Here is a 70,897-nt window from a genome sequence, read left to right as displayed (position 1 = left end):
TTATCAAATAAATAGTGAACCAAATCTTGTTCTTGTTTCTAAGAATAGACAAGAACAATTTTATTTTAAAAAAAATTATATTGTGGCCATAGTACACTTTCAACATAACAGTTTTGGCCCAGGAGACAAAAGGTTGCTAATTGCACTTTTTTTTTCTCCGAAGAGTTTTGCGGCGCTAGTGGCTCGTATTTTTTTTGACAGTAGGCAGACAGGAAGGAGGGTGAGGAGAGGGGGGAAGACATGCGGTAAAGGTCGTCGGGACCGGGAGTCGAACCCGCGACGAGGACTAAGTCCTCCAAACGTGGGGCGTGCTAACCCCCTGCGCCACCACAGCACGCCCCAATTGCACTTTTTAGATTTCTACTTCTATAAAAACATGGCATTTTCCTTCATATGGGCCTATCACATAAAATCCTAACTAAATGTGTTGAAGTTTAGTGTTTAGGTGACAAATTGTGAAAGCTTTGAAAGGAAGCGTAATTAACTTTTCTCACATTGACTTTCCACATTGCTCTACAATTTAATTACACTTTCCTCTTGCAAACTAAATCAGCTTTTTATCTAACTTTAGTAGTACGTCAAATAATAATGTTATGTTTATCTTTTAACTCATTAAACTCATCTTCATCAATAACGTGGATATGTCTTTCAGATTTAGCTCTAGTTTCATCAATCCAACTAGTTGATTTGTCTTCTGAATCAGTTGCTGCAGTACTTTTTCAAGAGGTTGATCTTTCTAACTAAATCTTGATGACTTGTAGTATTTTTTAATTTTTTTGCAACAGTTGGTAAGAGCAGGTACCAACTTTTATTTCTTTTGAAAATAAAAAGATCTGTGACTAAACACAATCTGCCGGGAATACTAAAATAAGTTTAAAATCTTTTCAGACGACTCCTCCTTAGCATTGTTCTGGTCCGTTTTGCTGTGTTTAGTGGGGAAGGTTTCTTTATAGAGCCATTTATCCACTTTATTTGCAATATTTAATGTATCAGGCATTTAAGGTCAGATTAAGTGATGGTTTTTCTTTTATTTAACTTCAGTCGAAAAGTTATTTATTTATTAATAGCTTCTGATTACTGACCATAAAGCTGTGCATCTTTTGCAAAGTGTCTCTTACAATATTCCCTTAATTCATGCATGTGTTGCAGCACAAATAGGGAGGAGGAGGATAGTGATAACTACACATTTTGAGCCACATGGTGGATCGGTTCGGCCTGGCAGCGTGAGGGTTAAGTCCGATACAGCAGTTTACACTGCGGATGGATTTTCGCTAGTACAGAGGAGTCCCAGGCTGTAGCGGAACTGCAGATCCCTCACAGATTGTTGCCAAGCTGGAGGGGATTTTTCGATCCCTTGAGCGTGGAAGAGCAGAGTTTGAGGGAGCGAAGCGTTTGCGGGAGAGATGCCGGGTAAGGACGCAGACCCGTGCGGGACACAGCAACTGTCGGGAGCAGCTGTTGGGCGTGTTTTCATAACCTCTCACCTGTGCTCGTAATCCATCCAGTGGCTTTTTTTTATTTTTATTTTTAAAATTTTGAGCTAAGAAAAGGAGAGAAGGAAGGTGGGGGTCAGTCCCTCCCCGCACTGATTGGTGCGGTCATGCGCTGCTGCTGATGTGCGTCTGCTGGAATCTCCTGCTGGATTTACAAAAGGAGTAGCTAGATGCTGAGGACACTTTTGTCTGTTGTTTGTAATGACCCGAACGTAAGTACCCCCTCGCCTTCCGCATGCAACGCCTTAGCATGAAGTCGAAGATGACGACTCGCCTACGTCATTGTAGCTTTCATTGTTTTTAGTGATTCATAGTGTACTTTTACGTCAGCCTGATTTTCTTGTCTTGACCTTGACAGACATTGCTGCGTTCTCGTGTAGAACCGCAGTACAGTGTCTTTCCATGATGTTTTATGTGCAGAGTGTCACTTTTCTCTCAGGGGACCCCCCCCACCACCCCACTGTGACTAGTGGGAAGGTATGAGCCCTCATTAGCATTTGGCTACGTTCTCAGAAGCAGGAGAGTTTCAGCAGTTGTCAGCACTTGCAGCACATCGATTTCACTTTCTGAAGTGATCAATCATCTATTTTCTTTTATTGCCTCACTGCCAGCAGCCGTGCTGGAGCGTAGTCCTGTTGTCATCTGTCTCTGGTCGCAGTGGAAGTTGAACAGGGTTGAGGGGAAAAGTTTTGACTGAGCAATTTGTTTATTACCACTGTAGTCATTTGTATCATGCCCGTTGCTGGATAAGACATAAATTTCGATCGTCATATGAATATTTTTCTGTAATATTAACCATTTTTCAGTATGAACATCATCTGCACTGGGACTCTAGATATTTTCTGAGCAGCTCTTGCCTCCTTTTGTCTCGTCAAAGTCTTGCAGAGAAATTCAACAAATGGGGCCCAGCGATACAGTGAATGTATTTCCTTTGCCATATTGCATCATTTGTTTCAGTCAGGCCGTTTGCTATTCCATACAACAAGATCTTATTAAATGTTCTGCAGTGTTCTTGCTGCAAGTTTGCCTTAAATCACTCTGTTGCTGCATCACAATGGCAGAATTAATGAGAGCTATTTTTAGCCGGTCCGTTCCCAGAGCGCTGTGAATTGAATAAGACTCAGCCTTACCTCTAAACCATACTACAGCAAAAAAAAAAAAAAAAAAAAAGTAATCTTTGTCAGAGCATTCAGCAGCCCACCAAATTGCCTGGTAGATGAAATGTTATTAGTTTTTTTCCCTAAGTGAGTTGAGGGAGACTGCGCTCTGTAAATTTTAATGAGACTTTTAACCGAATGCAGGATTAAAAAGCATCTTTTTATCTTCTGTGCTGGACTGATGTTGTGATGACAAAGCAGTGATCTTTACGGTTGTGTGCATTAGCATTCACCTGTATCAGACAAAGTCTTACAGATGATTTGACAGTGTGAGAAGTTATACTTTTCAGGAGAATATAATTAACCATCATCTGGTTTTGAGCTGTTCTTAAAGTTTCTGTCATCATAACAGCTCTAGTAATTGGAGGGATTTTCTTATGTCTGCACTCTTACAGAGTTTATACGCAGGTAAAAGGATACAGCTTCAAGTCAATGTTGATTTCTCTTGAAGAAATGTAATTAGCAGCATTCAGGATGCATGTTTATTGCTTTCCTCCCATGAGAGGTCATTAGATATGCTTTGTATATGCATATTTATGCTAAGGACATGCTGCTTGTGTGAAAACAGTTGTTTTAAAGTTTCATTATCATTAAAGAGAGACACAAATGTGACATTTAAGCCAGTTTTAACACATTATTCTGGTGATTAGTCCAACTAGAGTGGCTAGCTTTGCTAAAAGAAAGCTTTGAGCTGCTTTTGTTTATGTTTGACCTTCTTATTATCTCCTCGAAATGTGTCTCTCTGTGTCTTGCAGCCTGAACGTTATGCAGATCTGTGTTTCCTTTAATTTATGCACCTCTCTGATTCTGAAAGTGACAGACTTTGACTCAGTAACTGTCAGTACTTCTACACCAAAGAGTGTCTAAAATCAAGCCCTTAAAATGTCTTAAATCCATTAGAAAAATGTAAGTAATTTCAGGTTTTAAATGTTGTTGTGTCAGGACTATTTTATCCTGTATTCTATGTAATTTAGTTTTTTTGTGGAGCTACCAGCACTAACTTGCACCTAACATACCCTTCCTAGGCAGCTAGCTAGCTAGCTAGCTTTTGTATCTATCATTGGAAAATGTAAATCTACTGCCAGTTAGCAGGACAACGTTTGTTTTTGCCACTGGATTTTATATATAGTCATTCTGTGCGAAAAAGCTGATCTATATAGGAAGAATTACATTTTCTTTTTATATTTCTTAAATTTGATTGTAATGGTCTTAAAAAGTCTTAGATTTGAGTTGGTGAAGCATGCAGAAACCATGTATGGGGTTCACTGCACTTTGGTAGAGGTGCAAAAATAAACTCTATGAATTTCTCTTGCATTATCTTTGACATAAATGCATAGTGGGTAGCTGTTTTCAACTACCTGATGTATGTCAGTAATATATTTGCCAATACTATTGGTAAGAGCACTAGAGAAAGTAATTCATATGTTTGCAGCTGCTTCTCTTGCAACAGCAAAACCGAGTTTATTCTTGGCTGCGTACAACATGACAAAGAGTTTTTCTTCTGTTTTTTGATGGTTTGTTTTGTTGGATGGGTCTTGTAAGATTTGAAGCCAACAGCCTTTCATGCAGACAATAAAGTGTCTGCTACAAGATATGCTGATGCTGTTTGGTATGTTTGATTTGTAACCCAATAAAAATGGCAATGAAAGTAGGGGAAACTACCACCATGCATTGTTCAGGATAACAGTTGGTTACCATGGAGACTGAAATGGTAGACCAGGGGTGCCCAAAGTCTGTCCTCGGGGGCCAGCATCCTGCACGTTTTAGTTCTCTCCCTGGTGGTATTATCAACCTTTTCAGCATGTCAATGTTCTTCTTTGGCCTTCTAATGAGCCATCATTGGATCCAGAGAGAGAACTAAAACATGCAGGATCCCGACCCTCAAGGACCGACTTTGGGCACCACTGTGGTAGACGGACATTATCTATGTTGTTTTAGAAAACTCCCAGCTTGTGCGGTAAGAAACACAATTTAATGTCACTGCATGCTTATGAAATTATAATAAATTACGTTAGTTTGATGTTTTCCTTGACTTCAGTAAATATGTAAACAAAACCATGTTATTGCATGTTGCTTGTTTTCTTTATATATTTTGCTGTTATTTTATTAAGCATCTATGTTAATTGTTTTGCCATAGGAAAAAGGCTTTTGCCTTTGTCAGCCATGATCACTATCACAATTCATTTTTAAAATTTTGGTTTTTGTCATTTGACCAACACCGTCCCTCTTGACCAGTTCGTTCCTCCATCCTGGAGCATGTTTTCCATCTGTGTTGTAATGCTGGCAACTGAGAGTTCGGTGGTTGTAATCCCCCGAAGCATGACCCAACCAACATGGTGGCTGCCAGTTCTGGCTCTGGCATGTGGCATGAAGCATTTTCTTGGCTCGGGTTGTTTGTATCTAAAGGATGCACACTGCCATTTTCACCAAATTCACTTGAGATAGTGGACGATCTCTTCCTGATAATTGCTTGGATGGGAATCCAAGCAATGCTGCTTAAATGTTAGGTATAAAATAAAAATGAAAAGTATTGTTTGACTCTAAATGTGGCTGGGTTGTTTCAAGACCTCCCACGTTTGAAAGGAGCCTTCAGACGTGTCCTGAAAATGTCAGGCTACTCGAGCAATGCCACATTGGTCTCCTGTGTTACCAGAGCAACAAGCTGAGCAATTACATCCCTGTACTGAAAGATGTGTGTAGGAGAAAGGTAAACACAACACAAGGGGATCTACACAGCAGGAACAAATATGTTTTTTTTTTTATTATTATTCTCTACCTTTTGATTTGAATAGAATTGGTCAGACATGGTTCACATTCTATTATAAAATAAATAAATCAGCACCACATGGAGTTAAAAAGTTGCATTTTGTTTTGCTTTTGTTGAGTTCAGTAACAGTAAACAACATGAATCAGCTTTAGATTGATTCAGCTGTAAATACAGGGTTTCCTCTGCATGTAATTGATCATGTCACATGGCAAAATAAAAGCTGTCAGTTTTTTGATTGCTTTTATTTATATATGTATAATACCTTATTTCATCAAATAACACCTGATAATTATGTGTTATTGGAAGATTAATGCCTGAACACCAACTATAAAGTCTTAAAAATGCAAACATTAAAAAATATATAAATAAATAAGCAGTGCTTAGCCTGGTGGGGGCACAAGTAAAGCCTGGTGGCCCGCCAGGTTTATAATACACTGGGGGAAACCCTGATGTTAAAAATATGTAAATAGACTTGTTGCAATTATTAAAGCAGTTAATAAAGTAAAACAAGCTCAATAATTTCCATTGACATGATTTATTGTTTTTCTATTTTCTCTCTTTCTACCAAAAATTGGATGTTAAAGGTCTTCAGTCTGGTGCTTTTGTCTCAACTATCCTTTTTTTAAGGATAGTTTTGTTTACGGAGACTTCATAAATAATTTTAGTTGTTGTTTTTTTATGTATTTTGGATATTTAAAATGTCTTTTTAAAAAAATGCTAGAGGAAACCTCGAAATATCATCAGTGCATGATCTCTTTAGCCTTTGCACAACGCCAAAAAGATCCAGGTGTAAATCCCAATGGTTTAAACCTTCCGAAAAAACCTTGTTGGTATTCAGGAATTGTTTTTCTGTGTTTCCTAATTGCTCTCCATTCTGTTTAAAAGGTCAAAAGGAGTCGTCCCGTTCAAATTTTTGTTCCTCCCTCCCCCTTCGCTTTGTGTTTGTAACACCATCAGCTGCTATCCAGGTTTGCGGTTGATGCTGCCAAGCTGGGAACGTCTGACGCCACTTTTGGAATTTACTAAGCTGCCTGTGTTCCCAGACGCCAGCTGATGTTTGGCATTTGGCCAACAGGTCGTAACTGACGCAGAGATGATGTGTTGAAGGAGGCTCTGTTGGTCAAACCAAAAAACAGCTCACAATCGCAGACGTAAACTTTCCTATTCCTGGATGCACACTGCAAAAACACAAAATCTTACCAAGTATTTTTGGACTAGTTTCTACTGCAAATGTCTTAGTTTTGTCTTATTTCAAATGTACTAACTTATAGATAACCTTTCAGCAAGATATTGGAGCTTGTTTTAAGTCAATGATTTCTTAATATTGATGAAAAAGTACCAGTTCCATTTTCAGATTCAGCTGTAAATACAGGGTTTCCTCTGCATGTAATTGATCGTGTCACATGGCAAAATAAAAGACAAGACATTTTTCCTATGCTATAGGTTAATTTATCTGCCAATGGAACTAGAACTTTTTCCATCAATAGTAAGGAATTTTTGACTTAAAACAAGAAAAGTTACTTGTATGTTAGTTTTGATTTTTTTCAAGTGTACTAAGATATTTGCACCTTTCTAGAAAGTAGACCAAAAATAAGTCAGATTTAGTGTTTTTGCAGTGTAGTCATTTGTATAACTCTAATTGACCTTATAGTTATCATAGGCTTTGTTTTGAAAACATGGACAGAAACATTAAGAAGAGGTTTAGTTAGAATAAAATATTTACATTTTTTCATGTTTTATCTCCTCTGACAGGTTGATCAGCAGGACAGATTCTGTTTGTGTTTCTTTGTATAAAGTCAAAGAAAATCATAGTGCATATAAAAGAATAATCTTTTAATTTATTTTATTTGGGACTCAAAAAGGAGCTGCACAGTGTATTGGATTGCTGCTGTCAATGTGTGCTGCATGTCAATGCCAAAAGACTGCTTTAGATGCAAAATCTGGTGGGCTGTTATATTTCATGCACAAAGCATTCACGTTGCTTGCCAATGAAATATATTTTGGGCGTCTGCTGACCTTTCTGTGCTTCATAAATCCTCGCAAATTGATCACTGTTCTTGAGCTTCCTCACATATTGTTGCACAAAGTGAAATCTTGGGTTTTTCTGTGTAGAGAATTGTTCTAAAAGTCGTAATCTAACACATTAAGTTTACAGGATTTATCAGATTAGATGTAGTAATGCGAGTAGAAATCTACCTTAAAGGGATAGGCCTAATAATGTTTTATATGCAGCTGTTTAATGTTTCACAAAAATTTAGTAGATGTGAAATTACATCATAGTGTCTTTTAAGTTTTTTGTGGCTTTTATTTTCAAGGCTGCTCCATTATCTGGTGGTTTCCTTTTGTTTATTTATATATATTTTTATAATTCTTGCTATTGTAATGCATTGTAAACGCTGAACTTTGTGCTATAGATCTTATATAAAGAACAAAGCTGAACAGCAGTTTTTTAAATAAAAACCAAACTGAGTTGCTGTTTGTGAAATTTACATTTTAAATTGTCTATTAGATGCCAAGAAAAAGGGAGAACTGACTCCAGCTTTTACTTTATTAAGAGGAGTGCCTTGTCGCTAAGGTTTTTGTTTTCACCAGGTCTTAACATGATGTTTCTTCACCCAGAAATTAATGTTAAAGTTTATTAAAAGTGCAATTTTAAAACAAGAAAATACAGCTTGTCTTTGAAGCATTGCATCTGAGCCTGAAGTAGAGATAAAAGTGTGTAAGACATGTTTGGACTTGTGCTTCAGAATTGAACTAGGATGTTATTATGGTTTAATTTTAATATTTGCATGAAGATATGTGTTTTTTATTTCTAGTTAAAAACCATTACATCAGGGAACATGGTTGACCTTTTTTGTGAGCTCCATGTTTTTTGAATTTGCTTTCTGTATTTATTTCAGGTCAGCTCTGGCTTTAATGATTGGTCAAATAGTGTCTATTTGTTTTAAAAGCAGTTAAATGTATTTTTTATGTAAGGAAAGTATTGAATTCCTATATTTTTTATTCAGACCAAAGTGTTAAAAGACGCATTTTTCCCCTAGCTTCTGTGACAATGTTAACAATTAGGCTAAAACCGTTTGCCAGCTTTTAGCTCGTTGGACGTGAACTGCATCTGATCCTTTGGAGCTGAAAACTTTTCTTCTTCTTCTGTCTTTCAGAGTGCAGCGATGGAGGAGACAGTCATTTGGGAACAGCACACAGTTACACTACACAGGGTAAGGCATTCGCTTTTCTCCTTTTCTTCTTCTCTTCCTTCCTGTTTCCTGGGTCAAAATTAATAAGGATATTTTACAGATACAATTCAAGTAAAATATGATGTTGTAGAAAAATATGATGTTGTAGAAATGTAGATTTATTTCTGTAACTCAATTCTCCAAGCAAGAATTGAGTTTTCTGGGATTCTATTTGCAAAATGCCAGAAAACTTATATATTGTAGCTTTCTTTGTATATTTAAGCATTTAATTTGTTTTGTTTGTATTTCCTTCCAATTCATGTAAATCACTTTGAACTGCTTTGTTGCTGAAAATGTGCTACATAAATAATATGACCTTACCTTAAAACTTTCATTAAAAGTGCATTAAAAGTGTCATTATTTCCTGAATGACACTTCATAAACATTTAATGAAGACTCCTTCATGTTAATGAAGTTAATATCAGTGTCATGTCAATCTCATGCACACCTTTTCAAATAAAGCGTTTTGTGTGATTTTGCTAATGATTCTGACTTTAACTGTATCATTTACATGTACAACCATTTTAAAGTGATAGGCAACATATTTGATTCCATATAATCTCAAAAACTTCACGGTAATTAATTCTATAAAATCTAAAAACGGTGTGTGGGGGTGTGTGTGTGTATAGGCCTGTCGCGATAAACTATAAATCAATTAATCGCACAATAAATTAAAACTATCGACGTCATTTTAATTATCGGCTTTCTCGTCTCTTCCGGCCTTTTTCTCTTTCTGTTGATGATACTGAATGAAAAAAGGCTCAACTCCGGTGCTCTCCACTGACCCTCCCTTCCTCATTTCCTTAGTGTAAAGCCCAGCGCACACGACAACGATCTTAGAGCTGCGGCCGTTGTCGCTCATTTTTAAAACCTGACAGATCACACATAGCCGACAGAAATCCTAGGTATAACGGTCGATCGGGTTCGGTCCTGCCGTTGTGGGTCCAACAATGGGAACAAAATAATGGCTACTAGTTCAGTTAACTAATTTAAAACTAGGCATTAATCAATGCATACAATCTGCATGCATGTGGCTAGTGTCAGCGTGAGTCCTGACGAATGAAAATCATTAGAACCTATTACGTCACGTTAACGAAGAACAGCTGAAAAGTTACCGGGTTTATCAACTGGTAGCAATTTCGCTCCAACTCCTCTCCTTGTCATTTCTATATTTTTGCAGGAAAAATTGCGAAAATAACTGCTGGATATTGAAAGTTTCAGTTATTATGGATAAATGGGCAAATATATCTCACAGAACATTTAAAGAACTGCAACTGTTCTGAAAATAAGCAAAAATATCCAGGTGGAGATTTGAAATGTAAGTCATAAAGGGTTTTAAAGTAACAAGTTGTCCTAAAACAACTCATTTTGAAAGGAGCTCAACAGAGGTAGAACTGATCAGTCTAAAATCTTATACAAGAATGACTTTGTGAAAAATTTACATGTTTTGCATAGCATATAAACTTATTGTAACTTGTTAAAGGAAGCATAGAAGATAACCTTTAAAGCTTTAAAATGGATGTTTGCTGCAGCCTCAGTAATACCCATTACCTTTCCTTCAAACAACAGCTTCACTCACTGGAGCAGCTCTAATCTGCAAGCGTCCTAAACTGCAACGACTTTGGCACAGTAGCCTTTAGCGCTAATAGGATATACACTCATCGTGTGGTAACACTGCAGACAGAGCAGGGAATTTAAACTACCAGGATTGCATCCGTCAGCATTAGTGTTTGTAAAATATAAATAAGGTTTGTTTTTTAAATTTATATGGGTTGTAACATTCGAATGTTAATAATAAGCCAGACAAATAAATGAAAAGATCTGTTTTTTGCTTACTTGATCCGGTTTTTTGAGGTGCTGGTGAAAGTTCAGAGCCAGCCTGTCCCACCATCGGCCCCGGCTGTCAGGACAGTAAACGGTCTGCTTTAGTAGGGCCTGCAGCTCTTCTACTGCTTCCTGTTTCATAACAACAGAGAAATACTATCATTACTAACACAAGGTTTCTAAACAGTAAAATTTATACACTATTAAAACATTTTCAAGGTAAGTTTTCAAACGTTTCCAGCAGTACACTTTGAAGAAAAAAAACAATGCAAATGTACTTAGAAAGACAGTTTCAATTCACTATTACTCACTACGGTTATTAATAATGGCTTGTTTAGTATTCTACATTCTACAGCACGGACAAAATAAACTAAAATATAGCAAGGTTTTCTGTTTTGAAAAGTTTCTCTCACACACCTGTCTGGTCTGAGAACAAAACACAAATAAAAAAATAAAAAATAAGAATCAGCAATTTCAATAACTGTTTAATTTAAACAAAACATAAGACAACCTTTATTTCAACTACACAGATCAATAAATCATTGAGCCATTAGGAAGATTAAATATTAAAAAAATAAAAAATAATTTCTCGCTAAGTTTTCTGGCATTTAGCAAATAGAAAACAAATTGGTATTCCTAACTAACAAAACAAGAACATTTTCTCTGATTTAACTTCAAAGAATAAGAAAAAAATTACCGTATTTTCCGCACTATAAGGCGCACCTACTGTTAAACCCTTCAATTTTCTCAAAAGCCGACAGTGCGCCTTATAGTGCGGAAAATATGGTATGTGTTTTTTGTCAAGTGTATAAAAATATCTGGTTTCAACTGTATATCATGCTTTCCAAATTTAGGCATTTGATCAAGTGTTAGATTACACTTTATTACAAAACTGTTCAGTTTAAATATCAAGCACTTCATACATAAATTTAAGCATCTTAAAGGATTTCAAGCACTTACATGATCCCTGCGGACACGTTTAGCTAAATAAACAAAACCAATTTGAATAACAGGCAGAAAATAAATGCAGATAAACCTCATAGCGACGCAGCCTTTGTAAAATCTCCACTCCTCTGGATAAGATTCGTGTGTAAGACCATCCTGTAGTGAAGCTGCGGAGGAACACTGGCAGCTCTTCCTGGTGACTGGATGAAAATTACAATGTCAGCAAACATGAATTGTAAAGAAATAGTACCAACGAAGAAGACTTTTAAAGTCCTGACCTCAGGTCATGGTTGCTGTTGAGCTCAATCCAGGTTTTTTTGGCAGAGGTGTAGAGCTGCAGGGCCTGATCCCACTGACCCCCCTGCATCGCCACGGTGACCTCTATAAGGGCACGCATGGACGCTTCATACCTGGTGCAATGCAAGGAGTCATAAATCTAAATATAAAATATTAACTTTTGTGCTGAAAGAAGTACAAATAGTATTTACATCCCAGAAAGTTTTAACTTTACAACCACAAGCAAGTATTTTGTTAAAATTTTATGTGATAGATCAACAGAAGGTAGAGAAAAAATTGTGTGCTATAAGGAAAAAACTATATATTTTTTTACAAACTAAAATATGAAAAGTAGGACTTTAACAATTATTTTAGCAATTGATTATTCATCTTTCTTTTAACAGTTTAAGCCTCTTTATACAATTTCAGAAGTACAGTAAAGATGTAAATAAACAAATACTTCTGATTTTCTTTTTTAAATAAGAAAATATACATTTTATTGTTTAAAATGCAACAGCATAGTATTCCTTAAGTGAATTTGCTGCTCAAAGGGTTTGGGGTGAAACATATACAATGGTGCATTTTTATCTTAAAATCAAAATGTATAAATAATTTGTACTGTTTTGACTTAATTAAAACTCTGAAGATGTGGCCAAATGGCTTTTCTTTAGTGTGTATACTCCTGTTAGTAATCAAAATGACTAAATTAGTCATTTTGATTACTAACAGGAGTATACACTCCTGTATACTGTATACTGTATACTTAGTTGACAGTTAACTAAATAATTGATTAATCACGATTAATCCGATAAATTTTTTCAGTCCTGCTTTCATCTGAACAGAGCACCTTCCTCCATGTTTGCTGCTTCCCTATAAGGCAAACTGCAAAAATGACTTCATATAATAATAATTTAAAAAAATGCTAATTTGTGATTCTTAAGATGACAAAATGTGACTTCAACAGGTAACTAAGTAAAACCCTTCTGCAGGTCCTTACCTGATGAGATCCTCTCTATCTCGAAACACTTTGGCCTCTCGCTGCACGGCGTAGTCCGGAAACGCCAGACGACCCGAGTTCACCAACAGGATGGTGAAAAGCTGATTCTGACCTCCAGCTGCCATTTCCTCCTCATCCATCGTGTCCGTCAAAGAGAAGAGCAGCAGGATGCGGGAGAAGACGGCCCGAGGCCCGCGAGACAGACGCACACAGGAGCCTGCAAGCTGCTTCGCCCTTTTAATAAAAGAAACAAAATTAAGATTAGGATTACTTCTAGCAGCTATTTATACCCACAAAGTCAAAGTAAAGGATAATTTCACTTGTTTTCTACTCTTTCCCCACAGTAAAAGTGTACGAAAATGCTTGAAAAGTTAAAAAGGTAAATTTTCACATGTTTCCACCTCCACACTTTGGAGGTGGAAACAATACAAATGGACTAAAAAGACAGTTTCAAATCACCATTATATTACATTTACTACTAGATTGATAGATGGACGGACGGACAGACAGACAGACAGGTCGATAAGATTTTATTACAGACTCCAAGTCCAAATTGCATAAAAAATAAAACAAATACAATAAAACTGTAATTAATAATGTCTTGTGGTAGCATTCTACTTAACAGAGACAAGATAAATTAAAACCTAGCAAAACTTTATGATTTGAAAAGACTTTCTCTCTCACACACACATTATACACCTGACTGGTCTGATAATGAAACACTAATTTAACAAAAATCCCAAAATTTCAATACTGTTGTTTAATATATAAAACAAAAAACAACCTTTATTTCAGTTAGATAGACCAATAAGTCAGTCAATCACTAGGATTAATAAATATTAATTAGACTGAAACAATCCAAAAACTGTAAGGCAAATGGCCCCAAATATATAAAGAAAGTTACAATAATAATAATAAAAAAATTCTTGATAGGTTTTTTGGCATTTAGCAAAATAGAAATATTTTTGGTGATTCTAGCTAATCTAAAAGAAAAAGTTTAGTGTAATTTAATTTCAGACAAGCAGTCAGGAAAAATATGTGTATGTCTTTTGATTAGGTGTATGAAAATATCTGGTTTCAACTGTAAATATTTAGGCTTTTAATCAAATGCACTTTATTACCAAACTGTGCTGGTTGAATATCAAGCACTTTCCAAACTTTGATAACCCCTAATAAAAATTAAAGTATTTTCAAGTGTTTTAGTCACTCATACAAACCCTAATCTCACCGTTTCAGAATAACTGTCCCAACTTTGCTCTGACTGGAGGCCGGAGAGAAGAAAGACTTCTGCCTGCTCAGACGGAGAAGCCCGTCGACCAGCTGCTGTTTTTGGGTGCCAGAACTGCCCAGATGGAAAGTTTTAGCAAGAGCTTTGAGTTCAGGAGCCGGCAGCAGATCCAGAGCCTCCACAAGATCCTCGAGGTCCTTTTCTTAAAGAGAGACGTTCACAAGAAAAATCAAAGTTCAGAAAGCATTTAAAAGGTCCTAGTCGAGGTTTAATTGGACGGATTACTCACCTGTCTGTAGAAAACCTATTTGAGCCAGTTCCTGTGCAACAGATCCCAGATCACTGCAGATCTCTCCATAATCCAGTTTATTTACCTGCAGCCACTTCAGTTTCCTCTGAAAGAGCCTCACATACAGCTTCTGAGCCATAACTAGGAGATTCAAAAATCATGACAGTGAGTTACTGGTTATGCTTTGACAGAAGCAATTGATCTGAAATAATTGTCAACTAATTTGGTAATCAATTAATCATTAACTGGAGTATACAGACTCATTTACTGAAATACCAACGTTCTCAGAGGAGTTTTTAAGCCAAAACTGTTCAAATATATACATACATTTTTCATTTGAGATATAAAAAAACCCAGGTGACTGTAAAAACTTTAGCTTCACTTGGTTCAAATTGTGCAAAAAAAAAAGAAAGATCTGTTAAGCACGTTTAGTATCAATTATTAATTGGTTAATCTAAAAATAATCAACATATCAGCCCTAAACTGTATTGATGTTAAGTCAAGCAGAAAGGCCTGAGCTTTTAACCTATTGATGTTGAAAGTATATTTTAGCTGCAGACGCATCCTTTGCTACAAATGATCAAGCTTTCACTAAAGAAATTATTACATTTTAGGTAATAACATTTTCTCTTTCTTATTTAATAAATGAACTTAATAATTTGTTTCATTGCATCTTTTAATGTATTGTATAAAAAGGCTTAAGTGGTGGAATAAAAAAAATCTGCACAATGTGCTATTTTTTTAATCAAATTGATCGATTAATCGTCAGAATAATCGATTGCTAAAATAATCGTCAGTTACAAAAATATACCTGACAAGCTCTGAAATCCCTGTACGGCCGACATGTCCTCCTGGTTGAAGAGCATCCTGTCGTCCTCATTCTCCAACACCGCGTGCAGCACGGTCCGGAAGTTACGCAGGTAGTAGGGAAGTGATTGGGCATCAGCGGTTTCTACCTTTACATCTGCATCCCTCTTCTCAGACAACTCCTCTGAACTGAAAGGCTTGTCAGATTCCTGTCCTTCTGTATTTGTGTCCTCTGGATCAAGACGAGACGATGCCTCTCCACTGCTACCTTCATATTTCGCTTTCTTTCTGATAAAAGATCCCTTGACGCTAAACGTGGCTTTCTTCTTTCTCTTCGTTTGCTTGGCAGGTGAAGGTGGCTGTTTAGATGAAATCACTGATTGATCTGATTGTTTTTCTACAGGTGATGGAGCTTCTGTCTCTGCTGAAGTACAGTCATTGTTGTCTTCTAATGTCTGGACATTTTCCTTTTGGGAGCTGCTGGTCGACTCCGCGGAGCTAATCGGATCAGATGTGTTGCTAATTTCTGCATTTTTCTTGAGATATTTTCTGGATAACTTTGAAGACAGACTTCCTAGGTCAATGGTTCTGACCACAGTTTTACTGTTTATGTCCCGTGGAGTTTGCTGGGAGTTATTCTTCTTAAAATAAGGACTGGTTTTAGTTTTGGTGTCCTCTTTCTGGTCCGTCTCAGGGGACTTTGACAGACTGCCTCCAGGTGACAGCTGGACCCCTGAATAATCATTCCTACCTCCAGAAGCTGCAGTGCTGTCTCCTCTATCAAAGTTCTGACACTGCAAATCGATATGATCATTGATCTTGAATCTTGGGACTAATTGTCCACAGAGGGGACAGGCCAGGTTCGGTGGAGGCTGGCTGCTGAAGAAGTTGGTGATCGGGGTTTTCGTTGTAGAAGAAGACCCAGCTTTAGCATCGCCTTTCTTCTTTTTCAATGACAAGCTTCGCCTCGGTTTGTCTTTGCTTGTTCTTTCTGTCATGCTGAAGCCGGTTCAATAAAAATGACCTTTTCTAACTTTTCACCTGGCTGCATACTTCGGGAAAATATAAATGTGGTTAAAGCTGCAAGAACCGTAATTGAATACTAACGTGCTGAAAGCTTACACAACAAATAAAAATAGCTTTCCTGGTGTGCTAGCAGCATCGTATGTAATGTGGCGTTCGTTACTGAGCCGACTCAATATGCCGGTTCTTTTAATAACGGTTGACGTGAATTAGTCATACTACAATTATATTTTATGGAATGGCTGTATATATAATATATATATATATATATATATATATATATATATATATATATTCTTCCTAAATGCTCTCATTAATGGTATTTTACATTTTTATTCTTGTTTTGCTTATTTTCTCATATGTACATGTTCAAAAGTAACAAAACAAATTTCAGTGGGAGTTGCTTTTGAAATCGAACCAAAGAAATATTGTCACAATTCATCATTAAAAAAGGGGGTAATTATTTAGGATGTTTAATGCCTTACAAAAATATTTTGTGTTTACTTGGGTTATCTTTATTTGTCTGTGACAAAAAAGAAGGAATCTAAGGGAAAATACGTTTTCATGTGCCGTACATGTTATGCGTTTCAACTCTATGATGATTCAGATCATTTGTATTCCTATGAGGATTTTTGCTGCAAACAATATAACTCCAGTTCTGTAGGGATTTAACACCTGAAATCCTGAAAGATTTAAATGTAGCAAATATATCCAACAAGTATATTTTCTGAGTAACACTAAAAAACTGAATTTGAGTCATTTGAAAATTCACAAAATGTAAATTTTATTATATCTTCTTTAGCTTTGTGATTAGATAGGTCAAACTAAGTATGCATAAGCAGAATCACTTCTCTTGTAACCCCTTTAAGCTGAATATAGCTTTCTATCAAATGGATATCAATTCTGGATAAGAAAAGCAACAAATAACTAAACAAAATCAATTAAGGTCTAAAAATATATTAATTTTATCATAATGAATTTATTGTATCTTACTTTCTTCCATCATTAAATAAATAAATAACCTAAAGACTTGACTTAATTTGGAAAGACTGAAATTGTAGCTAGAATCAAGAACAGTTTCATTAGAAAAAAAAATCAACTTTTTTCTTTCTTTTTTTTGTGAGCTTAGCCAAATAAACCGGATCCCAAAAATAGACACGGACTTCCCATTAGAAACAATCCCGCTTCTCAGGCTTATCCAGCGGAGCGACGAGCGTGTTTTCAGTTGTTAAAATCGATCCCAGACACATCGATATTGTTTCATATTTATTTTGAACCAAGAAAATCGTTAGTTACACAAAAAATATTGGTTTTATACCATTAAATTTAATGTTCATAACGGCACGCCAAAGCAACAAACTGGCAAGCCGTTTATGTCCAATACAAAGTAGCTATATCAAGAATGTAAAAATAATTATATTTATTAGTTATTTGTGCGCTCACTTTGTTTTACATTTAAATTGGACCATTTTGAGCAGTGAGCGAACATTTTACCATTTTCACCACATGTTTCTGAGCTGCTGTGCGTCCTTTATTCCTGTACCCCGGTCTTTTACCCCACCCCCTTTTCTGGAGAGCAATCTGATCTGATCAACACACGAGCGTTTGTACAAAGAGGGCCGCCCACAACCCTGATGTCGGTAAGTGGCACACGTACCTTTTTATGCACAGATACGAAAAAGAGAATAGGGATGCATGTTGGGCAGTAATGCTAAAAACGATGCTCGGGCTCTTGTGGTGAATCAGCTCCACATTAGTAACAGGAGGATGCCAGCATGGTGCAGTCTCGATGCTTCATAATCAAGGTCGATGTGAAGCGCAGCAGCAGGATAATGGGATGCTTTCAGATGGTTAAACCATTGGAATCAGGATGTAGGGAGTCTGTGTCCTTTCTGGGTCTCCTTTATGTGAAGGAAAATCTGTATCAGACTGTTTTATCAACATGTAAAAGGGAGAAAACGCGGCGTGCACTGGAGGGGGGAGCCACAACAACAACCACCCCTGCAGGCTGCGGTACCAGTGGAAAAAATGGCTTTACAAAAATACCAAAAAAAAAAAAAACAACGTCAAGGGCATTGCAGTTACAGGAACACCCATCACATAGTCTCATTTCTGCTCAGTAATGAGCCTCAGTGTTTTAATTGGTAGTTAGGCACCACGGAGAGGTCAGGATTAGGTCTGTGCGCAGGGATTAAGGGGAGGTGTTCATGCGTTTGATGCCGTGATCCCAGTTGTAATAAAATCTGATCAACGCCACTTTGGCTAATTTCAATGTGTGGATTAGAATCAAGCATGCGACAAAAGCCTCAGTTTAAGATGCGCAGGTTTGAATCTGATACAGAGAGGGTTGAGGTTCAGATGAGGGTGTGACTTGTTTATCCTGGCCTCAATACAGGCGAAGACCTGAGTGCTGAATAAATGATAAAGGGGCCAGAACCATTACAGCAAATAAGATTCGTTTTTTTCTTTACAGTTAAAGTCAAATTCCCCCAAAGTGATGGACTCTATGCTTTAGAAAATGTCAACACGTCTAAAATCTGTGGTAATATAACTACATTTGGTGTTTTTTAACCATTATTCGTGACGAATCTGTTATTGACATAATCATCCACTACCTTAGTAGTCGATTAATCGTTAACTGTAGTATTAGCATATAAACAGTGTGACACTTCAACAGTTTTATAATGTAGGGAATTTTTCTAAGTAGGAGTTTTTGGGGGTAAAATAATATTTTTAGGCAAAATAAATAAATAAAAAGAATTTTGGGTTAGATAGTGTGATAAGTTGATGTTATTACAATATAAAAAGCATTATGTTTATTCATAAAACGTTTGTTACCGTCTCATACATTTTAATATAGAAAGTAATTTCCTACTCAAATGAAGTTAATAAAGAGTAGACTGAGAAATTTCTCATTGTTTTTTATTTAAATCATGTCTTTTATTGATGTTAAAATGCACTTGAAAAAGTGAGCAAGGGAAAAGGTTGTTCTGCATTTTTTAATAAACCTAAAGCTGAATTTTAATGGATAAATGTTTATCTTATTTATGAAGGAGTATTAAACTGAACTCACACATTTATCACAGATTTATAGCGTAACGAGTGATAGGACTGCAACTAACAATTATTTTATTCAATTATAATGGCGATTAATCAATTAATCGGACAAATAAGTGGAACATTCTGCACATATTTCATTCAGTTACTTACATTTTATATACACTTTTAAAAGAGACAAATAAATAATGTAGTTCATTTTCAACATGAGAAAGTAAACATTTTATTACCTAAAATGTAATAACTTTTTTTTTTTTAATGAACGTTTGATCGTTTGAAGCAAAGGATGCGTCTGCAGCTAAATTAAAAAATACTTCTAACATCTATATGTGAAAATTTCTGCCCTTTCTGCTTGACTTAACATCAATGCCGTTTAGGGCTGATCTGTTAATTAATTTTAGATAAACCTATTAATGATTGGATTGCAAAAGTTGCTAGTTTTTAATAGAATCTGAATCAGGTGAAGCTAAAACAGCCACTTCAGTTTTTGGTAGAACATATTTACAGACAAATGTTTTTTTTTTTCATTTTAAATGCAAAATTAATGCATATATTTTTAATAATTTTTGCTTAAGTACTGCTCTGACTGTGTTCCTGTAGCAAATAATCTTTTTTAGAGTCTGTATACTCCATTTATGATTAATCAGTTATTAAATTAGTTGATGATTACTTAAATAATCACGATTAATCTGATTAATGGTTTCAGCCATAAATTAATCCATCTTGTAATGGAAATGCATACATGTCTTTTCACTGTCTGCAGGGTTTAGGGTAGTAAAGTCAAAGGGGCCAGTTATGGCTCATGGGAAAAAGCCAGGAAACATGTCCAAAGTCTTGGCCCCTGGCCCTCCGTCGTGCCCCAGTGCCGGACCTCCAAAACCCAGTCAGGAGGACCAGTCTGTGAGCGAGGAGACTCAGCGACCTCCCCGTTCTTCTACGAACGACAACAATAACCAGCTGACTCCTCCCGCTCCTTCAAAGCACTTCTACATGAGCTGCGACCCGAGTCCGGAGGACATGGACGACGCCTGCTCCGAGTACGACAACGTGGGCTCGGACGTCGAGCAAGACCACGACGAGGTTCTGCATTTGAACAGACAGGGAGCCGTCAGCGTCAGATGTTACAACCAGCACCGACCTGAGGGTGCGCAGCAAGCCGAGGAGAGCAGTGAGGCTCCCACCGCTGACCAGATCACCCAGAAACCTCATCACAGCACCAAGAGATGCGAACGGCCTCACTCTGACGGAAAACCGTACCGAACGAGTCACCGCTTTAAGTCGCATTGTGCCCCCATTGCTGGAGATGAAGCAGAGGGGGGAATGAAAATAATCGAAGGAGACAGATTCTTTTTTAACGACGGCGATGATTTTGAAGAGGTGTTGGATGGAGCCAGATTCATAGAGGATTTAGATGAGGCGGAGGTAAATGCTGAAAGGCCCGCCAGCCTCTATCAGGGCAATGAGAGTGAAAGGATTAAAAAGGAAAGGAATCGAGAAGATGAAACTTGCATCCAGAGAAATCATAATGTATCAGGAGCCGGTAAGAAGTCTGAGCCGTCACAGAAGGGGAAAGAGCGACAGGTTAAAGGTCGAGGAAGAAGAGGAGGTGAAACGCAGCATGTTGTTTCTGGGATCAAAGCAGCGACAAACAGCAGCACCGAGCAGAATCCAAAGACTTCATCCAAAAAGTCTGCAGTGAGGTCCAAGGATCGACCCGGTTCCAGCAAACACCATCACCCTCCTCCTCCTCCAACGCGTCACGCTCAGTCGCCCTCCGACCCCCAGAGGGCCCTGCCTCACAGAGAGAGTCCCCCCACTTCTGGACCGCCTGCTGACAACCCAGAGAACGAGTCCAGGCTGATCAAAGCCTCTCCGGGTCCACAGCACCTAGCAGAACAGCAGAGAGAGTCCGCAGAGGAGAAACTGATGGGTTCTGAGAAACCCGAGCAGGTCAGGAAGCCACACAGTTCCCATCTCACTAGTTCTCACCTCAATGTTTTCCTCCAATCAGCAACCACTTCTCTGTAAAGAAAATATAATCAATCAATTAAGTTCATCTGCATAGCTCATTTCATATAGCACATCATAAAAACACAAATAAAACATCCAATAACCAATAACAGACATTACATTTTGTCAAATAGTGCCATTAAAATCAATCGTGGTTGTCAGAATTTTACCATATAAGTATAATAAACTGTGAAATTTATACAGTGAAATTCTGGCAACCACAGCTGCCGGTATTTTACTGTAAATTAGAGACAGCTTTTTTTACAGTGTAGGGGTCCATCGATTGCAGTTTTCTGTCCTATCGCTGATTACCAATCTTTAAAAGGACTGACCTTCTGATTCTGTCTGATACCAGTTATTTTGTCTGAATTATCTCTAAATATAGCAAGAAACTCGTTGAGTTGGTAACAGTGGGGTGACTATTGTTAACTGCAAATGTGCAGATATGACCTGGTGGGCCGGTCTGTCAGTCAAACCTCTGTCACAGCAGAGCTGAAGCAGTCGATCTTAAAACCATTACTGAGGTAGATAAGATCGGGGGATATCAGCTGATCACCACACTCACAAAATAAAAGAAATCGGCACCAATAACTCTTCTGGCCGATAAATCTGTGCATCTCTACTGGCAACTCTTGCAGAAGCATTTAAATCCTCTGTAGTTGTTTACACTGTTTGATTAAGTTTGAACATGAACATGAAGTAGTGCTAATGTTACATGGTTGGGAGAGTCAAATCTGGCTTTTAAAGCTACAGTATGTAACTTTTATGACAAATATATTTTTACATATTTGTTGAAACTGTCATTTTACTGTTTGGTTCCTAGTGTTGAGTAGGTATCACCACGAGGGGGCGCCTATTCCCTTTTCTTTGGTTGTAACGTGTACCGAGTAAGAAGAACTCGCTTCCATGTTGTTTTAGAGGAGAAATATCGTTGATGCTGAGGTGCAGAGTGATACAACTTTTACTTTTTTCATGTATGAGAATATAATATAAGTTCAGTGCCGTGGAGATCTGGCTTTACATGGACAAAGTCAAATAAAGTGAAAGTGTAGAATACTTCAACAGTACGTTCTGCTGAGTAGAGTGGCTAACCGCCGCTGCTAACTCCTTCTCCAACCTCTCACCGCATCGTCACATATTGTCACCGCATCGTCACATATGTCATGACATTATGTTATTATGAGACACATAATCAGTGAAAAATGGAGCTCCTCTGCCTTCCTTCTCCCAGTAGTAACTGGGGGGGGGGGAGAATCAGAGCCAGGAGGCGGGTCTTAGCGATGGCTGCTATGCTAGCAGCTAGCATAGCCTTCTGTGAATCCGTTAAAAACTTCCAACAGAGTCAACGCCTCCAGAAGCGATCGTTTCTCAGTAGCCGAGGGTTCGGATACTGGGTAGAGGTTTTATTTTCAAAATCAAACATATAACCAATACCTCAGTAGAATAGCTTAGGTTAAAGCACATGTGTCCAACTCAAGGTACGGGGGCCTAAATCCGGCCCGCCATAACTTTTTAAGTGGCCTCTAAAGAGACAGCTATGTGCCTAAATATACAAAGCATGTTTTATTTGTATTCTGCCAAGTTACAAGAATGGGAAAAGATTTCAGTTCTCATTGAATGCAGAGACATTAATTTATTCATTTTTTATAAAAACATTTTAATGTAGTTTTATCAGTATGTTTTGTTGTAACTGACACTTTGAGTACATTCATAATCATAAAAATGAGCTTGTCAGTCCTTGTTTAAAGCATATTAATGTCTTTATAATGACATTAACTGAGAATCTGTGGGGAAAAAATAAAATTGATGTTGACAGAAAATAGCTGGTAAAACTCTGCAGACATCTTGCAGCTGTAACTCCAAGGTGCGTTTTATTTCTTAATCTTATAAAGCATTGATGCAGGAAGACCGATAGGAACGCTCTGTATGTTGTCCTTGTCACCTTCTCGCCATGCTGCAGTTTTCTTCAGTAATCAGTTACACTAAAGTTTTTCTGAAACGTTGATGTTTGTGTTCATTAGGATCAGGATGAGAAGCCAAGCACAGCCATGATGCCTGATGAGGCGGCAGAACAGCCAGAACAGCCTCAATGTCCAGAGCCGGTCTCTGTAGAGGAAGACAACTCTCCCAAGGTGAAGATGAGTTTTATTGTCAAATTAAAGACTTAATTCATTATGTTTGTAAGTTTATGGTACTGTCATTTAAAAAAAGAAATGAAAAAGTACTTTTGAATAGAATTGCGATGTTTTGTGGTATTATTGTGAAACAATATGGATTACACTCTGACAGTATTTATTACTCATTATTTGCGTAACTTTATAGTTACAGCATTCATAGAACAACAATCACAAACATTGTTGTTGAAAAACATTCCCATTTGAAAAAACCTTTTTCAGATGCCATGGCTTAAAAAAGTGTGATTTATATTTCTAAAGTGCACTGTAAAAAAAAAAGTCTATAATTTACAATAAAATACTGACAACTGTGGTTGCCAGAATTTTGCCTTATAAATACGGTAAAATTCTGGCCGGTATTTTACCGTAAATTAGAACTGTTTTTTTTACAGTGTGCATTCAATCATATTTTTTTATATTTAATATTTTTAATTTAAATTAATATTTATTGATGCTTCCGTAAAAGCAAATAGTGGAGAAAATAATAATAATAAAAAAATATATTTTTATTGATGTTCTTTTTTCAATAACAGAAATTTATAATGATAACAATAAATCAAAATTCTTATCCTGATAAGAAATTTTTCACAATAAATTCCCACCCCTACTTCTGAATACTGATTTTACTACGGTTAATATTACTTTTTGTTTTGTCTTTTCTGATTAATTTAAAAATTTGTCAACTTTTCTTATTTTGTTAATTTTTTTTGGTGAAATCACAGGAAGGAGCTGCTTTTCCCAGCTTTGAGGATGGTAAATACGTCACATTATCACTAAATTTTTTCATTTAAGTCTCTCCAGTACATGAAAGTGTCTTGAAATAAAGTGTTTGTTTTTTTTTGTGTGTGTGCCGTTTAGTCCCAGGTCCTTGCGAGCCAGAGGATCTCATCGACGGGATCATCTTCGCTGCTAACTACCTAGGATGCACTCAAGTGCTGTCCGATAAAAATCCGTCCAAGTCGGTGCGAATGTCGCAGGCCCATGAAGCCGTCAGCCACATCAAGGTAATCAGCATTCATGCAGACAGCCAGTGGTGTCTATTGATTTGGTTTGTAGGTGTTTCAAATGAACCGATACGTTCTGCTTTCATCAGCTTGTTTAAACAAGAGGGAGTCAGTTTTGGCAATAAAGCTCCATTTAGGGGAACTGAGCAGATTTAAATAGTTTTTCAGAGCTTCACGTTTTAGTAAGGACATAAAATTCAGTAGTAACAGAGGTGGGTGGCATACCCCAAAAATTTTACTCAGGTAACAGTAGGACTACTTCAACATATTTGTACTCAAATAGAAGTAAAAAGTAGCTGTACAAGAAATTAGTTTAAAAAGTGTTTGGTAACAAGGCTAGTCAAGTACTGAGTAACTGATCAAAACATCAATCCCTTAATATTAAAAAAATACATAATAAGAGGGACAAACTTATAAAATAATATAGAAAAGACATAAATAAAAATAATTTATATAAATAACATAACTACAAAATAACAAACATTTTCTTTCAATATAAAACTGATGAAACTTTAATAAAAACTGCAGGTGTGTGTCTGTTCCTGGTGATTTTTTGGTTAAAACATGTTTGTTCTTCATTCAATGGGTAGAAAATCCAGAAATGTAACTTAAATAAGAGTAGAAACACTTCATAATAAAATTATTCAAGTCGAAATAAATAGTAAAAACACTGCTAAAAGTATTTTTTCCAAAGAGTTGATGTAACTGAGTAAATGTAGCTAGTTAATTCTCAACTCTGATAACAAATTGTGTATTTATAAGATACTTTATTGTAACACTGTATTAGTAATCCAATGGAATAATGAAGAATCTTATTTTTTTATTAAGTAAAAGTAAAAATAAAAGTGTTCCTCATGACCAGTCACATTGTGATTAGTGGGATAACATGTTATATTCTCAATTGAAGGAGACAAAACTGCTGTTTTTAATGATTTATTAGTATTTTGTCCATGAGCCACACACTAGTAATTCAGAAATGCTAGCATTCTTTAACCATCTCTGGCTATAATCACAGATGTTATCACTTGTTTTGTAAATTCAGCTATTTTTTAAAACATCTGTTATGACGATGAGCTTATTTTTGCTGTTGCATTGTTGTTGTGGTTTGGACCAATTTTCTGTCATATTAAGCCTAAACATCATCGTGTTGAGCAAAGGTTAAGTTACATAAACCTTACCTCTTTGTTTTGCTACATGAACAAGAATTAATGTTGAAAAAAAAAACATATATATAACCTCATCTTTGTGAATTCAGTTTTAGGGTTTTGTGATCTCCCAATGGGCTGCACAGTGGTGCAGTAGGTATCACTGTTGCCTTGCAGTAAGAAGGTCCTGGGTTCGATTCCCGGACTTTCTGTATGGAGTTGGCATGTTCTCCCTGTGCATGCGTGGGTTCTCTCCGGGTACTCCGGCTTCCTCCCACAGTCCAAAAACATGACTGTCAGGTTAATTGGTCTTTCTAAATTCTCCCTAGATGAGAGTGTGCATGGTTGTTCGTCCTGTCTGTCTCTGTGTTGCCCCACTAGGAACAAGGTATTAGAAAATGGATGAATGATCTCCCAATGTTTTGCTAACCTTCTTCTTCTGATCAGACATTTTTGCAACTACAGCGCCTACGTAAAGGATTGCAGACTGCAATGTCGGTTTCTGTTTTTCCACTTCCCAGAGCCAAGATGAAGACTCTCAGATGATGACTGAGGTCGACCTCTTCATCTCCACTAAGGCTGTCAAAGTACTGAATGCTGACACACAGGTCAGCAACTTTATTTGTGCAGATTCAGTTCAGTTTTATTCTAAATCTGATGGGGATATGAGCGAAATTGGCTCATATCTCCAGTAGCAGTCAGTGTGGCCTGAAGAGGCCTCTTACTGAAGTTGACAGGAAATTTTATTTATTTCTGTGTCAGTCACCTTAAACATCCTGATTATTTCCTCTACCTGCAGGAGACGATGATGGACAGTGCCTTGCGGACCATATCCTACATCGCCGACATTGGCAGCATCGTGGTTCTGATGGCACGGAGACGCATGTCTCAGGCTTCATCAGAGGATTTCTCTGAATCGTCTGATTCTGCCAACGAAGGGAAAACTCAGTACAGAATGATCTGCTACGTCTTCGAGTCAGAAGATGTACGTACTACTTAGACCTTCCGACAAGTATTCATACTCCTCAAATCTTTTCAGATTTTGTCAACAAACGCATGTTTAATGTGAAGGAATGGGATTTTGTAGATCAGGTCTCAAGAATTAGATGTTTTCAGTGTTTGGAAAGTGCTTGATTTCTGTATAAAGTCTTTAAAAGTGCTTCATATTCAATTAGCACAGTTTTGTAATAAAGTTCAATCTAACATTTAATGAAAGGCCTAAATTTGGAAAATATTTTTTACAGCTGAAACCAGATATTTTCATACACCTAATAAAAAGACAGATAATTTTTTTCTGATTGTCTGAAATTTTGTTTGTTTGTTTTAGGTCAATTAGAATTACCAAAATTATTTTTATTTGCTAAATGCCAGAAAACTGAGTGAAAACATTTTTAGGAAATGTTTAAATAACATTCTTTGTATATTTTATCAAAGCATCTGATTTCAGCTGGAAGGTAATTTACATTAATACAATTTGTTTGGATTGTTTAAATATAATGAATATTTATTATTCCTAATGACTCAACTTATTGATTCGTATAATTATAATAAAGGTCATTATACATTAAACAATGTTGTTGAAATTGTTGGACTTTTTGTCAAATTAGTGTTTTGTTCTCTGGGCAGGCAGGTGTATGGAGACATTTCAAAACATAAAATTTTACTATATTTTATTTTACTTTGTCCCTATTAGAAAGATTAATGGATGTAATATAATAGTGAATTGAAACTGTCTTTTTTATTTAGTTAATTTGTATTGTAAAGTTTGAAAACTTGCCTTGAAAATTCTTGAAAAGTGAATGAAACAAGTTCTGCTGCTTCCTCTACCTTCCATTTTACAATTATGAATCAAATTAAAATACTTTGAAGCTTGTGATTTAAACATAACAAAATACAAGAACATTACAGAAGAATAACGGCCATATCTTTTATTTTAGATATTTATGGCATGCTTTCTCCCCTCTCTGCTTCTGTCAGCCGGGATCATTTCCCTACGGTTTCATTTTCCCATAACTCCCTTTTCCACAGGCACAGCTGATTGCCCAGTCCATCGGTCAGGCTTTCAGCGTGGCCTACCGGGAATTCCTGCGAGCCAACGGCATCAACCCGACCGACCTGAGCCACAAACAGTACAGTGACATCATCAACTCCGAGGAAATGTACCACGACGACCTCGTGCACTTCTCAAACTCAGAGAACCGTAAAGAGGTGAGACGTTCCTGAGTTTCCCAACAGAAATGTGGCATCTTTTTCAGATCTAGCAAGATTGGTGGCAAACGTTTCTGCAGCAAAAAATATCCTCGTTTGTGGCGCTATCGTTTTAAAGATATTAATAAATGTCCCAGAGGTCATGAAAGGTCATTCACCTTCTTTAAATCAGACAAAATTAGTGTTTGTTTGTTGTTGTTTGACTTTGTTAAATCAAACATGGTATCTTCAAAACAAGAGCAGCAAAAACCAAAAAATAATCTCTGCATAAACGTAGCACAAATGTTTGACACCAATTTGGTTTGATTTCATAAAATTGGGGGGTCTGGTTCACCTTTTGACCCTTGACTGTCACAAAAGCAGCACAAATGAAAATTGTTGCTGCACAAACGTTGATTGACACCAATTTTGTATGATTTTGTGAATGTTGGGTGGAGGAGATGACCTCTGATGACCTCTGGAAGCCTCTTTAAAATGATAGTGGCATAAACAGATGTTTTTGCTGCACAAACGCAGCACAAATGTTTGTCACCAGTTTTGTTTGATTTTGCAATTGTGGGGGATCTTGTTGACCTTTTGACCTTTAATATTTTATTAATATTTTCGAAGAAAAAGCAGCACAAACAAAAAAAATGCTGCATAAACATTTGACACAAATTTTGTTTGATTATCTAAATGTTCAGGATCTTAGCTGTTTGTCTTTTTTACTTTAAAATTTTATTAATATCTGCAAAGAAAAGGCAGCACAAACAAATTTTTGCTGCACAGTTCATTGACACCAATTTTGTTTGATTGTCTACATGTGGGGAGGTTTGGTGACCTTTTGACTTTTAAACTTTCTTTAATATCTTCAAAGAAAAAGCAGCACAAAACAACGTTTGACACCTTTTTTGTTAGATTTGAAGAAGGTGGGTGGGCCATCTCCTCTCAGGTCTTCATATTTGCTCTTTAATCCGTGCTGCAGCTGTATGTGGAGAAGCAGAAAGGCGAGAGCCTCGGCGTGGTCATAGTGGAGTCCGGCTGGGGCTCCATTCTGCCCACCGTCATCCTGGCCAGCATGCTGAACAGTGGCCCCGCAGCACGGTCCGGAAAACTCAGTGTGGGAGACCAGATCATGTCCATTAATGACACAAGTCTGGTGGGACTGCCACTGGCCACTTGTCAGAGCATCATTAAGGTAAGAAAATCAGTCACAGGTACTTTACTGTACCTCAAAAGTAGAATCTACATTACAATATTCACATTCTACAAGTTGTTATGCTTCAAGAACAATCCAAGTGCTTAAAAAACCACCCAGCTGTTTTTTAGTGTCTGGAAAATGAGCAGTTTTTAAAACCTCGCTGCGAAAACAAAATCTGACCAAATATGGTTTCTAGTGCCAATTTCTTAGTACATTTGAAATAAGGCAAAACTAACTTGCAAGCAGCTTTTCATCAAGACATAGGAGCTACTTTTAAGTAAATAATTACTTAATATTATTTAAAAAGTTCTAGTTCCACTGGCAGATTATTCATTTATAATAAGACATTTTTCCCATGTTAAAATGGAACATATGAAGTAAAAGCTACAGCTGCTGCAACTAACGATTATTCCACTTATAGAGTATTCTGACACTTAATTGATTATTTGGATAAATAAAATTGAATTTTTCATTTAACCACTTAGGCCATTTTATGCAATATTAAGCATATGTTAAAATATGCAAATAAACAAATAATTAAATTCCTTCTTTAAATAATAAATAAACATTTTTCTCTCTAAAATGTAACAACATGGCGTTCCTTTAGTGAATTTGAACCGGGTGAAGCTAAAATTCTGACACTTGAGGAGTTTTTTCTAAAACATATTTACACAAGATGGTGTTTTTATCTTTGATACAAACTGTACATATGTTTTGAACAGTCTTGGCTTAATTACAACTCCTATTATGCTGGGGGGGGGTAGCAAAGAGTCTGCTTACTCCAGTTTGCCATTAATAGATTACTAAATTAGTTGACGAGTATTTTAACAATCACGATTAATTCGATTAATCGTTCCAGCCCTACAGTAAGGCCACCAAGGACTGGTTGACATCTAAGTAATGGAGATTCCAGGACCTAGTCAAAGCCCAGATCTTAATTACCGTTGTAACAGTTTCAATAAACTTCTTCCAGGGCTTGAAGAATCAGGTGAAAGTGAAGCTGAGCATCGTAAGCTGCCCTCCTGTTACGACCGTCCTCATAAAGAGACCGGACCTCAAGTATCAGCTCGGCTTCAGCGTTCAGAACGGCATCGTGAGTAAAACCACAACAGTAAAAGTCTCCAAACCTGAATAGGCTACGTTCACACTGCAGCCTGAAGTGACCCAAATCTGATTTTTTTTGGCCATGGTTGTTCATATTACCAAATATATCCCACTTGTATGTGATCTCCCATGTGAACTACAAAAGACCTGAAAATGTCCCGCGTGTGCAGTAGAGGGCGCAATAAACATGACATAAAGTAAACATGGATGCTAACGGTGGAGCATAGCTTACAATTTCAAAGTTGTTGACCAACCGGAGCCAGCACATTAACAACTTCCATCCGCCCATCCATTTTCTGTACACCCTTGTCCCTAGTGGGGTCAGGAGGTTCTGGTGCCGATCTCCAGCTAACGTTCCGGGCGAGAGGCGGGGTCACCCTGGACAGGTCGCCAGTCTGTCGCAGGGCAACACAGAAACAGACAGGACACACAACCATGCACACACACACTCACACCTAGGGAGAATTTAGAGAGACCAATTAACCTGACAGTCATGTGTTTGGACTGTGGGAGGAAGCCGGAGTACCCGGAGAGAACCCACGCATGCACAGGAAGAACACTACATGCAGAAAAACCCCAGGCCGGGAATCAAACCCAGGACTTTCTTGCTGCAAGGCAACAATGCTACCAACTGTGCCACTATGCAGCCTACACTGACAACTTAATCATCGTTATCGTTCGCCATGGTTGTTGTTGTTGTGCATATCAGGACACAGAATAGTGACGTTTGTAGAGCATCAGTGATTTTCACGTCGGATGAACGTGACCAGATATGTATCATATTAAGAACATATCCAAGTGGCCTTTGTCGCATTCGAAAAAATCCGATCTGTGTTTTCAGACTGTCGAGACAAAAATCAGATACAGATCGCATTAAAGCTAAAAAATTGGATTTGGGACTCTTAGGCTGCAGTGTGAACGTGGCGAGTCTCCCACAAATTCTGTGTGTTTTGGTCAGATCTGCAGTCTGATGCGAGGCGGGATTGCCGAACGAGGCGGCGTCCGAGTCGGGCACAGAATCATCGAAATAAACGGGCAGAGTGTTGTTGCCATGGCGCATGAGAAGATTGTTCAAACTCTGTCTGTCTCCGTGGGTGAGGTAAGACATCGTTGGGCTGCAAAGCTGCAATTTTCAATGATTACTGAGCTGTACAAATGAAATGACGCATTTCCTCTCACACTGGGATCGCTTTAAATGCATGAAGTGAAACATGCAGATACTATGTCAGGGATTTCCCAAACGCAGACACGAGGAAAGAAGCATTTCTAGACAAAAGGCATTCAGAATATAAATACTTGATCAATGAAGAATATATTGTACTATAGTGGCAAGATGTTTTGTGCAATGTTTTATTCGAAAATTGATTAAATAAAGTGTAAATAGTGCAGCAGCGATGACAAAGTTATCTGAACTATAAGTAACAATTAAAAATACCTTTAAAAATGTACTGTATTTTTATGAATGTAAATATGTGATGTGACTATAGCTTACATAATGTAAACTTCTATTTCTGATAAATACTGCCCCCTAGTGTTTTCTCGTTGTTATTACACTTCAAATTCCTAACTTAGGAACAGGTACAGTAGATCTCCAACTTCTCCTTATAACCGCAGACGTTATTGTATTTCTTTGGGGTTTTATGCAACAGATAAACACAAAGGGTAATGAAAACATTTGTGCATTTCTATTCGATTTTAATCCTGCTGGAACGTTAATCCAGCAGAAAACCAGTTTCCATTGGTTTCAGAGTGGTGGCTGGAGTAGGCAGGTTTTGTTTTTCCAAAAAACAAATCACATTTTCCCACATATTTTCATCATCACCTATTAAGTTTTTTAGTTACTTTAAATTGGACTTGAATTCCTTTTCTGTTATTGAACAATCGTCTGTTAGATGTTTGATTTCAACTGTGTCAGCTATTTTCCTTCATGATGGTTTTTATTCACTCATGTTCTCAAACAAACATCTAGCAAGACCATTGAAAAAAAAAATTTCTGGACAATCAATTGTGTCCCAGACATTTTTCTAATTTTCAACTAATGTAATGACAAAGGCATGATATTGCATATACACCCTCTCAAAGATTAATAAACTTTAATTTCTAATGGACATATTAAGTATCCTAAATAAATAAACAGAACAACAAATAAAATGGAAACTGAAGTCTCTATAAACAAAATTGCCCTTCAAATAAGGGCAATGAAGACTTTTGTCATCCAATCTTTGGGAGGACGTATTGATGTGGAGTGTTGAGGGCCACATAGAAAGCTGCGGCGGGCCACGTTTGGCCCCAGAGCCTTGAGTCTGACACGTGGACTAGATGTTCAAATCTTTCTTAATTGCTTTTTTAAACTACCCGCAGACTGGCTCCTTGTCATCATTTCTCTCTTTGCTCCAGATCAACATGAAGACAATGCCTGCAGTGATGTTCAGACTCCTGACGGGTCAAGAGACGCCGGTCTACATATAGAAATCCTGCACGGATTGATCCTTTGAAGTTCTGGATGAAGGGAATTTATTTTTCTACCATTTTAAATTGTTTTGCTTTTTGTTGCAATGCTGTAAAGAACATCGTTTCCAGGTCTTATCTTGAATTACGTCATCATAATGGCCTTATAATGTGAACACCGTCTGTAGTACTGTATGTGAGGTAATGGTGTCAAAGAAAAGTAGCTTTATGGTCATGATTATTTTCTTATGAAGAGATAAATTAGCACATTTATTTTTTATTTAGTCATTTTTATAATGCGTATGGGGTTCAAAAATGTACTTATACTGTAAATACTTTGGGTTGGCTTTGTTGGGAAGGCCATAACTACTCCTGCAAAAACACAGTATGCATGTGATTGTGGAAAAATAACAGACCAGGGATTCAGTCTCGATCTGACATCGTAATCTATTACAGTAAGTATTAAAAGTCGACAAAAACATGATGTACAAAGGCACCGAACTCTGCATTACAGCGATGCTGAAGGCCAAAGACACACACCTCTTGTTTAAGGAGATTCAACAACACTTTGAGTGACAGAGAGTACAAGAATGTATCAATATACTCATTACTGGATGAATGTAATGAAGAAAAAATACAATTTCTCTCCTAAACTCATGTTTGTTTTTGTTTTATTAACACTTTGCTGTAGAAAATATACTGAAAACTCAAAATACAAGGCAGAAATAAATACACCAGCCTGGAATAGGAAAACTACATCATCCTCATCGGCACCATTGTTTCTCCATACTTGCTTTAAACTAAATGTGCCAAAATTGTGTGAATTTTTTTGTAATAAATCCTGGTATATACATATTTTTCAGATTAATCAGGAATGAGTTGAGTAAAGACTAATATATTTACATTATTACACAAGGAAAAAGGCATAAAAAACATTTCTTTAAGTTTAGTTCCCACCCAGATAACAAACATTACAGCATTAAACACATATTTACAGTTTGACACATAAAACTGGCTCACATAGATAATGACAGTGATTTAAACTTAGAAAAGTTCTTTTTAACACATTCAGTCAAATAATATTCAAGTATGAATCAGAGGAGATCACTGGATGGCTTCATAGACGATCCTGGAAAACAAGCAAAATTGTTGCAATCAGATATTTTTAATGGTTCGTGAGCAGAGTTTTCCCAAAGGCTGCATGGGGCCTTAAAGCTGCAGTATGTAACTTTTATTAAAAATATTTTTTTAACATATTTGTTGAAATTGTCACAATATGGTATGACACAGATAATCTGTGAAAAAAAAAAATCAAGCTCTTCTGCTTTCTTCCGTCGCTAACTAGAAACAACCAAACTGAGCCAGGAGGCGGGTCTTACTGCTGTCAATCATGCAGTGTGTGCGTCGCTTGCCTGTTGTGGATGTTCAGGCTAGTTAGCATAGCCGCTAATGAAAACGGATAACAGTTTTCCTGTAACGGTAAGCTGTTTCTTCTCTTTAGCACATTGAGCAGCATGTACACAAGGATGACTGACAATGCTAAGACCCTCCTCCTGGCTCTGATTGGTTGTTACTGGCCGGAAGTGGTGCATTTCATCAGATGGCAGTAGTAGCACAGTGAGGAGGTGGAGAAGATCGATCTTTTCAGATTATCTGTCTTATGAAACATATAAATGTGCAAAAAAACATTTATTTTATGAAAGCTACATACTGCAGCTTTAAGCAGAATTTCATCTTGGGGGCATCTTTCTGGCTAGAACACCTGATTGTTTTTTATTTGTGATGTTTTCGTAAACAACCAGCTAAAACACGAAGAAAAAATTAAACTTGTATCAGTTTGGAATTATGTTGAGATTTTAATTTAAAACATTTAAATCTGCACATATGCTGAAACTGTCTAATTAAATTCAATGCTATTCTCATTCACAGGAAACAAACAAAAATAATTAGATGCATGGTTTGTGTTAAAACTAAAGCATTCATGGAAGTCCCACGATTCTAAGCTTTGGGCCGGCTGTTGACACAAAAGGGCAATATTAAGGATTTTTAAAATAAGAATGCATTTCCCAGCTTTTGATAGTTCACCGTAAAGCAAGAAAATACTCCTGATGACAATATGGTGAAATTTCTTTCCAACTTACTGGTGTAACTTTGGGTGTCAGTGGTAGATGCAATTCTCCGTTAAGGAAGACTGAGTTCAGGTAGCCTTCTGGACAAGATTTATCCTCATCCTCGTCCTCATAGCTGTCGAAACTCAAGCTGAAAGCTGCTTTTACCTTCTCTGGCATCAGGAAATACAGCATCACCACGAAAAACCCGATGATGGTGCAAAGCACTCCTGGAAACCGGTAAAAATAACAACTTTTACATGTAGTTTTGGTCTTTATGTACCTCCGACCTCCTCTTCTGTTGCGTATACCAGAGTGCAGAATAGCGATGTTTGTCGAGTATCAATGACGTTCAGGTGGGATTAATGCAATCTGGCCGTTCTGACTCCGGTCACATTTAAAAAATTTAAAATAAAAAAAAAATAAATAAAAATTTGAAAAGATCAGATATGTATTGGGATTTAGAACCACATATCCAAGTGACCTGAGTCGCATTTGTAAAAGTAGGATCTGTGTTGTTCAGACTGTCATGAAAAAATCAGATCCAGGTCGCATTAAGGCAAAAAAAAAAAAAAATCGGAATTGGGTCACTTCAGGCTGCAGTGTGAACGTAGCCTGAATGTCCACCATGAAGTGCTCACCTGTAGCCAGTGCCAGCCAAAACGAATGGCTGTACTCTGTCACAAAGGAGTCTTCGCCTATGGAGAAAACACACCGAGGCACATTCATGATGGTGGAGAAGGAGGCCATGGAGAAGAAGATGAAGGCGGCAGTGGCCATGGTCATGTACCCGGCGTAAACAACGTCGGGCAAGAAGAACAAGATGTTGGCGAGAATCCAGCAGCAAAACGCCGTCCTGCAGAACAAATTATATAGAGTTATTTTAATCCTTGACGCCTGTATGTGTGTAAGGATTGTCATTAATTACCAGAGGGTTGCAGAGGCGAAGCGTCCGGAGTAACTGTACTGAAAGATCATCCCGCAGGGGCTGCTCAGGGTGAATTTCTCCACGATGTATAAGATGGGGTTCGGTAAACCTTTGATCAAAGCTTGCTCATACTCTTCTTCAGCGATGTCATGCCAGCTGAACATCTCATTGTAGTTGATGGTTTCGTTGAACTGCACAATGGGATTGCCTGAGGCGAAAGAAAACAATGTGCTGCAGTCAGAAGAGTACATCCATTACAGCAAGTCATTGTTATTATAATATAACAGCATCTTTATTATCTATATTTTTACTCTTTAACACTCCCTTTACAAATAAGGCTGAACCAAGTTGATAAAGGATTCTGTTGGAAAGAGAAACCCACCCCCACATTGGAGGCAGGTAGTGCATGTCAAATATGACTGGTGAATTGTTGTGTTTTTTTGTGTGTGTGTTTTTTTTGTGGTATTGCTTCAGAATATCAGAAACTTGATGGTTTACTGTGCGTTAAAGGTGACCTGTTATGCTTCACTGAAGAGGTTAGGACATCGCACATAAAAATGGCTGCAAGCAAATACGCAATTATAAACTGTGCATCTTTGAAAAGCAGAAGTGGAGTCTCCTGCACAACCAACAAGAATGCAGCAAGTGGTTTCTTAATGGTAAGTCAATAACAAAACACTTGAATGTTCCAACAGCCACTGTACAGCGCATATAGCGGTAAAACCAGCTGACCTAACGTGCTGGAGCTCAGCTTTAGCTGCTGGGTAATGGGGTTTAGTTCAGCTGGGGTTGCTAGCTAACAGTGCCTGTCGAATGTGTCTTAACAATCGGTAAAACATTAATTTGTTGCCAAAAAACGCTCAGGTGGGTCTTTTAAGTGCTTGAGCTGTTTTTTAAAAATTATTATTAGAATCAATTCAGACCCAAATGGACGTATACAAACATACAAAATGTGAAAGATTATAATGACTATAGACCAGTATTGTATCACTAAATTAGAAAAGCAAAAAAATAATTCCCAACTCCTGTAACATGTTCCACTAGCCATTAAAAGGTGTCTTTACTTTCAAGCCGACATCCAAACCCTATGTGTGCCAGGAGTTGAAAATTACTGTTCCCATGAACTGGCGCTATCTATCACAGAAGAACGAATTTCGGTGTCTGGAGGACCTGAATGACCAACACGTGGTTCTACAAAATATTGACTCAGAGAGCTAATTCCTCCGGTCAAATAAGTAATCCTTAAGTTGTTTTCTTTTCACAAGTATCTTACGTTTTTATTTTGAATTCCCCGGCTTTAAGCCTGTTTCCCATTATTACTTTACAACACAATCTTGTGGTAAGCTAGCTGTAGCGTCGCACTCTGAGCTAACGGCAATTAAACGGTCGTTTATATGCAGTACCTTGCTGACCACTAGGGGCGCCCGCGGACGAAAGACTGCACTAAAGAATGACTTAACCCAGGCATGTCCAAAGTCCGGCCCGGGGGCCAATCATGGCCCGCGGTCAGATTTCATACGGCCCGCAGCTTCAGTCTTATAATGTATTATTTATGGCCCGCCTGCACTGTGAAACAGAATAAATAAATCATAAAACTTGAAACTGTAATTCCTCCTTTCACCAAATGGTGGCAGTACCACTTTAATACTATCAGTCTGCCTCCGTGCAGCGAACCCCTCTCCACTCATTTCTGCCATGGCCACTGCAAAGAAAACAAGTTAACAGTGAGGGCCGCCGCTTTCAAGAGAGATGGGAATTACAATACTTCTTCACTGAAAATCAAGGCAATTGTGCTTGTCTAATTTGTGAGACGGTTGCCTTGTTTAAGGATTTCAACGTAAAGAGACACTACCAGACTAAACATGCTAACGCATACAACAAGCTAACAGGAAGTGACCGTGCTGAAAAAGTGAAGCAGCTCCAAGCTGCACTGGCATCACAACAGCGATTCTTCACGCAGGCCTGAGTCAAAAGAAAATACCACCAAATCAAGCTACGAAGTGGCCATGTTAATAGCTAAACATGGCAAACCTTTTACTGAAGATACATTTATCAAAGACTGTTATGAAAATGGTGGAGAACATTTGCCCTGAGAAGAAGCAAGAATTTGCGAATGTTTGCCTGGCACGTAACAGTGTGGCACGGAGAGTTGAGGACATGAAATTGAGTATTTTGAACGGTAACATCTGTCACTATCAACAGTGAAAAGTCAAAAGAACATTTATGCACTTGGGTTTATGGCACTTATTTTTATTAAACTCTTGAGTAAGATTTGGTTATTACTGTTGATGTTATGAACCTGTAGATGTGACACAAACTATTACTTTCTGAAAGATATTGTAAATGACAAGAGCAAAATTAACTTGTTTTAAGATTTAATAATAACAGACAACTTTGCATTACTTATAACTCCTGTTTAAAATGTTCTTGAGGCAAAGATATTTTTAAACTCATGTAAATTTAAGGTATTTCATACAGTTTGTTCAATGTTATCTGACTCTCCAGGTATGAAAGAATTGCAGAATTTGTGTTTTTAGAGTTGTTCTCATCTGCCTGAGTGGCTTATATTTGGTTTTTTTTGTCATTTGAAAGATAAAGATAATTGTGACAATGAAAATAGTTTTATAACAGAGTGTATTTGCATGAAACTTTTGTAGTTAAAAAATGTCCGAACAAACTATTGGCCCCCGGGCATCTTCACTTGATCAAATCTGGCCCTCTTTGCAAAAAGTTTGGACACCCCTGACTTAACCTAAGAAACGAAGTTAAATAAAAAAAAACTAGAGACAAGAAATAAGCTAGAATCAACTAAAAACAGAAACAAGACTGATCAATTCAAAGGAAGAGACGAATTAACACAATATAATTATAAAAACCCTCAAAACAACTCAAGGATCCCGACTAAATAAAAGACCGTGCTGTCTTTTTATGTATTCAAAATGCATTAAACTATAATTAATTCCCAACTTGCACAGAAATTTTCTCATATTGAACAACCTGAGCGTGTAGGTGACCACTGAAAACAAAGACTTGATCTGGTTAAGCCGCTGAAGAGTCCAACACACAGGGAGTAAGAGTGACTCACCTCTAAGTGTCACGTTGATGCCGTACAGCCCAACATGCAGGCCGACCTCAGCCTGGATGACAGCATTACTGAAGGACTTGTAGGTAGCGTTTGTGGTCATCCTGGCCTCAGCCCAGCTGTTAGTGAAGTTCAGAGCTGCACAAAAAGGACACAAAGGTGAATGATGATGGGAGACAAAGGGAAATCTAATATTTCTTATAGATTAAAACAAATACACTGCAAAAACACACAATCTTAGTATTTTTTGTCTAGTATCTAGTGCATATATCTTAGTAAACGTGAATCAAGACAAAACAATAACTTATCAGTAAGATATAGAAGCTTGCTTTAAGTAATTGCTCCTTTGGTAGATTATTTCAATTATAAATAAATACATTTATCTACCAATGGACAAGTGCTTTCCACCAATATTAAGGAATTATTTACTTAAAACAAGTTTCCATATCTTCCTGAAGAGATACTTGTAAGTTATTTCAAGTTTACTGATATTTGCACTAGAAACTAGACTAAAAATACTTGGTGTTTTTACAGTTTATACAAAACTTACCTACTATCACTACACCTACAAACAAGCTGATCATGATCCTGAGCATCCAGAAGACCCGCTGGATAAAAACAAAAATATTTTGAATATATACAATAATAGAAAAGCATCCCAGCAAACGCAGATGGACAGAAAACTTGCACTCACCGTCCTTCCTCGTATTCCTGGCAGGATGAGAAGAAGACCGACTGCCAGCATGAGGAAGACCAGAATAATGGCGAGCAGTCGGCCGCTGACGATGAAGGCAGTCCTTTGTAGCGGGTAGAATGGGTAAATGTCGTCGTAGAAAGTCATCTTAGCTTCTGATCTAAGGATTGAGCCGAGACTAGGCAGCGTAACAGAGGAAGCAGTGTTAGAGCGCCGCTTCTCACTTTCCTCCAGGTGCAGAGATAACAGTTTTACTTACAACTGATAAGGAAACTACCACCCTGAGGCCTGGCACATTATTAAACCTGAAGGAGTCGACTCTAGAGTAACAGCTAGCTCTGCTTTGCATTGTGTGCAAACAGAGAATAATGAAAAAACTCTTCAATCAGTCAGTCAGAACCCCAGTTTTCCTCTGATTGCTGTTCCTTGAGTGATTGCACCATTAAATATAATAAAGATACAAAAATAAATTCTGAAGGTTTTGTCTTACCTGAGATATGCAGGACAAGGAAAGGCGTGAAGTCTGATGGTTGAGGGAACATACACTTCTTTTATACCTCTGGACCCCCCTTGTGTCACAAAGGGGGAGGAGGAGAAGGAGGAAGGATGCAATGACTGGGATGCTGTGGAAAAAAGAGGAAGGATCCTGACATGGATGGCAATTCCTCTTTGGGAAATAGGTCACACATGCACTTTGGTGTTAAGTTGAGCAACAGGTGTAGGCTGCAAGTATTGCAGTATCTCTCAGCTGTCATCAAACCTGCGTTCAGCTGCACCTGGTGAACATCTCTGCCTCTGCAGTGGGTGAGACTCCGTGTTTTTGTTTCTCAACTTTATGAAACTTTCAGTTTATTAACGTAAATATTATTTAATCTCCTATATAAGTACAGAAAAGCGAACATACGAAAATAACATTCAGCTACCTGCACGTAGTCTTCACTTTTCAGGAGTCCTTCTTTCCTCTTGAGCCAAGAAGCGCCTCTCGCATCAATGGATTTGCGTAAATGGGTTTGGAGAGTCTGCGCACTCGCTGGCTCGGTGATCATCCTCAGTGAGCGTGAGTCAACTTCAGCGGTGTTTTATTCTGTAACCACATAAAAATACAAGCAGCTGGTTCATTTTAAGTTTCAAAACATGCAGATTGTGAAGGTAAACTAAGCTGGGAGGTGCCTCGCTTTGACGGCTGGTACAACAGTTTGGCGCATCCGGAGCGCGGAGCCGTCGGTAAGTCCCGGCAGGCGGTCCCGGTTTCACACATCACCGGGTGACTGATGGTGACTCTGTGCTCACGGCAGGTGCTCATCTAGTGCGCCTCGTGCCCGCGCGCTACTGGGATGGAGTCTACCAACCTGTGCACGAGCCGGTGCAGCCGAACGCACGCGGGCTGAGCAGGTTGTTGTCCGGGGGAGCTTCCGGTTTGTCGTCGGCACGCAACCGGACCGTGCTGTCTTTGTTCTTCGGTAAATATGAAGGAAATTATCAATAATATGAATAATAATGAAAAATATACGATAAAAATACAATAAACGTAAAGCTTAGTGCTTTAGTCAAAAATAATAATTTGGGTTTTATTTGTGCTCCATTGTTTCTCAAATAAAATATGCCATGCAGAGCATTTATAGCGCATATTTAAATAGAAAAATTAGTACATTTCCGTCAAAAACTCAGAAAGTTTCTAAAACGTTGGAAAAGTCGAAAATTTGCTAGGAAAAAACCCCTCAGGAATTATGAGATTAATCAGAAATTTCTGAGTTTTTTTTCTAGAAATCTTTTTAACTTTTCAAAATTAGAAATTGCCTTGAATTTTATAGAAAATTTCGGAGATTAATCTAAACATTTCTGAGATTTTTTTTCTGGCAAATTTTCGACTTTTTAAACTGAGAAACTTTTTGTTTTTTCAAGAAAATTTTTGGCAGAAAAATTTAAATTTTTTTCTATCTAAAAAATGCTTTCGAAATGCTTAGACATTATATATTTAGCTACTTGTGAAATCACAATGCTGCTGGAAAAGGCAAATGTTTTGTTGACTTACCATTCAGAAACTTCCAGCTGCATTCTTGTTGGTTGTGCAGGAGGCTCCACTTCTGCTTATCAAAGATGTGCGGTTGTGTAATTGCGCATCTGTTTGCAGGCATTTTCACGTGTGAGTGGGAGCTGTGGCCATGCTGCAGCTTATAAGGATTTAAAGTGATAAGAGGCCCTAAACATTGTATTCTTGTAATTAATTAATTCATGACTTTGTGAGGTTAAACACTCAGAAATTGGTTTCTCACCTTGTTAATTATACTGAAATTGTTTCAGGTTACCATGTTGCCTTTGAAATTTTCGATGTAAGAACTCCTGGTTGTCCGCCTCAGTTCATGAACATCAAAGTCCCTAAAGGGGATCCTGTCTTTGATCCCAATGCCACTGGGAAAGTGCGACTGCCTTTCCAGAGAGGACAATGGGACAAACTGTCCGGCCAGAGTCCCAGCAACCCTCGAGCTCAGGTGCTCACTCTTTACTTCCTGTTTACATTTAATCAGGGCTGCATTCTGAGTCATTCTCTTCGTTTACGTCTGATAATCTGTGGCACTCATGCAGGTGAACTCTGTGACAGCGTGGATAGACGGGAGCTCCATATATGGTCCTTCCTCTTCCTGGTCTGACTTCTTGAGAAGTTTCTCTAGAGGACTCTTGAATCGAGGTTCTGAGTGGAACATGCCGAATAAAGGAGGGGGTCGCAATTTCATGTGGAGCGCTCCTGATCCCTCCACTGGAGAATATGGACCACAGGGACTTTATGGTGAGGTTTCTCTCAATCATCACGATTAATCACGATTAATCACAATCAACTCATTTAGTAGTCGATTAATTGTTAACTAGACTATACAGAATCAAATAAAATGCCATTTGGTGAAAGAACAACACTTTCAGAGCAGTATTTAGGCCAAAGCTGCACAAAAATATACACTTTTCTGTAAATATGTACTTTGTTTGTTTTAATAGATCTGTATGAAAAATCTATTATTAAGCACCGTTTGCTGTCACTTTATTAATCTGTTAATCCAAAATTAAAAAACGAATTAGCCAACACTGTATTCTTTGCTACAAATAATCAAGCGTACACAAAACGAGTGCTACGTTATTCCATTTTAGGTAATAAAATGTTTGTTTTCCTATTTAAAACAAGAAGTGAAACATTTGTTTGCATCTTTTAATATGTTTCTAACACAAACTTTAATGAAAAATCTGCAGAATCGGCCACTTCTTAATCCGATTAATCAATTAATCGGATTAAAATAACCGTTAATTGCAGCCCTGTTGGTATTATAGATTACATGACGATAGAGCTAAAGAAAACCTTCAGCTGACAAGCTAAAATATATTTTTCTCCTTTGCAGGCCATCCTTCTTTAGCAGACATGCATTTGATAACTGATTTTATGCTGCTAATTCTGAACAGTGAAGCTTAAGCGACTCACTATTTTTATATTCCACTAATCTGAGGAGCTAATTTCACAATCTTGCAGTCCAGAAAAAACAACTGAACTTTAAACTGCAGCTTCAAAACAATCTGCTCCACTCTTCCTCTGCATTTTGCAATAGCAAATCCAGTCGATACTGCTAGCTGCAGAAAGCAAAAACAAAATCATAAATAGTTTGTTATTAATAATATTCCATCCCTGGATCGGGGTTGCAGTCAGAGCCTGAGTCAAAGCAGGTCCAGCCTGACGTGAGCTGTGACTCTTTAATAATTGTGTAAATGATATGCCACTGTGACCACAGTAAATCCTTCTCTCTAAAACAAAAGGCGAGTCATGCAAGTGTCATAAAACCCGTGTTTTGTTGCTCCCGTTGTGAAAATTGCGTAGCTATCACCTATGGTTAAGTCGCAGGATGTTATCCCACCTTTTGTCACATTTTTGAACAAAATAAAACACTAAATTATATTTCTAATTAGTGGTTGATTACTGGTAGCAGAAAACAGATAGAGTTTTGCACACTTGAGAAATGTGTGCTGTTTATGCGTTTTTCTTTCATGCCGTTTGTCACGTATTTGACCTAGTTCTGCACGTTGTGGTCAGAATGAGGCTAATTCACCTGATGAAATAGCAAAACGTCCTTGTTTGTGCCGTCTTCCATGTGCAGAGTTGGGAAATGCATGGGCCAACGAGAACTTGTTCACGGCAGCAGAGGGGATTATCTGGTTTCGCTACCACAATTATGTTGCCGCAAAGTTGCACAAGGAGAACCCGGAGTGGTCAGATGAGAGGCTGTTTCAAAACGCCAGGAAGACCGTGGTCGCCACACTCCAGGTAAAGGGAGAAGAAGAATAATCCTCTCGCTGCACAGGTGATGATTTAATTTGCACTCTGAAAAGACGGACAAGAGGTAGTTAGAGAGCAGAGCATCATTTCTGACCAGTCGCAGCTCTGCCCTGCACGTACACTGCAAAAACACAAAATCTTACCAAGTATTTTTAGTCTAATTTTTTGTGCAAAAATCTTAGTTCACTTGAAATAAGTCAAAAGTAACTTGCAAGTATCTCTTCAGTAAGACGTAGAAGCTTGTTTTAGGTAAATAATTCCTTAATATCGATTTAAAAAAATGTTAGTTCCTTTGGCAGATAAATTTACTTATAACAAGACAATTTTCCCATAAAAATAAATATCTACAATTTCCATAATAAAAATGGTCAATTTATTCTACCAAAAGCTCTTCAAATGGCATTTTTAACTTCACCCAGTTCAGATTGTGTTTAAAAAAATCTTTAATGTCCAGATATTAATCTGTTAATCCAAAAATAATCAGCAGATAAGCCCTGTACCATATAAATGCATCCTTATTTAGAAATTATCATCCATTTTTGGCAATAAGAGTTTATTTTCTTATTTAAAATAGGAAATGAATTATTTGTTTATTTGCATATTTAATGTATTTCTAATATTGTATTTAAAACAGGGCTTAAATGAAAAATGTACAGAATATGCTAATTGTTTGATCAATTAATCAATTAATTGTCAGAATAATCAGTAACTTAACTGATAACTAAAATCAGTATATTTGGTTAGTTAGTTATTTTAATTATTGTCATTTTGGTTCACAAAATAACCAACATTCCCACATAACTTAGATTTTATGTTAGTATTTTTTAAATATTAAATGATTGAAGTTTTGATCAGTTACTCAGTACTTGAATTGCCTTTTTACAAAATACTTTTTACTTTTACTTGAGTAAACATCTGTTGAAGTAGTGCTACTCTTAGATGAGTATAATCAGTAGCTTAATTGAGTAAATGTGGCTTAATATAAAGTCACAGTATATTTACTTTTTGGTTGGAGGACACAAATAATGTATTCTTAATAGTTATCCTCTTCTTTGTGTTGGTTTTTCACTTAAAATGGCAATAAAATTCATTTAAAGTCGCGCTTGAAATGCGATAAAACGGGAAACTTGCTTTCCATACAAAGAAATCCCTCAAAAACAGAAGGAACAGGATGTTGAAAGTTTAATTCAGACACTCCAGGAATTTTTTAACTTCCATGTGTTTCATCACAGAACATTGCTCTCTATGAATGGCTGCCAGGATTCCTCGGAGACAGAAAACTCCCTCCTTATCCAGGTAAGCCTGAGCCAGCCTGCAGCGAGCGAGTGCGTACAAGTGCAGGGAATCAGGTAATGCACCAGCGACCGCAATCCGCGGTGAGGTGAGCTACCGGCGGTGGAGTTTGACAGGCATGTGCTCCGTCAGCAAACCATTAGCCCGGCTCTCCCAGTTCTGCTGAATAAGCTGCCACGGCTGAAGAAAGTTATGGCGACAACAGTCAGAGGATCCCAGGACCTTACTCACTTTTATTTGTTAGGGAAAACAGTTTCTAGATGCTGGAAGTTGTTTCTGCGCCGCAGCTTTTTGAGTTTGTGTCTGTTTTTTTGTGTTTTTTTGCAGGCTACCAGAAGTTTGTCGATCCAGGCATTTCTCCTGAGTTTCAAGCTGCTGCCATGCGCTTTGGTATGACTATGGCGCCCCCTGGTGTCTACATGAGGTAACGATTCAGTGTTGCACTGTTTTTAGCAGAGTTGGGTAAGAACCAATTACATTTACAGGGATAACTTTTTAAAAAATGACTTTTAGGAGTATTTTTATTACACTGTACTTTTTACTTTTACTTGAGTAATTTTATAATAAAGTATCTCTCCTCTTACTTCAGTAAAATTTCTGGATGCTTTTGTTATTTTGTAATTATGTTATTTACTTGAATTATTTTCAAATTGTTTCATAAAATACCCAAAATTTCCACATAACTTACATTTTGGCCCATCTGATTATGTAATTTCTAAATATTAAATTACTGATGCTTTGATCAGTTACTCAGTACTTGAGTAGACCTTTTACAAAATACTTTTTTTACTCTTACTTGAGTACTTTTGGCTTTGACTTGAGTAAAAATGTGTTGAAGTTGTGCTACTCTTACTTGAGTAAATTCTTGGATGGCTACTTTTGACTTTTACTTGAGTAAAAATGTGTTGAAGTTGTGCTACTCTTACTTGAGTATGCATTTTGGTTACAGTGGTTTTTCTTTTATTCTCTGCAGAAACAAAACTTGTCATTTTCGAAAGATTACCAACATCGATGGCAGTAAATCACCAGCAATGCGTCTCTGTAACAGCTTCTGGAAGCGGCAGGTAAATATACTATCAACTACCTTTTAAACCCTATAAATTTGTGATAAAATACAGTTGTATAAAAAGTTATAATCTTACGAGAATATTTATTTATTTTCTTTTCTTAGTGTGGCCCTAATAACCTGTTTTACCTTTAAAACTAAAAGTTTACATACACCAGATAAAAAGACACGTACAGATTTTTTTCTCACTGCCTCAAGTTAAATCTGACCAAATTTCTTTTGTTATTGGTCAATTAGAATTACCAAAATTATTTCAATTTGCTGAATGCCACAATAATGTCATAGATTTATTTATTAATGCCTTCAAAATCATTTAAAAATCATGAAATCACCAATAATTCTGGTGATTATAACTGACCTAAAACCAGAAACGTTTGAATTCACTAAAGAGTGAGAAAAAAAGCTTTGTGTTTATTTTTATTTGACGTATATAAACTTTTGGTTTCAACTGTATAACTAAAGATATTGAACATTTATTTTAGCAAATATATTTGTTTAATTTGGCCGAGAAGGTTGATCTAAGCTTTGTTAAAAATGCTGGTTGTATTTTAATCACAAATTTATTTTCAGATGCTGTTATGTTTTTAAAAGGCACGTAAAGTTAAAAAATAATGGCAGTGCTATTAGATAAACCCTGAGTCAACACAGAGGAAATGTTTAGGTATACCTTGGGGAAAGATCATGGACCTTTACGTTCTGCTGAATGCAGATAATTTAAAGGTTCTTCAATGATAAATGGGGGAAATGTCAAGTTACGCCTCCAAGGAATTACTTAGACTATAAATATGTCTTTAATATCTACAATTTGCAGAAGAAAGAAAGTTTTTGTTGGTATTTTAGCTTCTCAACATCCTGAAGGAATGTTTGAATATCATTTAACGTTAAAGAAAAAAAAACTTGGGATGTATGTCCTGAAATATTCAGTTATTAAACTTTTACATTTTTTCATGATTTTATGGGATAGTGTACAAATTAGTGTAATACTTGTGAAGCAGAAGGTAAGTGATTAAAGGTCCTCAACATTCTGTACAAGAAAGAATCTGGAAAGTGTGGCATGCTTTTGTATTCAGTCCACTTTCACTTGTTTTATGTCTGTGGCTTCTTCCTTGGAAAATAGCGGAGAAAGATTGGAAGGAGAATTTCTGTGATTATCAATTTTCATTTGTTTCCATAGATTCTTAGCTAGATTCTAGGCCTGGACTTTGACTGGGCCATTCTGACATCTCTATGTGTAGTTTTAAGGCTTCTGCAGCTTCTTACATGAAGGCCAGATTCACGGAGAGCAGCCTCCAAACCCGCAACCCGGCAAGAATAAATGGGTTTAGAAAATGGTTGAATTTAGTTGAGCAATATTTGTTTTTTACATAAAATACACAGAAGTTTGTATTTATTATGTGTCAAACTGTGGCAGGGTTCATGATCCACTGTACCATTAGAACATCCTCTAATCTCAATAAAATATACCCCAAAGTTGTTATACTGTTTATAGAAACCATTTTAAATGATTTCAAATAGATTAAAAGTGACCTAATGTGCAAAATTTGTATTTTGCACGTTTATGTACTTACATTTTGGTCTCAGCTGCTTCTAAAAATAGCCAAGAGCGTTTAAAAAAAACCTCCCAGATGTTTTTAATGGCTTTTTGGTGTCTAGAAAATGACCCTTTTCACAAACGTCCGGAATCTAACGTCACAAATCAACGGGCACTGCTCGTTGCCTAGCAACCCCAGTGAATCCCAGCCTGTTACCTAGCAATCCAAGAGGGGCTACAGCATATTTGGTCATCTGTTTCTGCTGCTGTGCAATGGCTGCTGGAAAAAAGTGTTTTGTTGTTGACTTAACTATCCAGAAGCAATTTTCTGCATTCATGTTGCTTGTGCAGGAGGCTCCACCTCTGCTTTTCAAAGATGTACAAACAGTTGTGTAACTGTGCACCTGTTTACAGCCACTTTCATGTGCAACGTAAAGGTTGAAGACAGCTCAAAATAAGCAGAGCTGATCAGACTAAAATCTCACTATCTAAGAATGATTTTGTGCAAAAAAAATCTCAACCCCCAAAATATGCTGTTTTGTAGCTCATAGACCAATCCTAACTTGTTAAATGAAGCACGATAGGTCACCTTTTAAGATATTTGTCTTCTTCAGAGTGCCAACATGAAGACAAGTCACGATGTTGATGAGCTTCTGATGGGCATGGCGTCTCAGATTGCAGAAAAAGAAGACCACATTGTTGTGGAGGACCTCAGAGGTTTTCAGTTTTCTCCTGAGTTTTTAAACTGTTGATGCTGAAACATCCATTATGCGTCTAACGCTGCTTCCACTTCCACAGACTTCATGTATGGACCGTTGAGGTTCAGCCGCACAGATCTGGTGGCTTTGACCATCCAGAGAGGGAGAGACTTCGGTCTGCAAAGTTACACAGAGACGAGAAGGGCTCTGGATCTGCCTCCTGTAAAGATGTTTGAAGAAATTAATCCTGAGCTCAGCAGCAGCAACCCGCAGGTCTCACCTACAGCCTCTGACGAGATGAATTCATGGACAAAAGAATAGATAAAATGCATTAACTCTGCTCCTGTAGCTGCTGCGCGACGTTGCGGAGCTGTACGGCGGAGACATCTCGAAACTGGAGCTCTTTCCTGGAGGTTTGCTGGAGTCCACCGACGGACCCGGTCCGGTTTTCTCTGCCATAATCCTGGATCAGTTTGAACGCGTCAGAAACGGAGACCGCTTCTGGTTTGAGAACAAGCAGAACGGGTAACGCTGAAGACTTTCCACCCTAATGGAGATACTTTTAATAAAACCACCGTCTCTAAAAAACACACAAAATCTTACCAAGTATTTTTCTAGTGCAAATGTCTTACTAAACAAAACAAAATTAAAAGTAAAATTTCAGCAAGACTTAGGTGTTTCCTTTAACCCATAAAAGCCTGGCCAGTCAAAAAATAATCAGGCAATGAAATTTCTTTTAGAACTTGGATGTTTATTGAGCCTTGAAACAAACTGAAAAAAAAGAAGAAATATTAACTTATTATATATTTAGGCTTTTCCTATAATATTTTGCTCACAACAATTTGAATTTTAGGTTCAAAAACAAATTTTTCTCCACAACATTTAGAAAATATTGAACATTTAAGGCAATTTTTCAGGAATTATTAACTTAACATTGATCAACTTTTTATCACTTATCAATATTAAGAAATTATTGACTTGAAGCAACAGTTTCTTAATATTTGTGAAAAAGTACTGGTTCCAGATTGGCAGATTATTTTACTTTATAACATGGAATAATGTCTTTTTATAAATGAAATAATCTTCCAGTGATAATAGTACTTTAATTTTTATAAATATTAAGGATTTATTTACTTAAAACAAGCTCTTATATCTTGCTGAAAAGTTTTTTGTAAATTAGTTTTATTTTATTTCAAGTGTATTTAGATATTTACACTATAAATTAGACAAAAAATACTTCATTTTAGATTAGATTTGTTATATTTGCAGTGTATTAATGTGTTTTTACTTCTTCAGTTTGTTTACTGATGAGGAGATCCAGACGATTCGCAGTCTCACATATCGGGATGTTCTCATAGCAGTCACAAGCGCAGAGGAGACCGATTTACAAAAAAACGTTTTCTTATGGACGGAGGGTAACGATTCAACACTTTTGTTTTGTAATTTTTTCAATTAAAAAGTATTTTTATAGAAAAACCGTCTTGCCTTCCAGGTGACCCCTGTCCTCAGCCTGCGCAGCTGGATGCATCGATGCTGCATCCGTGCACCAACGTCACTAAACTGGATTATTTTGATGGAAGCCACGCCGGCTTTGGCATCGCCATCATTGTTATGTGTCTCTTCCCTCTTGGTCAGTGTAGAAATCTCCCTCTGTTTGCATACAGGAAACAGTTCATCTTTTTGTTAAACTAATTACTTTTGCCTTCTCAGTGAGTTTTCTGGTGGCTTGTCTGGTGGCGTGCCTTCGGAAGTACAGGTACAAAAAGTTTCAGAGGAGAAAAGGAAAAGCAGGAAATACAACAGAGGAGCCGACTCTGGGAATCGCTGGTATGAAACCTGTGGAGTTTTGTCATTTATTTGTGATTAAGAATCCAATTTTGTTTGTTTTTGTCCGTCTCAAAAAGAGCATACGAAACACAAACCAATGTGAAATTAGAAACAAATAATTAAACTCAGATTCTTAAAGTTGTCAAGCTTCTTCCGCATCTTTACGTTGTTCCCAACTAGCGCTTGATTAATCAGATTAATTGTGATTAATCAATAATTCAATCAATTAATCGTCATCTAGAGCAGATAGACTGTTAAAAACTGTACAAACAATAAATGTTCAATTTAAGATGAAAAATCTTCTTAGATTTAGCTTCACCTGGTTCAAATTCTGTAAAAAATAATTAAGCAACTTTTGCTATTCAATTATTAATTTGTTAATTTAAAAAAGTAAAAAGGATTAACTCTATGCTTTACTAATGTTAAATAAAGTAGTAAGATTTAAGCTTTTCACATGTTGATGTTAAAAGGATTTTTTTAGCTGTAGATTTTAAGCAAAAATGTAAATTTTTATTTAAAAAAGTAATTTAATTATGTGTTTTACATCTTTTAATGTATTTATAATGTTGTTTAAATTAATGTTAAGTGGCCAAATTAAAATTTTACGGAATGTGACAATTTTTAATAAAATAATCGGTAGCCTCTTCCCTATCAACAACAGTAAACAAGAATTTCTTTCGACAACAGGTTTATTATTCTATAGAAACTGGATTTGAATTATCTAGTCTAGGAAATTTCCTGTAATTTTTTTAAAACAGCATTTTATTTCTATTTTTAGGGTTTAAATTAAAGGTAAACAGAGCATAGATATGCTTTGAAAAGCACATAGATTCAAAACTAATGAGTAGTAAAGGAGATGTAAAGAAATATTTTTGGTACATTTATTGTCATTCTTGTAGAAATTCAGTGCAAATATTGGAGAAAGAATTTGAAAACTGGTTAAAATCCCTGAATTTGTCATTATGTCTGTATTTAAAACATTAACTTGTTCCTTTTAATTGTTAGCCAAAATTATTAAGAAAATATTAGAGACACAAGTTGCAGATTCCTTGTCTGTGACATAAAATCCAAGATAAAAAATGACGTTTGTGGCTGTAACTTAAAAATTCAGTAAAGTTTAAGAAATTTTTATTTCTTGATAATTTAAATTGCCCTGTATCTTACTGTATTTATCTTTTTATTGGGTTCTTGGCTGCAGCGTACGAGTGGCAGGGTCGTAGAAAACCGCTGCATCCAGTTAGTGTGGAGATTGAAAACAGGAGGCTGCAGGTGTTGGACAGATCTGGGGTCGCGCACCGCTCCCTCAGTCTGAGAAACCAGAACCACCTGAACATCTTTCTTTCCAGCAGTCATCACCATAAATCTCTCCTGCTCAAAGTGCCAAAAGAGTACGACCTGGTAAGTTGCTGACGACCGATTTAAAACGCCACGGTCCAGTTTAACCTTGTGCAGACAGATTTATGTCTAACAAAGTAAAGTTATCTTTGCTTTAGTGTTGCTGCCAGCTTAATCCCTGATCTAAGCATGACTCTGCAGCTATACCTGATCTCCATCACTTTTATCTTTTGTGCTCTCTGTGTGTGTGCGCACATGCAGGTGCTGTTTTTTGATGATGAGAGCAAACGTTCAGAGTTTGTCAGCCACTTGCGCCTGGAGCTGGAAGACATGAGGCAGGAGATTAGAGTGAAGGAGATGAGGGAGAGGGAGCTGCTGCAGGAGGCGCTGACCAAAGAGCAGAGGGCTCAGATTGTGGAAACTTTCATTCGCCATGCTTTCTCCAAGGTACAATCAGCCCCTGGATATTTACCTCACATGCTGCTCTGTTGCAGCAGGAGCAGCTTTAAGTTCGCCCACAAAATGTCAAGTCATGTTTGAGGCCAAACCTCAGGCCGAAGGAACTAATTGTTGGCTTGACCTCTGATGTGACGAGGTCTGAGCTGAACCTCAGCTGACGTTGGAGATATTATACTGTGATGACAAATAATAGCTAGGGCTTTAACTAACTGTAACTGTAGTAAGTGATTATTTGATGATTAATCGATTAATCAAAGAACAAAAAGTGTTTTTTCATTTAACCACTAAAGCTGTTTTTATGCAATATTAGAAACATTGGAGATATTACACTATGATGACAAATACTAAAACAATCGTTAGTAAAAGCCTTAGTTATTAATCAATTATTCTGACGATTAATCAGATAACAAAATGGCACATGTTGCAGATTTTTCATTTATCCACTTACGCTGTTTTAATCCCAATATTAGAAATGTTGGCGATATTACACTATCTCCAATGTTGACAAATAATGCCTAAGGGTTTAACTGATTATTATTTTAGTGATTGATTATTCTGACGATTAATCGATTAACCGAGTAACAAAATTTAACATACTGCAGATTTTTCATTTAACCACTTAAGCCTTCTTTATCCCAATATTAGAAATGTTGGAGATATTACACTATGATGACAAATAATAACTAGGGCTTCAACTAACAGTTACTTTAGCAATCAATTATTTTTAAGATTAATTGATTAATTGTATAACAAAATGGCACATTCTACAGATTTTTCAGTTATCCACTTATTTTTGGCTTTTTTGCTGCTTTGAGTTTATTGTTCTTTGAGCAAATGACCTTTTTTGGGTCTTTATACTCTAGTTAACGATTAATCAAGTCATTGCGATTAATCTGAATGATAACAATGAATCTGATTAATCCAGTTAATCATTTCAGCCCTAATAATAATAACTAATAATAATAATAACATTGCTTTCCTTTTGATGCTCAGGTTCTGGAAATAGAGAAGTGTGATGCTGGAGACATGAGCAGCATCTCCAGTAAGCGAGCCAGAGAGGTTCTGCAGTGCGAGCTGACAGCGTCAGAGTTTGCTGAGGCGCTCGGACTGAAACCGGACTCTTTATTTGTGGACTCCATGTTCACCCTGGCTGATAAAGACGGAAACGGTTACCTCTCCTTTCAGGAGTTTCTTGATGTCATAGTCATCTTTATGAAAGGTAAAAGCAGTGGTAACAAGTATATTTTGCATCTTGGATGAATTTTTAGCAGAATTTCTGGCTTTCTACAGTCTGTGAAAGTTAAGAATTAATTGTTGGTTATTTTTAAGCTATTCCAAGACACAAGAAAACAAGAAAAAAAAAACATGTTTTCAGACTGTTTTTATGCATTTCACAAATAATAATAAAAAAACATGAATATCTGAAAATACACTGATATTTAAGTAATAACTCATTACTTAAAAAATAATAGCTTCTTAAAGTAATTCTTGAAGTCTTAAATAAATTATTGTAATTATTTAAGATTTATAAAAATTAATGTAGGTTTCAATCTGTTTTTTATATTTAAGAAAAATACACATTTATAAAATGCTAAGTTTTATTTAATTTATGACATAATCAACAAACTATTTATTGAATTGGAGCCATGTTGAATGCAAACAAAAGTTTGCAAAAGCCTCTGGAAATTATGCACTTTATTCTAGTTTTGTACATCGGTCTATTTGCACAAATAGCATCTAAAATTAATCTTTTACCCACATTAGGTAAAATTATGTATAAATTGTTACAAAGGTAGGTTAATTTTGGTGATGACTTCCCTTTCCTGGTCCGGGAACAATGAGGTGAACCTATTTGTTCAGTTGTAGGAACTGCAGTGAAATATGTTTATAACTCCAGGGTCTCCGGAGGAAAAATCCCAGCTCATGTTCTCCATGAATGACATTGGTGGAACTGGCTACTTATCGAAGGAGGAATTCGCCAGGATGCTCAGGTTTCAGCAGCTCTCCTCTTCATCTTTTTCATGGCTGAACAGTGTTTACTCGGCTGTTTTGTCCTAACCCTTTTGATCAATTGCAGGTCTTTCATTGAAATCTCCAACGGCGTTCTGTCAAAGACACAGGCAGAGGACGGCATCAAGGCCATGATGCAGGCGGCAGGGTTTGATGACCAGGAGAAAATCTCATGGAGGGACTTTCACTCGCTCCTGAAGGACCATGAGAGGGAGCTGCAGTTCGCGCAACTCAATGTCAAAGGTTTGAGAAAGTTTGGTTTAAAGGTGACCTATTGTGCTTCCTAATATAGATTAGGAGAAGTCTAAGGGCGATACGAAACATATTCATCACATTATTTGGACAAAATCACTCTTAGATAATAACATTTTAGTAAATTCAGCCTATTTTGAGTTTCTTTTAGAATAAGCTCTTGTCATTTTAAATTCTAATGAGCTGCTGCTGGCCACGCCCCCCAACTCATTGCTTACTCTCGCACTGGAAACCAGCTGACTAAACATGCTGGAGCTAGAGGTGGGCGATATAGACGTAAACCTTCATCACAATATTTAGTGGTACTATTGAAGTGACAATAAGAACTATTAATTTCTGCTTTTTTCGTTAACTTTATGGTTCTGACTGCATTACACATCAATCATAACCCAACAAACACAAATGCTACTCCATCCCATTTGTAATATGCTTCTTTATGACACTAGTCACATAAAAAAGTGTGGTTTGTATTACTAGACTGCACACATATTTTCAAATTGAATTATACTTTAATTGAAATAACAGTGGAGAAAAAGTAAAATGAACACTCCCAACAATACAGAGAGTTTTGGGAGGTTTTAAAAATCACTAAGTGGAATTTACTGTGACAACAATAAATCAAAATTCTTATTATAATGAGAAATTTATCACAATCATTAATAACACAATAAATGCTCACTTCAAGCTGGAACTCAGCTTTGGTTGCTAGGTGACGGCCTGGTCTGGCTGAGGTTGCTAGGTAACGGGCTGGACTTCTCTGAGGTTACTAGGTGAGAGGTCAGTGCCTGCTGATTCATGACGTTACATTCTTGAGGTTTTTGAAACGGCTCATTTTCTAGACATCAAAAAACATTAACTTAATGCCAATAAATGGCTGGGTGGTTCTTTAAAATTGTTTTTAGAAGCAGTAAAAACCCAAATGGAAGTGTAAAAAGGTGTAAAAAGGTCCCCTTCAATTGTCTTTTGTCCTTATCAAATCCATTTCTGTCTTTCCAGGGATGGAGAATCAGGGGAAGAAACGCCTGAGTCGAGACCAGAGAGTGTCCTTCATCCTTCCAGCAAACGGGTAAGAAAGTAGGACAAACCGTTATTTATTGATACAGGAAGTATATATTACACAAATACAACTGACTACTAGATATATAAATAAGAAAGCTCATAAGCTGCTAACAGTTTTTATTTTATTTTTTATTACAGCAGTAGTAAATCAGATGGAGTGGAGCTACGAAGACGGAAAAAGTAAGTCAGTTTTCGGATTTCAGTTTCATGCACTGCAAAAACACAAAATCTTGCCAAGTACTTTTGTCTAATTTCTAGTTCAAATCTTCATACACTTTGAAATAAGATAAAACTAACTTACAAATAACATTTCAGCAACACATAGGAACTTGTGTTAAGTCAATAATCTCTTAATAGTGATTAAAAAGTACTAGTTTCACTGGAGATTATTTCAATTACAACATGGGGAAAATGTATTGTATAAGTTAAATAATCTGCCAGTGAAATTAGTACCTTTTTTTTTAATCAATATCAAGGAAGTAGCATGATGTTCTTAGCCAATCCACGCTTCTGGTTATCTTTCATGTCATTGGTTGCTGCATTTCACTCTGAAAGTTGCGTGACGTCTCAGTTTTTAAGGTATTCAGTAAATGCACTTTAGAGTTTGTTTGTATTGATCACATTAGTACTATTATTATGTATTTTTTATGTTTTCATGTACTTTATTTAGGTCACTACCGCTTCTAAAAACAACACAAATGCTTAAAATAAAAATAAAAAACAGCCATCTTTTGGCATTAACTTAATGTTATTTGTTGTCTGAAAAGTTAACCGTTTCAAAAACCTACCAAATGTAACGTCACAAATCTGCAGGCACCTCCTGTCACCTCGCAACCCCAGCAGAGCTCCGCCTATCAATTAGCAACCCAAGAAGAGCTCCAGCATGTTTGGTCAGCTGGTTTTACCTCTGTATTCATTGTACAATGGCTGCTAGAAAAAACAAGTGTCTTGTTGACTTACCATCCAGAAAACATTTGGTGCATTCTTGTAGGTTGCGCAGGAGGCTCTACTTCTGCTTTTCAAAGATGTACAGTTGAATAATTTTAGATCTGTTTGCAGCCACGTGTGAGTGTAAACGTTGAGTTAGGGGACAGAAGTAGTTGGGGTTTTTTTTATTCAAAGTGACAAAAGGCCCTAAAACAGCTCATCCAGAAAGGAGCTTGAACTAGCCAGAACTAATCAGACTAAAATCTCATTTATTAAGAAAGATTTTGGGCAAAAAAATGATGTATTGCCCATAGACTCATCCTCACCTATTCTAGGAACCTTAATAGGTCATCTTTAAAAGTTCACTTTAAGCAAACATGTTTGGTCAAGTTTGTAAAAAGAGAAAGCGGTGAAACAGCATTACAGTCTGTTTTTTGTGTTATTCACAATCAGAAATCTCTTCCCACACAGACAGTAAGCCAGTATAAACTTGGATAATCACTAAAAAAACATGTTACTGATTTGTTTACTTGCAGGTTAAGCGTTAAAGCCCCAACTGTTTATGTGAAGCCGAAACGTGAGCAGTACATCAGAAACCCTGTGCAGCAGAAAGTCCAGCAGTTCAAACGTTTCATCGAGAACTACCGCCGCCACATCGTTTGTTTCATCGTCGTGTTTGGCATCACAGCTGGTGTGATCACTGAGAGATGCTACTGTGAGTGGAAGACATAAAATTTCTCAAACATCACCTCATAAAGACATGTACAAAACCTTGAATTAAATGGTTGACTGAGATCCTGTGTTCAGTCTACAGTTCTCAGGCTGAAGCCACCGGTGTGCCTGAATCCACAGTGATGGGCATCATAGTCGCTCGTGGCACAGCGGCTGGAATCTCCTTCCTGTGTCCCTACATCCTCCTCACCGTGTGTCGAAACCTCATCACGCTGTTGAGAGAAACCTTCCTGAACCGCTACATCCCCTTCGACGCCGCCATCGACTTGCACCGTATCATGGCCATGACGGCCATCGTCCTCTCAGGTCAGTCTGGAGGACTTTAGATAAAAAACGGAGTACGGTTATTATCAGTCGGGTAGTAACAAGTTACATCTAATCAATTACATTTAATTGAGTAACTTTTTGGAAAGAAATTACTTTTAGGAGTATTTTTACTGTGCTGTTTAAATGTCTGGGTTCTCTATCCTTCAGTAACTTCACTGAATGAAGAACAAAAATGTTTTAACCCAAAAAAAAATCACCTGCTGTTTTTGCTAAAGTTTCATAAATGTTGTATTGAAAACAAAATTATTTGGAAATGTTTTTTTGCCTGATCTTATTATTTCATAGTTGTGATATATATATATATATAGATATATATGAAGTATTTTCATTTTGATCTTTAAAATATCAAAATTTCCACTTAACTTTATATTATGATCCATCTGAAGTAATTTTTACCAAATGCTTTTTTACTTTTACTTGAGTAAAAATATGTTTAAGTAGAACTACTTTCCCCCCCTAAAAATGAAGTTATAAATAGTTTATTGTATAATAATGCCACAAAATATTGTGATAAAATATGACCCAACTGTAGCTGAAGGTGGAGTTTCGGAAACAGCAGGAGCCTCTTAAAGAGACAGAGGCCCAATTTTAAGGCATTATATTGGAAAGTCAAATTTCTACAAGTTATGTTTGATATATATGTAATTTTTTCTAACAGCTGAAGGAAACATAGTTGCTTGATTGTGCTACAAATGGTAAATATGTGCCTGGAAAATTCACCTTTAAAAAAGCCTGACCTGCTGATATAGATTTTTTTGTCTGAATTGAAATTGTTTTTCACACTGTATTTGTTCAGTTTATTCTTTTTCACTTAAGCATGTCAGCTAGCCAAATTTTCATACAGATCGACATGATAACATGTTAAAAAAAGGTGCAAAAACACAGATATACCATGTTTTACTTACATCCTCTAAGATGGTCTTGCAAGTTTTTCTGTATAAATAACTAAACATTTATCTTTAAAGTTTTGCAATTTACTGAGCGTTCACTTCCCCAAATAATGCTGTTCAATTAGACTAGAGAGCTGCGTTTATTTCAAGCTCTTTGTGCTGAAAACAGCATCATTAAGTTCTTAAACGGGGTTTTATTCATCACTGCGGTGTGTTCCTCCTGTAACATCATTGAATCAAATATGCCAATGTTTTCCAGGGCTTAGTCGTTTATCCTTCAAGGGCGTATTTAATCTTTTTTGTTTTAAAATGAGACAAGATGGCTTTCTTGCATGACATCTGGCATGACAAAAGAGGTTTAAAGTCTTTTCTCTTAACCAGGATAAGACTTTGAGCTAAGAAGCGAGGACCAGTCACTGTTTAATTATTATTTCTTGACTAAGCAGCGTTCTCTAGTTTCCCAGTGAAAATGTGAATCAGTGGATGTTCATGTATTGCTGGTTTTTGTGTCATTGTGTTGTTGCTCTTTTCATATGTTTTGTCACTGGTTTTTGTGTTGCAGTTGCTCACAGTTTGGGCCATGTGGTCAACATCTACATGTTTTCCATCAGCGACCTCAGCATCCTTTCCTGCCTGTTCCCAAACGTCATTGTCAACAATGGGTAAGATTACACATTTCATTGAGAGATTTGGAGATGTCTTAGATTAGCATTAGCTTCCCCCTTAGCAAGCCCATTTTACAATGTTTTTTTTTTTCTCACTGTTAAATTCTTTTACCATAAATGCTGCATCATACTGTCTCATTTTAATTGGCTGGGAGTTTTCTAAGGGTCCTTTCAGTTTTTTTCTTGACAAAACCATTTCCATTTTGCGTTGCTATGCTAGCTTGGGGTGCAGAGCAGCTTGATAAATTTGACAATAAGCCGTCAGGACGATGAGCATAGCACATAACATTTTAATAAATTATTTTAACTTATATTTTATAGTAGTGATAGAAAAACTGTATGCAGGAGGATTAGGGACACTGGAAAAAAATCGCAAAATTCTGACTTCAATTTCCAAATTCTAACTTTTGATTTCAGAGAATTAAAGTCACAATTCTGACCTCATAATACTAAGAAAAAAGTTAGAATTCAGAGATTAAAGTTGAAATTCTGAGATTAAAGTCAGATTTCTGAAAAAATGTTAGAATTCCAAGGAGCCAGAATTCTGAGATTAAAATTAGAATTTTGAGAAAAGTCAAAATTCTGAAATTAAATCAGAATTCTGAGAAAAATATTTTCAGTGACCATAATATATAGGTAAAAAATTATACATTTATAATTATTTTTTTTACATATTCCCTCCAACTTTCTCAGGCCTTCGTAGCGCCTCCTGGTGGCACACCACAGTGCTACAGCCCCATTTTGAAAAAATAAAACACAGTGAACCCTCGCTATAACGCGGTTCACCTTTCACGGCCTCGCTGCTTCGCGGAGTTTTTGTGCAGTTTTTTTTTCACAGTGCATTGTGTTCTGCGTCCTGATTGGCTAAACAGTCTCCGCGCTTCTTCTCTACCTGTGTGCCAATAACGTTACGGTATTTAAATATACAGCTTTGCGAATTTTGGCAAATATTTTTGCCCAGAAGAAAAAAGAGCGACAACAACTACCGATAACTATGTTCTTCTCTCGAAAAAACACACCTGCACCACAGGCTTCAGAAGAAAAAGACACTAGAGAGCGGAGTCAGGCCGCAGCGTCACAGTCAGAGGAACAGTGAAATACGCGAGTCACAATTTGTCCTACTGTACTTCGTATTGATGATTACAATGATTATTTTACTGTAGTTATTTGTAAGAAAGCGTTCTATTTGTAAAAAAAAAAATGCTTAGGCCTGAAAACAGGTTTTGTTCTTTGGTTTCAATGTAGAGTATTTAATTATGCTGTATAATAATTGTAAAAAAATAAAAGTAACTACTTCACGGTTTTCGCCTATCACTGGTTCTTTTCGGAATGCAACCCTCGCAAAAAACGAGGGTTCACTGCAATTCACTGTGTTATTTTTCCATTTTAGGTCTGAAATCCCTCCTAAGTGGTACTGGTGGTTCTTTCAGACAGTTCCAGGTAGACTTTTAATGCGATTTTAAAGTTTAGATCTTTGTCAAAGCTTTTTGTGTCATTTTTTCCCTTATGCTTCTTTGTAGGAATCACCGGCGTCCTGCTTCTCTTTGCCTTTGCATTCATGTACGTTTTTGCCTCCCACTACTTTCGTCGCATCAGTTTTCGTGGGTTTTGGATCACTCATTACCTCTACGTTGTTGTGTACATTCTGGTAAGCACTTTCTGAGCTCACATCCCTGATGGGGAGGCAGTTATGATTGTCTGATACCTGAGATACCTGTGTGTGTGTGTGCGTGTGTGTGTGTCCATCAGACGGTCATACACGGCAGCTACGCTCTGCTCCAGGAGCCTCGTTTCCACGTCTACCTGATTCCGCCCAGCCTGCTCTTCCTGCTGGACAAACTGATCAGCCTGAGCAGGAAAATGTTGGAGATCCCTGTTCTCAGAGCAGAGCTGCTGCCTTCAGGTGATATTCTTAATTTATCGTCTTTAAAGGTGACCTATTAGGGCAATAAAGAACATGTTCGCTACATTTTTTATTTTATTTTTTGCACAAAATCATTCTTAGAAAATTTAGATTTTAGTCTGGTTAGTTCTGCCTACTGCAAATATACAAAATGTTACCAAGTAGTTTTGTCTACTTTTTAGTGCAAATTTTTCAGCAAGACAAAAGATATTGTTTTAAATGAATAATCCCTTAATATTGATAAAAAGTACTAGATTTTGTCACTTATAACCAGACATTTCCCATGTTTTAAGTGAAAAAATCTGCCAGTGGAACGAGTTCTTAATTATTAACAATATTAAGGAATTATAGACTTGAAACAAACTGCTATATATTTTGCTGCAAAATTATTTGTAAGTTAGTTTTAGTTTTCTTATTTGCACTAAAAATATTAAACAAAAATATTTTTGTAAGATATTTTTGTTTTGCAGTGTATTTTGAGCTCCTTTCAGAATAGTTTGTTTTAAGGCCTCTTGTCACTTTAAATTAAAATAAGCTGCTGCTGGCCATGCTCCTCAAACTCCTCAAACATTTACACTCGCAGGTGAAGACGACTGCAAAAAGATGCACAATTATACAACAGTACATCTTTGAAGAGCAAGTGGTTTCTGGATGATAAGTCTACAATCAGCAGTCATTGCACTGCACATACAGCGGTAAAACATGCTGGGGCTCAGCTTGGGTTGCTAGGTAACGTGTAGAACTCTGCTGGCATTGCTAGGTAACGTGTAGAACTGTGCTGGTGTTGCTAGGTAACGTGTAGAACTGTGCTGGTGTTGCTAGGTAACGTGTAGAACTCTGCTGGCGTTGCTAGGTAACGTGTAGAACTCTGCTGGCATTGCTAGGTAACGTGTAGAACTCTGCTGGCATTGCTAGGTAACGTATAGAACTGTGCTGGTGTTGCTAGGTAACGTGTAGAACTCTGCTGGCGTTGCTAGGTAACGTGTAGAACTCTGCTGGTGTTGCTAGGTAATGTGTAGAACTCTGTTGGTGTTGCTAGGTAACGTGTAGAACTGTGCTGGTGTTGCTAGGTAACGTGTAGAACTCTGTTGGTGTTGCTAGGTAACGTGTAGAACTCTGCTGGCGTTGCTAATGGCGCAGTGACCCTAGAATGTGACGTAACAATTGGGAGGTTTTTGAAACCGATCATTTTCCAGACATCAAAAAACATTAACCTGCCAAAAAACGTTATTTTTTTAGAAAGTTGTGAATTTTGCATAATAGGTCCTGTTTAAAACAAACTAATTTTTCATTCTCATCTCTTATCTACACTCTATGTAATGCTTCTCTCGGCTGTCCTTCCCGAAGGCGTGACACATCTGGAGTTCAAGCGTCCCCCGGGCTTCGTGTACCGTTCAGGCCAGTGGGTTCGGGTCGCCTGCTTGGTGCTGGGCACAGACGAATACCACCCATTCACTCTGACTTCAGCCCCTCATGAGGAGAACCTGAGCCTGCACATCCGGGCCGTGGGTCCCTGGACCAGTCGGCTCAGAGAGCTCTACACTGAGGAGAGCCTCCTGGAGTTTGGTTCCTATCCAAAAGTACGCCTCTTTCCTGCTTTCTCGCCTGTTTTAATGGTTTTTGGCCCTTTGTGACAGCAATGAAGGGATTTTCTTTAATTTGAAGCTCTACTTGGATGGACCGTTCGGCGAAGGCCATCAGGAGTGGAACGACTTTGAGGTGTCTGTTCTAGTGGGAGGAGGAATCGGCGTCACACCGTTCACCTCCATCCTCAAGGACCTGGTGTTCAAGTCCTCCATCAAGTCCAAGATTCTGTGTAAAAAGGTTTGTCCTAAAAATGAAAACAACCACCCGCCATCTTTAATGGCACCTCTGGAGAAGAAGAAACTTCAGATTTTAAACATGACACTTAAAATAGAATATGATATCAGACCAATAAAAGGGAAAAAAATTAATAGAGAAAGTTAAATGTTGTCAATATTTAAATTAGCCTTATTGGAACATATTACAATTTATGGAATAAGAGTTTGTGTTTTTACTGTGCAGTTCTGTTCAGTTCTATTCAAAGTGGAAACACTGCAAAAACACAAAATCTTACCAACTATATTTAGTTCAAATATCTCAGTACACTGGAAATAATACAAGTAAATTTTCAGCAAGATATAGGCGCTAGTAAATTTTTCAACTTATAACAAGACGTTTGTAACAACTGCAAGTGAACTAGTACTTTCAAATTATTGACTTAAAACAAGCACCTATATCTTGCTGAAAAGTTAGTTTAATCTTATTTTAAGTGTATTGAGATATTGTTTTTGGTTGTTATGTTTTTATTTTGGATATTTAAAATGTCTTCCTGTTTGTTCCTGAGTTCTTTACAAAATTTAACTTTATTAATCATTGAGAGAATTAACTTCTATTACCATGCAATTACCAATATATTTGCTACATAGTTTTATACAAATCTTTAGCGGTGCTTCTAAAAAAATGCTAAAATAAATAAAATGTTTCTTAGAAAGTGTTGAAACTGCTGTAACTCATATTTAATTTTATCCTTAAACCCTCTCAGTAACATCTGTCGTCTGAAGGTTTATTTCATCTGGGTGACCCGAACGCAGCGCCAGTTTGAGTGGGTCTCAGACATCATCAGGGAGGTGGAGGAAATGGACACTCAGGAGCTGGTCTCCGTCCACACGTACATCACCCAGGTGGCCGAGAAGTTCGACCTGCGCACCACCATGCTGGTGAGGTTAACACCGCACAAGCACTGGTTGCTAGTGGGAAGCGGCTATAGCTTACAATTACGTTGGTAACAGCGGACAATGTTTATGGGCTTCGCCTTGTTGACATTTCAATGTTTTAAAGGGATTGTGAAATCCACTTTTTTGAGCTTTACGTCATGTTCTAATGTTATTCCCGCATCAAAAACATATCTGGAGTTTTGCTTTGATTCTTCCATGCATGTTGGAGAAATCCTTTAATCTCCATGGCAACCATTCAGCTGTGGAAAACACCTGGGTGAACCTAGCCCCGCCTTCGAAGCGCAGCTCCTCTGGAGATTCAGTTTCCAGGCGTCAGAGCTTCTGCCTCACAGAGCAGACCTCCCGCACTCGGTTCCTTCAGACTAGCCAGCAGCAGTTAGCAAACACCTGGTAGAACTGCACATCTGCTGAGTTCATTATACATGGAGGAGCCATGATGTGATGACTTCCTGAAGACAGAGTTTCAGAAAGAGTAGGAGTTTCTTAAAGAAACAGAGGCCCAATTTCAAGAAGTTCAATCAAGAAGTCAAATTTTTTTTAAGTCATTTAGTAAATGTATACAGCTCTGGAAAAAACTAAGAGCCCACTGCACTGAACCCCGTTGAAAACCTCCTGGTTATTCCACCAAATATTGATTCCTGAACTCTTCCTCAGTTAAAATATTAGTATTGTTGTTTCTAAATGAATATGAATTTGTTTTCTTTGCAATATTTGATCTCTGAAAGGACTGCATCTTTTGTGTTATTTTGACCATTTCTCATTTTCTGCAAATAGATACAAATTTCTTGCTTGTAATTTCGGAGACATGTTGTCAGTAGTTCATAGAATTAAAGAACAATGTTCATTTTATTCAAACATGTACCTCTAAAAAGTAAAACTAATAATTTTAAGTGGTCTCTTAATTTTTTAGGGCATTTCTATAACAACTGAAGGTAACATAGTAACTTGATTATGTTATAAAATTGCACTTTGTGGCTGGAAAACACGTACTGCCCCTTTAAGTAGAAAGTAGCTCAGAGTTCCCACTTCCCAGGTAACTTGAACGCCTCATTAGAGTTCAAAGGTTTGCATACTTCTGTTAAAGATATTTTGTATTTCATCTGAATTATCACTTTAATTTTGATTTGTTTCAGTTTATCAGCCATGACTTCTACTTCAGATATCTATTTGTTTATTTTACCAAAACTTTAATCCACTTTGCTTTCCTCCGTGCAGTACGTGTGTGAGCGCCACTTTCAGAAGGTGTGGAACCGCAGCCTCTTCACCGGCCTGCGCTCCGTCACTCACTTTGGTCGTCCGCCCTTCGTCTCCTTCTTCAGCTCCTTGCAGGAAGTTCACCCTGAGGTCAGCGCTCTGTCACTGCGTTTTTCAACGTGGGCAGGGCCGCCAGGGGGCGCTAAAGGGACCTCAGAGGGAAGAGGAGAAAAAACTGGGGGAAAATAAGTTTACATTTAAAAATTATTTTTGTTTTTCAGTTGTTATTATTATAAAACATAAGTCAACATAACTTGGAGATAGAAGAGAAAAGCTTTTATTGTCCCACAGCGGGAAAAGTCAGGAAATTATTTGTCAGGTTCATCTTTCTGATCGGCTGCCAGTCAAGTTTATCAAGTTGTTTTGCTTCTTAAGCTAGAAATAGAAAAGTTTCTGACAAGAAAAAGACAGAAGGAAGCTTCAAAAACGCTAAATTGTGAAGGTTAAATAAAATTTAATGGGATTAATTTAAAATATTACACATTGTCTTATGAAAAGAGGGGACTGTAGTGGAAAATTTTATCTGGTAAAATATTCAACATCAGATTTAAAAAGTACCTGATCATATTTTCCACCACAGAACTAATTTCTAACTAAAATCAGAAAGTATGAGGCAGCATTTATGTTAAATTAATGTAATAATTATAGAATAGAATCAGAATTATTTTCAGTCATTTTGCACAAAAGGACGCACTATGTAATTTAAAATAGTAAACAAAAGTGAGAATTTTTTTTTAACATTTATTAATTTAAGATTTTATTTAATCTTTATTTGACAAGATTAAATAAAATATATATATATTTTGTATTTGTATTATTAAAATAAAATTAGAAAAATATTTTATTGATAAAATAAAATTCTATTCATTTTATTTAACCTCATTAAATAAAATATTCTTTTTATTTAATGAAAATAAAAATATAAAATTCAATGTTTCCATATTTTGCAGCATTCTCTGTGTTTGCAAAGGAAATCCTCGCCCAGATGACAAAGCCTGGACAACAAGATTTAACTTTTGAAGCTTCATGGTCCTTTATTATTTTTCTGCAGGTCGGTAAAATCGGTGTGTTCAGCTGCGGACCGCCTGGACTGACCAAGAACGTGGAGAAAGCGTGTCAGAAGATGAACAAGAGAGATCAGGCCTATTTCATGCATCACTATGAAAACTTCTGATCAGTCCTGAGCTTTGAGTTACAGAAACAACACTATTAATAATTAACAATATGTCAGCAAAAATGCTACATCCATTGCAGTAAGTTTTTGTTTTTTTGGCTTGAAGTTTATTTTAATCCACCTAATTAAACATGTTTTCTTTGCAGCTTTGTTCTCTAATCAGAAACAAAAATCATACATTGATTGCAATCAGGAGCAGGAATGTTTAACTTGTTCAAAGTCATAGGAATGCATTTTATTTTCATAATTCCCTTTCTTTATTCATGACCACTGTAAAAAATACAAAATACCAAGTATTACTTATCTAGTCATATCTTAGCACGCTTAAAATAAGACAAAACTAACTTGCAAGTAACGTTTCAGCAAGATATGAGAACTTGTTTAAGGCCAATAATTCCTTAATATTAATTCACTCATAACATGGGAAAACATTTTCTTATAAGTGAAATAATCTGTGAATGAAAGTAGCATTTTTTAATCAATATTAAAGAATTATTAGTTTAAAACAAGCTCCTCTATCTTGCTGAAAAGTTACTTGTAAGCCAGGTTTTGTCTCACTTTTTGTGTTTTAAAATAAAAAATAGACCAACATTACTTGGTAAGATTTTGTGTTTTTGCAGTGCAGTAAGTAATTTATTTGTTTGCTGTAGGTGTAAATGGATTCAAGCCACCTTCATTTGCAAATGAACCAACTTGCTTTAAATCAGTTTCATCACCATGCAGATATATTTGTGTGAAATTTTGGAATATGTTTTAAAAATCATGACTTTATTGTTTGCTCGTGTTCAACCTGTAATAAAATATTTCATCTGACTTGGGGAAGTTTGATTATGTAAGGACCTGTGAGGTTTTGTGCAGCGAAGGCTCTCAAATTTATGCTGTCAGCCCCTTCTGGTGCAGCTCGCTTTTAGACTAAAACTGCACTCGAGTTCATCCAAACTCATAAATTGGATTTATTGGTTGACTGATAAGGCAGGCCGCTCTACTGAAATGTTAAATGCTCTCAAACAGTCTGCAGTTTTCTGTGTGTGTCGTGTAATTATGTGAATTTCTCAGCCTTTGCACTGCTTGCTTATTCACTTGAATAAGTTTAATATTTGTTATGCTTGGTGATTGTTCCACTGACTTGGAGATCAGTTTATTTATGAATCAAATACATTTCAGATTAAGAAAAAGGGTTTATTGCAACATTCATTCATATAGGATTTTAATATTTTTCTTATTTTTCTTTTTTGCCTTTTTTACTTTTGTTTCTTCGGTTTCTTTTTTCTTATGTCAATTTTTTGTCTTTTTTCCTTTTTATTTCTCTTTTTCTTTTCTTTTGTCATTTCCTTTTTTATCTTAATTCTTTTTCTTTCTCTCTTTCTTTTCATTTTGTCATATTTTCTTTCTCTTTTCCTTTTTCCCCCTTTACTTTTTATTTCTTTTTTCTGACTTTTTTTATTTTTATTTAGCCTTTTTTATTTTTCTTCTGACTCAATTAAATATATATGTATGTTTTTACTAGGATTAGGTGATCATAAACAAAATATGTGTTAAATAATTGTGGAATGTGAATTTAATACTTTTTTGACTTATTTAGGAAACTGATTTTGTTGAATTTTATTTAGGGGTGTTGGAATAAAGTGGGCCTTTTACATCATAAACTCCCATAAAGGAGTTTATGATGTAAAAGTACATTTAAATTCAGCTTTATAACATAACAAAATCAAAAACAATACCTAAAATCGTTCCGTTTTAAACATAATTTAGTCTCAGCAGACATGAAAAAATATTGATTTGTTGTAAATTCATATTGAGTCGAACTGGTCGCACATTTTTAGTCCCAATGAGTTTTTTTCTATGTGAAAAAAAATTATAATTGTGAGTTTTTCTGGTTAGTTTAAGTGAAACCGGCTGATGAAATGGCACCCTCTTATGGAAAAGAGCTGCTCATCCTCACCTCCGTCACAGAAGCTGGATAAAAATTTGGTCCAAGGTCGTATCGATTTGTGCTGCTTTTATTCCTATTTTTATAGATTTTCAGTACAATACATTAAGCTCCCCCTTTAAACGCCCTTGCTCCATCCAATTACATGTTAAATGCTTCTCTGCGGTTCAGCGTGACGGGTCGGTGCACATAGGGAACGGGTTTTAATCTTGCTTTAATCGGGTGTCACATTCACAGCAATAACCAGGAAGGTGAAGTTGTTGGAGAGCTGATCAATGGACTGATAAATGCTGCAACTTTCTTGCTCAGGAGGGACCTTAGCTGTACGTCTCATTCACTTTACACAAGTTTTCCACAATGAGTGGAGGAGTTGAATCACTAACCTTGTTTTAAAGTCCCTGGAGCTTTTCGGGCCAGTCAGCAGGACCGAAATAACTTCTGAAATATTCTCCAAGAAGGAGCTGGGAAGGAAAAAGGAAGAATACAGATGGTTTTTCAAGCCTGATGGTTTCAAGGTGACCTGATATGTTTCCTTGAACAGGCTAGGATAGGTCTATGGTCTACTCTATACAAAACATATTCATTACATTTTCTTGCACAAAATCATTCTTAAAAAAAAAGAGATTTTAGTCTCCTCAGTTCTGCCTATTTTGAGCAGTTTTAGGGCATCTTGTCACTAAATCCAAACAATCTGCTGCTGGCCTCGCCGTCCAACTCAACATTTACACTCGTACATGAAAATGGCTGCAAAAAGATGCACAATTATACAACCGTGCATCTTTGAAAAGCAGAAATAAAGCCTCCTGCACAACAATTAACAAGAATACAGCTTCTGAATTGTAAGCCAACAACAAAACACTTGCTTTTTCCAGCAGCCGTTGTACAGCGGGAACAGCAATAAAACCACCAGACCAAACATGTTGGAGCTCAGCTTTGGTTGCTAGGTAACGGGGCTTGGCTCGGCTGAGGTTGCTAGGTAACAGTGCCAGTTAAATGTGTCTTAGCAATTGGTAGGTTTTTGAAATGACTCATTTTCCAGACACAAAAAAATATTAAATTATTGCCAAAAAAACAAAACTGCATGGGTTTTTAAGCACTTGGCCTTATTTTTAGAAGCAGTTCAAACCCAAATGGATGTATAAAAACTTGCACAATTTAGATCTTTGATAAGCTTAAGTGTAGCCTCCTGCACAACCAACAACAATGCTGCAAGGGTTAGGGTTTCTGGATGGTAATTAAAAAACTAAACACTTGTTTTTTTGCATTCCCCCCCCCCTCCCCCAGCAGCCATTGTACACCAGTAAAAACAAATGACCAATCATGTTTGAACTCAGCCTGGGTTGCTAGGTGACGGATGGAGTTCCACTGGTGTTGCTAGGTAACGGGGCTGGGCTTCACTGGGGTTGCTGATTTGTAATGTTACATTCCAGATGTTTTTGAAAAGGCTCATTTAACATTAATTTATTGCCACAAAAAACATCTGGGTGGCTCTTTTAAGCACTTGGACTGTTTTTAGAAGCAGCTGAGACCCAAATGGAAGTACAAAAATGTTCAAAATGTTAATTTTGCATAATACTTCCCCTTTAAAGTCTGCTTCAATGAATGTCTTAATCTACCAACAAGAGAAGAGACAATGCACAACATGTTTAGGATGTGTGAGGAGCGTAGAGCAGTGTGCATGGCAGTACTTAAGAGGCTGTTAATCTTCTTAGAGCTGCTAAGTACCCAGCTAAAAATCAGCTAGTGTCCAGATTGTTTCTTCCTGCCCCAGATAAACGACTCAGACGACAACAAAGGGTTAGCGCAAAGAAATATGTGGCAGAGTGTTCATGCTGGCAGGAAATATGCACTTCCTCTCCTTTGGGAGTTGTGCTGACAGAGCGGTGGGAGAAGTTTTGGTGGGCCTCCACGACTTGAAGATGTTTGGCAGCGGCTCCAAGAAGTGGTTTGTGAAGAAGCAGAAGAAGCAGCAGCAGCAGAAATCTGGCAAGAGGCCATGCACCAGGAAGAGGAAGAGATGGGCGGCGAAGATCCTCAAAGAGCACAGAGAGCAGATCCTCAGTGAGCTGGATGTCAACGCCGTGCTGCCCTACCTGGTGTACGACAAGGTCTTCTCACTGGTGGAGTACAAGGAGATCCTGGGACAGGAGTCCAGCAGTGGACGGGCAGAGGTGTTCCTAAATCACCTGTCCTCTAAAGGGCCCACTGCTTTCTGCTCGTTCTGCTCCGTTTTGGAGGAGGTGTGTCCCCGCCTGCTGACCTGCTTCCTGTTGGATGGAGAAGGTACACACAGTTGAAGTAGCTTTTATTTTTGATAATTACCACCAGACTAAAAAAGAAAATGCATTAGCAGTATTGTTTAATTTTTCAATCAGGCACCTGTTAAGTGCGGACAGCCTGTGCACAAGAGCTGAAACAATTTATCAGCAGGCCTGTCGCAATAAGCAATAAATCAATTAATCGCATGATAAATTAAAATGGGCTCAATAATTCCCATTTACATGATTTATTGTTTCTCTCTATCAAACTCTGGCTGACAAAAGTCTTCAGTCTGGTGTTTTGATCTCAACCAGCCCTTTTTTGAAGGATATTTGTGCTTTTATTCATTTTATTTGTTGTTTCTGTTGTTTTGTTTGTTTATTTTGGATATGTAAAGTGTCTTCCAGTTCTACTATTAAATGTTCATTAGAATTTATTCATCTTTGACCAAACATTATTGCACTATTATACCCTATTATATCGCTTAGCAATGGTCTCAAAACGATATTGTTTATCACAGTAACTTCTAGGACGAGTTATTGTCCAGCAAAATTTGTTACCGTAACAAGCCTATTAATCAGATTAATCATTTATTGACATAATCATCAACTAATTTAGTAATTTATTAATTGGAGTATACAGAGTAAAATAAAAAGCCACTTGGTGAAAGATCAGCATTATCAGAGTAGTAATTATGCCAAAACTGTACAAAAATATTTACATTTTCCACTTAAAATGAAGAAAAACATTTGCTTTGTCCATAAATATTTTCTACCCAGAAATTTTTAAGTGGCATAATTTTAAATAAAAAGAAATCCTCTTGAAAAGCACTTTTTGCTATGAAAATATTGGTCAATCCAAATAATTATCAATATATCAGTCCTACACTGTACTGATATAAAGTCAAGCACATGTTGATCTTGTGCAAGTATTTTTTTAGCTGCAGATGCATTTTATCCTACAAATGATCAAGATCAAGCATGCACTAAAAGAATGTAATGTTATTACATTTCAGGCAAAAAGCGATTATTTTCTTTTTTTAAAAAAGGGATTGAAT

General features: G+C 37.0%; 4 protein-coding genes across 4 annotated transcripts; 2 read left to right on the top strand and 2 right to left on the bottom strand.

Moving 5' to 3' along the window:
* Positions 1 to 10,255: 10,255 nt before the first annotated feature.
* LOC116710471 (fanconi-associated nuclease 1-like) lies at positions 10,256 to 16,263 on the bottom strand. The gene is made up of 8 exons (XM_032549533.1): positions 15,021 to 16,263; positions 14,210 to 14,350; positions 13,921 to 14,122; positions 12,693 to 12,926; positions 11,698 to 11,829; positions 11,511 to 11,619; positions 10,487 to 10,606; positions 10,256 to 10,324 (listed from the first exon to the last, which is right to left on the bottom strand). The coding sequence occupies exons 1-8, from the start codon at positions 16,012 to 16,014 to the stop codon at positions 10,256 to 10,258; spliced, it is 2,001 nt and encodes a 666-aa protein (XP_032405424.1). The 5' UTR covers positions 16,015 to 16,263.
* A 1,264-nt stretch (positions 16,264 to 17,527) lies between these two features.
* apba2a (amyloid beta (A4) precursor protein-binding, family A, member 2a) lies at positions 17,528 to 33,022 on the top strand. The gene is made up of 12 exons (XM_032549704.1): positions 17,528 to 17,679; positions 19,860 to 21,046; positions 23,128 to 23,238; positions 24,003 to 24,033; positions 24,139 to 24,284; positions 25,951 to 26,037; positions 26,229 to 26,414; positions 27,458 to 27,637; positions 28,602 to 28,814; positions 29,791 to 29,910; positions 30,880 to 31,020; positions 32,319 to 33,022. The coding sequence occupies exons 2-12, from the start codon at positions 19,892 to 19,894 to the stop codon at positions 32,388 to 32,390; spliced, it is 2,442 nt and encodes an 813-aa protein (XP_032405595.1). The 5' UTR covers positions 17,528 to 17,679; positions 19,860 to 19,891; the 3' UTR covers positions 32,391 to 33,022.
* A 1-nt stretch (position 33,023) lies between these two features.
* On the bottom strand, positions 33,024 to 40,221 carry LOC116710575 (dual oxidase maturation factor 2-like). The gene is made up of 9 exons (XM_032549716.1): positions 40,105 to 40,221; positions 39,672 to 39,804; positions 39,182 to 39,359; positions 39,038 to 39,095; positions 38,491 to 38,625; positions 35,406 to 35,613; positions 35,119 to 35,333; positions 34,511 to 34,707; positions 33,024 to 33,498 (listed from the first exon to the last, which is right to left on the bottom strand). Exons 3-9 carry the CDS (start codon positions 39,326 to 39,328, stop codon positions 33,487 to 33,489), a joined length of 972 nt encoding a protein of 323 aa, XP_032405607.1. The 5' UTR covers positions 39,329 to 39,359; positions 39,672 to 39,804; positions 40,105 to 40,221; the 3' UTR covers positions 33,024 to 33,486.
* duox (dual oxidase) lies at positions 40,139 to 66,042 on the top strand. Its single transcript, XM_032549726.1, has 33 exons — positions 40,139 to 40,238; positions 40,322 to 40,405; positions 40,477 to 40,641; positions 41,483 to 41,670; positions 41,765 to 41,966; positions 43,312 to 43,478; positions 44,723 to 44,786; positions 45,111 to 45,207; positions 45,757 to 45,847; positions 47,995 to 48,097; positions 48,179 to 48,351; positions 48,428 to 48,603; positions 49,375 to 49,493; positions 49,571 to 49,708; positions 49,789 to 49,905; positions 51,104 to 51,303; positions 51,502 to 51,687; positions 52,693 to 52,918; positions 53,597 to 53,690; positions 53,777 to 53,952; positions 54,958 to 55,027; positions 55,159 to 55,200; positions 56,484 to 56,662; positions 56,755 to 56,985; positions 58,459 to 58,558; positions 59,952 to 60,001; positions 60,082 to 60,209; positions 60,311 to 60,464; positions 61,812 to 62,044; positions 62,130 to 62,288; positions 63,050 to 63,205; positions 64,439 to 64,567; positions 65,529 to 66,042. Exons 1-33 carry the CDS (start codon positions 40,172 to 40,174, stop codon positions 65,649 to 65,651), a joined length of 4,587 nt encoding a protein of 1,528 aa, XP_032405617.1. The 5' UTR covers positions 40,139 to 40,171; the 3' UTR covers positions 65,652 to 66,042.
* Positions 66,043 to 70,897: the final 4,855 nt, after the last annotated feature.

Source organism: Xiphophorus hellerii, chromosome 2 (genome assembly GCF_003331165.1).
Source record: "Xiphophorus hellerii strain 12219 chromosome 2, Xiphophorus_hellerii-4.1, whole genome shotgun sequence".
Taxonomy (NCBI): Eukaryota; Metazoa; Chordata; class Actinopteri; order Cyprinodontiformes; family Poeciliidae; genus Xiphophorus; species Xiphophorus hellerii.
This window is presented reverse-complemented; position numbering and strand designations above follow the sequence as displayed.

Excerpts from the sequence above, each read along its gene's own strand:
- LOC116710575 (XM_032549716.1), bottom strand. The coding sequence starts at position 39,328 with ATGACTTTCTACGACGACATTTACCCATTCTACCCGCTACAAAGGACT. Across the intron at positions 39,096-39,181 it reads CAGGAATACGAGGAAGGACG|CGGGTCTTCTGGATGCTCAG; the intron begins GTGAGTGCAAGT and ends GTTTTTATCCAG. Across the intron at positions 34,708-35,118 it reads TTGGCTGGCACTGGCTACAG|GAGTGCTTTGCACCATCATC; the intron begins GTGAGCACTTCA and ends ACCGGTTTCCAG.
- apba2a (XM_032549704.1), top strand. The coding sequence starts at position 19,892 with ATGGCTCATGGGAAAAAGCCAGGAAACATGTCCAAAGTCTTGGCCCCT. Across the intron at positions 26,038-26,228 it reads TACTGAATGCTGACACACAG|GAGACGATGATGGACAGTGC; the intron begins GTCAGCAACTTT and ends CTCTACCTGCAG. Across the intron at positions 29,911-30,879 it reads TCAGCGTTCAGAACGGCATC|ATCTGCAGTCTGATGCGAGG; the intron begins GTGAGTAAAACC and ends TGTTTTGGTCAG.
- LOC116710471 (XM_032549533.1), bottom strand. The coding sequence starts at position 16,014 with ATGACAGAAAGAACAAGCAAAGACAAACCGAGGCGAAGCTTGTCATTG. Across the intron at positions 12,927-13,920 it reads GGGACAGTTATTCTGAAACG|GGCGAAGCAGCTTGCAGGCT; the intron begins GTGAGATTAGGG and ends TTTTATTAAAAG. Across the intron at positions 10,607-11,510 it reads AAAGGCTGCGTCGCTATGAG|GAAGCAGTAGAAGAGCTGCA; the intron begins GTTTATCTGCAT and ends GTTATGAAACAG.
- duox (XM_032549726.1), top strand. The coding sequence starts at position 40,172 with ATGGATTTGCGTAAATGGGTTTGGAGAGTCTGCGCACTCGCTGGCTCG. Across the intron at positions 49,494-49,570 it reads CGTTTTCTTATGGACGGAGG|GTGACCCCTGTCCTCAGCCT; the intron begins GTAACGATTCAA and ends CTTGCCTTCCAG. Across the intron at positions 58,559-59,951 it reads AACGTCATTGTCAACAATGG|GTCTGAAATCCCTCCTAAGT; the intron begins GTAAGATTACAC and ends TTTCCATTTTAG.